We start from the raw sequence: 72,089 nt of genomic DNA on the forward strand, positions 1-72,089 counted from the left end.
CCAAAGGAATCTTGGGAAACTGGTTGCCTCATTTTTTTTGGCGCTCTTCTTCTTTTGCGCTCTCTCTCGGCCCTTTCATTTTCCTATATTCTCTCTCTCTTCCAGGCGATCCTCCGGCGATACTCCGGCGATTCTCAAGATTCCGAAAAGCCCCGACCATCAACGCTGAGACACGGCTACTAAGCTACGCGATGACGGACCGGGAAAGACGAGCCCAGGTAGGACCCTGCTTCCTCCACATTTTCCACAATCTCTCCATCTATCTATCTATCTATCCATCTATCTATCTTTTTTTTTGTTTTTTTTTTAGAAAAAAATGCATTGATATGAACGTGATAGTACATTGCTGGAACATGCCTTATGAGCAGTTCCTCACCCATAGGACAAAGGGTGTGACAGAAAATTGAGCAAATATTGCGCACACTACAGCTTCATTGCTTTCTGTTGAGGTTTTTGTGTTTTAATGTACACTAAATTACATTAACATCATGAATTTATAATTAAGAAACTAATTTATAATTAGAGCTTAAAATATTTTAATATTATGTTTTTTAAATGTGTTAAAACTATAAAATAAACTAGAATAATCATAAAGTACTTGGGAGAATGAAAAATGTTTTTTAAAGTTTCTGAAAATAGTTTTAAAGTATTCAAATGTTATTTTAATACTTTAAAATATTTTAAAAGGTCATTTCATATTTAACGTATGTTGAAATTATTTTCAGAAGCCTTAGAAATATTTTTAAATACTTTAAAAATATTATAAACATTTTTCTGAATTTTTTAAACAATTAAAAGTATTTTAAATAGTGAAAAATTGACTCCTAAATAGATTTCTGACATTTTAATTCATTTAAGAAGGGCCCAATAAGGCCTAAATGGGCGGAGCCCATTAGCCTTAGTGGTGGACCCGACGGGCGGATTTAACCAGTTAAATCCGAGGTCGGGTCTGCTACTAAAGTTTGAATTAAAAATATATATATATATATATGGGGAGAACAAGATTTGAACCCAAGACCTCAGCCTCAGTAATGAAGCGATTTACCACTGCGCCAGAAGTCATCTCTTAGTGTAGAAATAAATTATTTATATATAATGTACTTTGGACCCAAAAAATCGAATTAGGAAATTCGATTTATTCCAAAGGTCGGGTCCGACGGTTGACTTTCCAAAATCATTTCTTATTTCTAAAAATCGTACTTTTTCCAACATTTGAAATTCCTATATTAAACCTAACTACTTTAATTAGCATTAATTACTATAATTAATTTTTTAATTAAGGAAACTTTCTATAAAACTTTGAAAAAATCATAAAAATACCTTTTGAGCTCGATTTTTTTTTCAAATTCTCAGAAAATTACAATCTACCCCTCTACCGCTATAAATACCCCTTCAGAGCAAGGGTTGAGGCATCCTCTTTGAAAACCATCTCTCTTGAGCTCTATGTGTGTGAAGAAAGTGCTCCTCTTTGTGAAGTTCTTCCCCTGCAATTGGTGTGGCTGTGCTTCTCTACTCATAAGGGAAGTTTTTCATTTTGATCATTCACTCATTTAGTGAAAAGGTTGATAGATTCCTTCATAATCTTAGTCTTAGTGGTGATTTTTCATATAGTATTGTGAAGGATAGTGGAATTTTGATCTTGATCTTTTGAAAGAAATATTTGAAGTTGATTTCTGTGATCTGAGAGAGATTTTTGATAGTAATTTGATCTGAGATTGAAAGAAGATTTGATTCTTGTGCTTGTGATATTATCATATACTCATCCATCATTGAGTGCGGTGATTGACTGTTGAATCAATCACGGGGAGTGGCATTGTTTTCCTTTTTACTAATCTGAGCAGGTGAAGAAGATTCAGAAGGCGTGGAGGTGACGTGGGTGGCATCAAGGACGTGACGGTGATGAGAGAAGTAGGCGTACGAGGAAGTGCTCGTGACGGTCTACCCAAAGGCGTTCGGGGTTGAAGCTCGTGCACCAAGGAACGAGAAGTGCCACTAGAAGACTCCTCAGCAACTCTATAAGTTGGGTGAGGGTACCTTACAAGGGAGGATCCTTGATAAGGATATCCTGAGTCCTAGTTTGGACTCGAAGGGGGACCTTGGATTGACTCGATCACTTAGCGGATCGAGGAACCAAGTAAACTTGGTGTCTTAGAGAAAGGAGGTGAGAGTTAAAACAAGGAATCATTAAAAGGTATTTAGATAATATAAAATCAGAAAAGCGAATTCACCGCCCCTCTTAGCTTCCAACACTTTCAATGTTTGCCTGCTCTTTCATACTGCTTTGTATGAATGCTTTCTTTAGTGCTGATTTCACTGAGTTGACGGAGACTATAGATATATTCATCTCGAAAGAAAGCCCTCGCTTGTGCTGTTTTTTATTCTTTGTCTGAAAATTTCTTTTTTTGCCTTTGTATCTTTACCCAGCTCGCCTTTTTCTTCAAGTACAAGAATGTATCTGTGGAAAGAGATAATTTGGTGAAATGGGGCTACAATCTTAGGCAAACATGATTAAAAGTCATTACATAAACTTGCAGCATGAAAATGGATTTGTGGATTTACATTGACGCCATGCTACATGATATGTATTGATAATCAGAAAGTTTTGTAACAGATAAAACATGGATCAACTATGTTCCGTTTGATAGGAGCCAGTATTTTGTCAATCATTCGATAGAGCATGAACTGAACTATAGTAATACCCATTTTGTACTCTTGTTCCCTTAACTGTAGTGCCAAATATCAAAAGTCATTGAAGAAGGTTAGCTTAGGTCTTTGATGGTCCAGTGAGACTCTTGGTGACTATGGAATGTTAATTTGGGCTTCAAGTATATACACATTTACTTCTTCTTTCCCTTTTCTAAACTCTTGAATTCATACATTCCTTCTTGTTATCGCTTGATGGTGGTTCCACTTTTTTTTTCTTTTCTTTGACTTGTATGTCTTCTTCATCTTCATCGTATGCTTCTTCATCTTCATCATCGTCTTATTCTTCTTATTCTTTATCTTCTTCTGCTTCCTCTTTTTCTCTTTATCTATCTATCTATCTATCTATCTATCTATCTATCTATCTATCTATATAGGAAACCCTACAAATTGATTTTCGGCAATGAAGGGTGCTGAAGCTGGGGTTGCTACGATCTCTGAAGACGCAACTACTTCACCGCTGCCTCAAGAGATGTTGGTCACCGGTAGCTCCTTGAATGAAGATGTTGGCTGTGCTAACACGGGAGTATTAGATGTTGCTCCCGTCGTCTAATCGTCAATTGCTCATGCTTGGCCTGCATCATCTAGTGGTGTTCTAAGGAGTTTGAACCGTTGTAGAAACTTGATTTCGGCTTCTGTAGAAACTCAAAAAGTATCCGTTGGAGATGTCTTTGAAACACTCGAGCAAGCACGTAAGAAGTGTACCGAGTACGCCAACTGCCCCCTTGGTCAAAAGAGTTCCAAGCACTTGAAATTCATTAGGTTTCTTTGTTTTCGCGGTGGTCAGGCATCGATGAAGCAGTCCTCAGATTCTACAGAGTTCCAAAGAGAGAAGAGGACATTGAAATGTCAATGTCCATTCGTAATTAAGCTGCGGTTAAATCAAGTCTCGGGTGTCTATGAAGTGTATCAGATAAATAATCAGCACAATCACGATCTTTTTATTGAAGTTGAATTGGCCCAAATGCCGCAAAATCGCTTCATTTCGAACGAAGTGAAAAAAAAATGCTGGAGTTAAACGAACTTGGCACGCTCAGGTGCTCTCAAATCAAGACATTGATAGAGCAAGAGCATTTTCCAAATGTTCCAGTTACGTGGACAATAAGAGACATACAGAATTTGTTACAAAAATCTTCTAGCAGAGCTCGCGAAACTAACGATTTTGTCAAATTATTGAAAGAGAAGTCCAATCATGGTTGGTCCTTCAATTTCCAATTGAATGATGACACACTTCGCTTGGAGAGAGTTTTCTGGATTTCAGCTAATGGCAAAGAGAAGTATGTGCAGTTCAACGATGTTTTAGAAATCGATGCTACATACAAAACGAATCGCTTTGGCATGCCTCTAGTGTTGTTCACAGTGATCGATAACCATGGTTTGACAGTATTGACTGCTGCTTGTCTTTTGTCCAACGAGCAATCTTACTCCTACTCTTGGGCTCTTCAACAATTTCGATCATATACGAATCTCAATCCTGTCGTCTTGTTTAAAGATGGCGATATGGAATTGGCCCGAGCTATTAAGGACATTTGGCCCACTACAGTCATCTACTGTGCAGATTCCACATTTCCCAGAATATCACTCGTGCTCTAGCTAGCTCTTTGAGGGCCAATCTCAGCGGATTCATGGATGATTTCTGGAGGGTCGGCTCCATTGAAGATGTTGATGAATTTGAGATGGAATTTTCAACATTGAAGTCCAAATGGCAAGCGGAAGAATCCTATCATTGAGTTCTCAAGGAAAAAAAGAAGCAATGGGCATTCGCCTACACCCATAACAACTTTGTCGCAGGTGTGTCTTCTACACAACGCCAGGAGATGGTCAACTGTCAGATCAAATCCGCGTTATTGTCGAATTCATCTCTATTGCGCATTATTGATGGTTTCGATGCAGTCAAAACACGATCGCGAGAGAAGTTGTCCCAAGCTATCCTTTCCACCAAGTTCGCCGCAGCAACAATGGATCCTCTAATTAATGACGCTCTTCAAATACTGACAAATTATGCCCAGGTTCTTCTCAAAGCTGAATCAGGAATGTCGCTTTCATATACCTGTGTTGTAGATGATTCCAAAGATCAGGGATATTTCCTAATCAGTCACAAAGACTTTCCAAACAAATTTCGTGTTGTAAGGATATCCATTGGCTCCGTTGAGCAAAGTACGTGCTCCTATAGGAAGGTGATTTGGCTCGGTATTGTATGCAGACACATGCTGTGTTGTTTTCGCCACAATAACATATTATCATGCCCTGTCTCAATGTTTAATCGACGCTGGAAAAAGGACTGTGAAGCTGTGAATATTCAATCTGTCTTCATCGATATTGCGTTGGCTACGCGACCCAGCTCTGAAGTCAGGGCTACACAAGGAATGATCGAAGATCAACGTCTGTCTGAACTAACGGCTCTGACAAAGCCCATTTTACACCGTTAAATTGGAACTAAGAGCACATTTCAGTTGTACAAGGCATCAATGATTGTTTTGGGCGAAACTATTGAAAGAAACCTACAGACATCGCACAGTGCGTTGTCTGACTTAGAGGAAGATATTGTTAGAAATCCGTTGAAGCTCATTGCAAAGGACGACCCAAAATAAGGAACAAGTGCTACATAAGCATGGCAGAGCACCTGTAAAGTAAAAAGAAGCAGAGGGGTGTCACTTGCTCTAGTTGCGGGCAGCAAGGGCACAGCGCCAAAACTTGTAAAACAGTTTGATTGTATCTTGGTCAACTCTGTCAACACCTATTCCGTGGGTAATTCAAGAGCAGTCTCGCCTTTCTCAAGAAATCCATGAAGTCTTGAAGTTGCGGGCCCAGGTTAGTGATTACGGGAAAGATGAAATCGACGACTGTTTTAAAGCCAAATAGAGAGAGGTAATGTTTGTTATTTTTCTATTTCTTCATCCATCTTATTGCATAAATACTCTGAAATTCTACAATGAATACATCTTCATTCTGAATCCTTTAAATGAGAGTATTTGTATTCATCTTTACCTCACAACTGAGCGCATGCTTGTGTAACACAGGATGCGTCCAACTGACAATTCTCATTTGAATTTTTCTTTGCTGATTGGATTGATATTAACTTTTTCCAGCTTAAAGCCAGAGAGACTGGACAATTCATTTTAAATCTCCTAGCAAATTTATTGGCTTTATCCCAATTTGGTAATTTGGGATTTGGGCTTGAGAAGAGAAAATCCTAATCCTTTAGCTTGTTTACAAATTTATCTAATATTTCGTATCAATATCCGATAAACTCTTCGGCTTTATCCCATTTTGTTCTTCTGGGATCTGGGCATAAGAAGAGGAGATCATAATCCTTTGGATGATGTAATTTATCTAATATTTTGCATTAATTTCGTGGTAACTTAGTTGTGTTTCTCGGATGTTGGTCATCTTGGGTAGCTTAGGCTCATTTCCTCTCATTTCTTTTCCCTATTTCAGGCTTCATTTGCACGAAGCATGGCTACTCGAGGGTTCGACACATGGATTGTTGAAGTGAGGGGTGCCGGCTTGAGCACACGAATTGACCAAGAGGGCTCAAATGAAGAGGGAAAAACTTCTTTCAAACCATATAATACGACAGTATCTACTCGTATTAATGGTTACAGATCTGCCATACCCGAAGAACATAATCTGGGAATACAACCTAGTGAGGGCAACGATGATGTCCTGTCTTCGTGGGAGGAGTCACAACTAGTGACAAAGTTGACTGAAACTTTAACTCGTCTCACCGAGAGGGTCTCAGGCCATATCAGTGAAAGTCAACTGAGGGAGATATCAGACAAATTCTTTGACCAAATGTCAAAATTATTGGAAGACGCCCAACTGTCTCAACGCTTTGAGGATGTCCATGTTAAGATTTCTAGACTGTTGGAAGCTGGTCAGAATTCTGCCCTTTCAAGTAAGATTGGAGAGCTTAGCCGGGGGTTAGTGAGCATCCTTGAAGAGAGTCATAGGTCCGTTTCTCCGCCGCTATTCGACCTGCACGGGCGACTTTCAACTACTATAGAGGACTTCTAGAAGCAACTTGATCTTGTCGAGATGTACAACTGGGATTTTGACAACTATCTTGAGGAGGATATCCCTGCTGCTGTAAGATTTAGAATCCACTTAAAATGCATTAATAACACTTTTTGGTTTCTGTATGCTTAGAATCCAGTCAGGACCAAGTGGTTTGCTTAGAATCCGAGAGAGAGAGTAAAGTTAGAGAGAGAGAGAGAGGGGATTACGGGTTGCCCGGGAAAAAGAGAGATAGCAGAGAAAAACAGAGCGCGAGGGATAGCGGAAAAAAAGAGCGTGAAAGGGGCGAGAGAGAGCGCGAAAGAAGAAGAGCGCCAACAAAATGAGGCAACCGGTTGCCCAAGATTCCTTTGGGGCAACCGGTTGCCTGTGTAGCAGGGTCTTTTTTTTAAATGCATGCACTATACCAAATGTCAAACCTATTAGTTAGTTAGATGGGCTAATAATGGGCTTAGTGGTGAGAGTTATCTGCCTATTTTGAACAGGACCATACTAAATATGACATTAAAAGTGAAATATTAATTGAAACCATTGATAAAATTATAAAATACTCAAAGAAACATCATATATGACTCAGAATAGCTTAGTTAAGTATAAAAAAATATTTAAAATATAACTTGAATTCATATATCGGATATCAAAAAAACTGATATCCAACCTAGATATCTGATATAGTCATCCAACCTTAGAGATGAGAACAGATAACAGTATCAGATATTGGTACTATAGCAACTGAGATCCGATATCATACTTCGGCATCAGTATATTGGTAAGGATGGATATCAGAAAGCGCATTGCTGAGATCCGGTTCAGCATACGTCCCAATATCGAGGTTGGGACACACGAACACTAATCTAGAGAGTGAGATCTAGAGATATATCTATATCCAGAGGGTGAGATCCAGAGATATATATCTTGATACAAATATGTATCCACATATTTGCATGTATATATAGAGAGTGCGATCTAGAGTTTCATAAATATAATAATAAGACATGCATTTCTAGAGAAAGAGGGAAAGAAATCTAGAGAGATATATGTATATCCCCAGAGAGAGCGAGATAAAGAGAAATACATCTATTTCCAACGAGATATATAGAGATATGCATGTATATCCGCAGAACGAGAGCTCTAGAGAGATGTGTATTTCCAAAGAGAGAAAGAGATCTAGAGAAATATATGTATATCAATGGAGAGAGAGAGATCTAGAGAGATATGTCTTTCAAGATAAAGAGAGAGATCTAGAGAGATTTGTATTTACAAAGAGAAATATAGACATAGAGAGAAAAATGTATATCCAGAGGGAGAGAGAGATCTTATGAGATATGTGTATTTCCGGATAGAGAGAGATCTAGAAATACATGTATATCCACAGAGAGACAGAGAGATCTAGATAGATTTATGTATTTTCAGATTGAGAGCGAGATCTAGAGATATACATGTACATCCACATAGAGAAAGAGAGATTTGGAGATATATATGTATTTCCAGATAGAGAGCGAGATCCAGAGATATACATGTATATCCACAAGGAGACAGATCTAGAGAGATATTTGTATTTCCAGATATAATGAGAGAGATCTAGAGAGATATGTCTTTCAAGATAAAGAGAGAGATCTAGAGAGATTTGTATTTACAAAGAGAAATATAGACATAGAGAGAAAAATGTATATCCAGAGGGAGAGAGAGATCTTATGAGATATGTGTATTTCCGGATAGAGAGAGATCTAGAAATACATGTATATCCACAGAGAGACAGAGAGATCTAGATAGATTTATGTATTTTCAGATTGAGAGCGAGATCTAGAGATATACATGTACATCCACATAGAGAAAGAGAGATTTGGAGATATATATGTATTTCCAGATAGAGAGCGAGATCCAGAGATATACATGTATATCCACAAGGAGACAGATCTAGAGAGATATTTGTATTTCCAGATATAATGAGAGAGATCTAGAGAGATACATGTACATCCACAGAGAGACAGATCTAAAGAGATATATGTATTTCCAAATACAGAGAGATATAGAGAGATACATGTACAGCCACAAAGAGACATAAAGATCAAGAAAGATATTTGTATTTCCAGATATAGAGAGAGATCTAGAGTTATGTATGTATTTTCTAGAGTGTGAGAAAGAGAGATCTAGAGAGATACATGCACATCCACAGAGAAACAGTAAGATCTAGAGAGATACATGTACATCCACCGAGAAACAGAGAGATACATGTACATCCACAGAGAAACAGAGAGATCTAGAGAGATACATGTACATCCATAGAGAGACAGAGAGATCTAGAGAGATACATGTACATCCACAGAGAGACAGAGAGACCTAGAGAGATCTATGTATTTTCAGAGTGTGAGAGAGAGATCTAGAGAGATATTTATATTTCCAGCTATAGAGAAAGATCTACAGAGATGTATGATTTTCTAGAGAGAGACAAAGAGATTGAGAGAGATACATATACATCCACAGAGAGACAGAGAGATCTAGAGATACACATGTATTTTCCAGATTGAGAGAGAGAGATCTAGAGAGATATTTGTATTTCCAGCTATAGAGAAAGATCTAGAGAGAGATGTATGATTTTCTAGAGAGTGACAGAGAGATCTAGAGAGATACATGTACATCCACAGAGAGACAGAGAGATCTAGAGATACGCATGTATTTTCCAGATTGAGAGAGAGAGACCTAGAGAGATACATGTATTTTCCAGAGTGAGAGACAAAGAGATCTAGAGAGATACATGTATTTTCCAGAGTGAGAGACAAAGAGATCTAGAGAGATACATGTATTTTCCAGAGTGAGAGACAAAGAGATCTAGAGAGATACATGTATTTTCCAGAGTGAGAGACAGAGAGATCTAGAGAGATACATGTACATCCACAGAGAAACAGAGAGATCCAGAGAGATATATGTATTTTCCAGAGTGAGAGAGAGAAAGAGATCAAGAGAGATATATATATTTTCCAGAGTAAGAGAGAGAGATCTAGAGAGAGAAACACCCCACACACACACACAACACCAATGAGGTAATGAGCCCAGCACCTTCTTCTACCTCCAGCTAGGGTTTTCCACCCAAACTCCCAGATCAGAGTTCGCCTCCGCCATGAAACCCGCTCGTCTCCTCTCCCCTCTCCATCGCCATCTCTCTTCTTCATCTTCTTCTACCCCGGACGTCGCCATCGCCATAGCCAGCGCCCTCCGCGAGCTCCCCAGCCATGGCGACGACCTCCCCCGCCACCTCTCCCTCCGCTTCTCCCACGTCCCCTTCTCCACCTCCCTCCTCTCCCAAATCCTCTCCCTCTCCCCTCCCCCTCTCTCCGCCCTCCTCCTCTTCCGCTGGGCCGTCTCTCGGCGCTCCTTCACCCCCTCCGACGCCTCCCTCTCCCTCCTCGCCTCCTTCCTCGGCCGCCATCGCCACTTCCCCGCCCTCTCCGCCCTCCTCCTCGACTTCCGCCCCTCCCTCGGCCCCAAATCCCTCCACTCCGCCTTCCTCCGCCTGATCCGCGCCGGCCGGCCCCTCCCCGCCCTCAATCTCCTCAAAACCCTCCCCCCCGACCCCAAAACCCTCGCCTCCCTCGTCTCCCTCCTCGCCGACCGCGGCCATGGCGCCCTCGCCGAGAAATTGGTCAAGGAATCCGCCCCCGAAGTCTTCCCCGACGATGCCCTCTGCTGTGATCTGATCCGGGCTTGGTGCGCCTCCGGGAAGCTCGATCAAGCCCGGAGATTGATGGAAGAGATGCGCAGAGGCGGGTTCGAGCTCGGGACCGAGGCCTACAACTCGATCCTCGCCTGCGTCTCCCTTCTCTGCTTGAAGAAGGACCCTCTCCGGCTCCAATCCGAGGCCGACAAGGTCCTCTCCGCCATGGCCGCCAGAGGGGTCCCCAAGAACGCCGACACCTTCCACATTCTCATCTCCAATCTCTGCAAGATCCGAAGAACGGAAGCTGCCATGGAAATCTTCCGAACAATGGAGATTCCCCCCAATTCTGAGACCTTCGTCGCCGTGATGAGGAGCTTGTACCAGGCGGGAAGAACAGCCGAAGGGGACGAGGTGATGGAGAAGATGAGGGGTGCAGGATTGGGCAGGGATTTGGGGAGGAAGGAGTACTACGGATTTGTGAAGATCTTGTGCGGAATTGAGAGGGTGGATCACGCCGTGAGAGTGTTCAGGCTTGGAAAAGGATATGGGTTTGTGCCCGGGAAGAAGACGTATGAACTGCTGGTGGAGAAGCTGTGGAAACATGGGCAGGTTTGCAGGGCGAGGAGTTTGATGAAGGAGGCGGCTGCCAGGGGAGTGGAGATTTCTGCCAAGGAGTATGATGTTGATGAGAGGTTTGTGAAGAAGAAGAAGGAGAAGAAGAAGAAGGAAGGGAAGAAGAGATTGAGCTTGCCGGAGAAGATGGAGAGGAAGAGGAAGAGGCTGAGGAAGCTCAGGCTTAGTTTTGTCAAGAAGCCCAAGGGTGTGAGGAGAGCCTACTGATCTCTCTGCCTTCTGGGTATGTTTTTCTTCCTCTACTTTTAGCATTGTCTCTGCTTCTCTTCCTCTATTCTCTCTACAAAAGATGATGATGATGATGATCATTTGATCTCTGAGAAGAGAGAGCTTGGGGGTTGCAATTTTTCCTCTAAACTTGTTTTTCCTCTGCATGCTGATCTACCCTCTGGGTAAGTCTCCAGCCACAACATTATGCATTATCTCTGCATCTCTTCCTCTCTCTACAAAAGATGATGATGATGATGATATGACATCTGGGGAGAGATAATTGGGGTTGCAATTTTTCCTTTAAACACGTTTTTCCCTGGATAATGATCTACCTCTGGGCATATATCTAACCACAACATTTGGCATTATCCCTCTTTCTCTTCATTTGTCCACCAAATGATGGCGATGACAATGGTGATGATGATGATGGCACCTCTCAGAAAAGTATTAGGTCCATGATTTTTTCTTAAAACACATCTATGTGTAGTGTCCGTTTTTCCCTTCCATACTGATCTACCGTAAGGGTATTCCTCACAGCCACAGTAAGTATTATCTCTGTTTCTCTTTATCTCTCTGCTGCCGTCTGAATGTCTTCAAAACCGCAACACATTATCTATCTTATATATTTCAAAAAAAAAAAGATCTATCTTCCTTTTCACTCTACCCAACGATGATGATGATGCTGATGATTAGACCTCTGAGAAGAACATTTTGTCTTCAAAACCCATAAATCTATGTTGTAGCGGTTCAGTTATAGTCTGAATCCCTTCTGAAGATTCCTAGTTAACTCTTAAATCAAACCACAGATGTTCGCTGAAGCATGAGAAGGACAAATGGATTGTATTCGGGGTGACCCGATTTTACATTTTCCAGAATCCCAGATTTCTTTCTAATAGAGAAAGATAAACACGGTACATATGATGAGAGAAAAGCATAGACCTTTTCATGTTAGTGGAGCTTTGGCAACCTCTTCTTCCTTGGTGAGGTAGGCCTTGGCGGCCTCAAGATCAGGAAGAACTGGCGCGCCAGCTTCCCTCCAACTCTCTGCATCCGCTGTTTTGAACCTATCCAAAAGCAGGGCTTGCATTCCAATACTTCTTGCCGGCAGATAATCTTTGCGCAGGCTGTCACCAATGTGTAATGCTTCCGTTGGCGCTATGTTACCAGCCCTTTCTAATGCGATTTCATATATTCGAGGGTTGGGTTTCTCCACACCCTCAATGCCGGAGAAAACCCCAAAGTCCCATTCAGATCCCTGCACAAAGCCCAAAATTTTTAGAGAGAGAAAGACCCATTAAATGGAAAATCTTTGAATTAACTGGGTAAATTCAGTTGTTTGGGGTATGACATCATGATTTGCTGATGTGCAAAGTCATCATTCGAACATGCCATTTGATGTTTAATCTTAAGCCTACAGATTTCTCTATCACCACCTCTACTTTTTTATGATGACTTTTTCTCCATCCCTGTAATTTCATTTGATGTTTATTTTATAAATTTCTCTCTTCCCATACCTTATTTCTGCCTCTGACTTTACATCTAACTCTATATCTACCTCTACTTTTTTCTCCATTTATATGTCTGTCTTTCTATCTCTTATCTACATTTGCTCAGTGTGGAGAGAGAAAAATGCTATTTCGAGTTAGAGAGAGAAAAATGCAATGAGCTTTGTACCTTATTGAGACCCAATGCAGGGAGGATTACATCTTGATAACGGTACTCTGCATTGCTGACAATGCCCACAATCAAATTGTTTTGGCGTGCCCATCTGAGAAACGGCTGCGAATCCGGGAACACAGAGTACGGCGCTGAGGAGCCAAATGAGGCGTAAATTCTTCTGAATACTTTTTCAAATGTTTCATCATCATAATTATATCCCGCCTGCAAGTATGGCCAGTTGCATTTTAGCCAGAAATGATTTCAAAAGGAGATTTTTTCTTGAGTTCAGCCTCAAAAATATATGAAAAAATACGATTTGAAGGGATTTTTGACACAACTTTTTATGGAAGAATTCAATTATGCAAAATTCCAAAATTTTCATCATTTTTTTTATTACCACATTGTACGATTTGAAAAAATACGATTTGAAGTGATTTTAGCCAGAAATGATTTCAAATATGGTGATTTTTTCTTGAGTTCAGTCTCAAAAGTATATGAAAAAATACGATTTGAAAGGATTTTTTACACTAATTTTTATGGAAGAATTTAATTATGCAAAATTCCAAAATTTTCATCATTTCATCATTATGATTATTTCGATTACCACATTATAAAACATACAGCATGGTAAGAATTCTTACAGCTATATAATTCTTTGTATGCTTTCTAAACTGTCAGACCATCATGATCATGGCATGTAGTTTCAAGATGAACTGGGCTGGAAGAGAAGTTAAAAAAAAAAGTGGAGGCAAATGGATAAAACCAAGCAGTATTACCCTGACAAAAGAGTCTTTCACGCATGTTCTCCACCATTCAATATTTGGAATTTTAGATCCATGCCCGAAACAAGGATGCTTCTTTGCCATTTCTGTGTATGCACTCTTGAAGCCTTCATGCATGCGCTTGTAATCCGGACAAGGAAGCCCCACAGCCTTGGCAGCCATGCAATAGTAATCGCCCAGCTCTCCTTTGTATGCAATTAGGGTTCCAGTGACATCAATGGTCAGGCATCGAAGCTTTGATAGAATTGACATTCTTTAAAAAAAATTTCAGAAATTTGTGGGGCAGCAAGCTTTTTCCAGGATTAGCTTCCAAAACTCTGGAGAAAAAAAGGTAAACCTCTGTTAGAGTTAAATGAGAAGAACAATAAACATCGATCAGAAAATTTCAGATATTTTTTGTGCCAAGGAAGATAGTAGAGATCAGAAAATGTGAATGATTTTCTTTATCTTAATAGATTCTAATCAAGTTATAAAACCATCTCCTGCTTGAATCGCCAAGTTGAAGGGGGTATTCCAGCAGAAGAATACACCTAACAACGATCCAATTACATATAAATCATGGGAACACATGTAACTGTGAATGATTTTCTTTATCTCAAAAGATTCTAATCAAGTGATAAAACATCTCCTGCTTGAATCGCGAAGTTGAAGGGGGTATTCCAGCAGAAGAATACACCTAACAATGATCCAATTACATACAAATCATGATGACTTACATTTCATATATAGACCTGACAAACCCATTTTCCCTAATTACCTGGATTTAAGAAAGGGGTTCATGATTCACATGTTGGATTCATTTTACCCAGACAGTGCAGAGAGCAAGATGAAGTTTCATCATTGTCCTCGCCATTGATTTCCACCGAGATGAAGATGACGACGATGAGTTCATCGTCGTCATATGTCGGCCAATTGTCGACCCGTGATGACGACGAACTCGTAACCATCATTCGTCTGTGGCTAGGATGATGCCGATGCTAATGATTTTGATCTCGTCGGCAAACCCTATTCGAGAGGAATGAAGATTGAGGCAAAGTGTTAGGAGAACCAAAGGATTAAAGTTAGATAAGCTCTTGGTAAGGAGCTTGTGTTTGTGCATGCACTAATGTTCTAGTAATTTTTCAAAGATGAAATCTGCTAATTAGACGATAAAAAGATTCAAAGATGTAAGTTTTACTCCTGAACCAATCAAGTGAGTGTCAACGATAACTTTATATGGTCGGGGAACAATAACTACTAAGTGGAACTTAGTAGCAAGCCTAGAGCACTACTCTCTCTTCAAGGAAGAGACCATAGCCAGTACCCACTCTCGTCTAAATTACTCAATCCACTTGGCAAAAGTACTTAGAATATAAACATTAAAAATATAATGCATACAATTTAACAACCAAATCCAAACAATTTAACAACCAAAAAATGCAATGAAAACGTCCCCGGATTCTCCGACGTGCTAAGTATTAAAGAAAGAAGAAGGATTATATTCCACAGAGAGAAGATTGCCAGGAGGAAATGTTCTAACAATTTTTAATGAAAAATCAGCAAGAGTGCGGCTGAAACAGTGTTTAAGAGCATATCGTACTCAGCATAAAATGTACCAATATAGATATAACATAGCACAATTTTAATCACTTAAATTCAACAGATAATACACGAAAAAATATTGGTGTCAAAAAGAAGTCACTGGATTCTATCAGACAATGTAAATAAAGAAAGAACTTCGACTACATGCCCAAGAGAGAGGATCCACAAGGCTACAAGTTAACCATTTTTTTCTTTAAAAAAAAGAAGCTTAACATTTTAAAATGAAACATCGGCAAGATTGAGGCTTGAAACTGTGGGTAGAGAAAATAAAACCCAGAATAAAATCAGAAAAAATAAAGATAACCACATACCAAACCACAGTTTCAATCTCTAATTACTCAACACGCTAAATAAGAAAGAAAGAACTAGGACTACATGCCCAAGAAAGGTCTACTAAAGTGACATGACTAACATTTTTTGAATGAAAAATCGGCAGTTAATATACTTGAAACTGAAAGTAAGAGTAGATTATATTCAGAATAAAATCATTAAAAATATGGATAAAAATATAGCAACCCACAGTTTCAGTCAATAAAAATCCAAGAGGTATGATTACAAGGAAAAACATCGTGGAGGTGTCCACAGATTCCTCTACAAATTGAGAAACTAAGGAAGATATATTTGGAATAATACGAAACTAAGATAAGTTTGGAACGATACGAAACTAAGATAAGTTTGGAACGATACGAAACTATGACCAAGAGAGAAGTTCTACTGAGGCACAATCATTAAATTATCAGATAGTACTCGCCATAAATTCACCAAAAATAAGAAAGAAAGATATAGCAAAATGCAGTTCAATTCGCAAAAAATCCAAGAAATATATCTACAAACAAATCGGTTCAAAGATACCCCTGGATTACCGTTTATGTTTAAGTAACAAAGAAAGATGATGCTCAAGAGAGAAGATCTACAAGGTAACAGGTTTCACATTTTCCTGATAAAACATACCCAAAGGAGGGGGAAAAATCAAGGAATCTACTTGATTTTTCATCCCCATTACATGAACTGTAGAAAAAGCAGAAATGCAGGTGATAACCGAGCGATAATCACGAAGAAGAAGAAAACCAACTCCACGAAGAAGAAACCCTTCCGTGATGTCCACAAGAAGAGCCGAATGACAGCAATCAACTCCAAAGGTGAGATCCGCAAACGGCCTTAGATAAGATTATCTCTCAGACACAATCATTCTAAAAGCTTCACGAAGAAGAAGAAGATCAAATCAAATCAAATCATGATCGTCGAAAACGCAAGACCCACGATCTTGATCATCGAGGATCCGAAGTATTTTGCCCTCAAAATTCAGAAAACCAAAAGACCCACATCACAAATCGGACATTGCAAGTTCCTCCACTCAACCGCGTTCAGGAGAGCAAATCAAAACATGAACAAATATGGGAAATGAGAGGGCGAGAGCAAGATTAAGAACCTCGAAAAAAACCTGAAATTCGATCAAAATCCGAGACCCAATTCGAGATTTTTCCCTTGGCGGAGATGTCTCGAGCTGGAGACTGATGGACAGTCTTCGCCTTCCAGAGTTGGGTCTCCCCGTTGATGCCCACGCCATCCCTTTTGCACACCCCACAGTACACTTTGTCTGACGCTGAGCCAGACTTCATGTCATCTGACCACCATTGAAATTATGGTTAAAATAAATTGAACATCTGATATATGTCATAGCAATGTCCGAAAAACATAAAACTTTCAGAAATATGGCTAAAGAGACACCATTTAGCTTATAGGAAAATCCACCATCATCTTTGTCATCGTCGTTGTGATCATCGTCGAGGGTTGATGATGTGTTGACTGTGATCATCATTGTCATCGTTAATAAGGGCTGATGATGTGTTGATCGTCATCGTCATTGTCAGCAAGGGTTGATGATGTGTTGACTATCATCGTCATTATCATCTTTAATAAGGGTCGATGATGTGTTGACCGTCATCACCATTGTCATTGTTAATAAGGGTTGATGATGTGATGTTTCATCGCCATTGTCAGCAAGGGTTGATGATATGTTGACCGTCATCATCATTGTCATCGTTATTAAGGGTTGATGATGTGTTCACCATCATCATCATTGTCATCGTTAATAAGGGTTGATGATGTGTTGATCGTCATCGCCATTGTCATTGTTATTAAGGGTTGATGATGTGTTGACCATAATGATCATTGTCATCGTTAATAAGGGTTGATGATGTGTTGATCGTCATCGCCATTGTCAGCAAGGGTTGATGATGTGTTGACTGTCATCATCATTGTCATCGTTAATAAGGGTTGATGATGTGTTGACTGTCATCGCCATTGTCATCGTTAATAAGGGTTGACTATGTGTTGACCGTCATCACCATTGTCAACAAGGGTTGATGATGTGTTGACCGTCATCATCATTGTCATCATTAATAAGGGTTGATGACATATTGACTGTCATAGTCTACAAAGGTTGATGATATGTTGACTGTCATTGTCATCCTCAACAAGGTTTGATGATGTTGACACAGTGGATATTTAGCAAAAATGATGTTGACAGAGAGTGTCAGCTGTCAATCGTACCCTGTCAATGTTAACATTAAATGTCAATGGGGATCTTGTCAAAGTCATTCTCAATCATCCATCATCCAAAATTTGTTAAGATATGATCATTGTCAACATCAATGGAGAATGATGACAATTGATGCGACAATTAACTTCAAAGAACCATGTCAATTCCTTTCTCACAAAAAATGGATAAATTCGGACTAGAGTTATTTTTTCTTTTATGAATACCAAGACCTAGTTTATTAACTCTTTTGGTCTAGTATATTCTTTCAACTTACTGTTTAATGACATGTGGTTCACCAATCTTGAACGAATAAAGAATTGGGAACTTTAACATGGATTGAGAAGGAAAGCATTGGATCGGAAGGATAAGATTAGCAGAAATGTGGTTCAAGAGTCACCGTATGTCTTATAAACGCCATTGTGAGAAGGAAAAATAAAAGGAATGATAATATCTACTTGTACTGAATGCATAGATTCTAGTTATTTGTTTTATTATGAACCAAGATCTTTGTTTTTAAAATATTCTGGTTCAGTGTATTATGGATAATTTAATCAATTAGATTTATACTTTTATTTCAGTTGCACAATTTGATCAACTTTGTTTAGTAACATTAAACATCCAGTTTTACTCTACTTGGAACTTTAACATGGATCATTACAACCATCATTAGGCTCAAAGGATAAAAACAACAGAAAAGTGGTCTAGAGACACCTGATGGCTGATGAACACAATTGTTTCTCAGAAGGAATGATAAAACGAATGAGAAACCATTTTATGTATAAAATGGTGTTCTGTTGATTTATTTTCTATATTCTGAATACCCAGCCTAAGCATTCTGATTTATTTGTTAAATCTTATTGTTCTCATATAATACTCTTGACTTATGACCATGCCGATGACCTTTTAATTTCACAATTTTATGAATGTGTTCACCAATATTGAATGAATAAAATCTCGCTGTGGATCTACTTGGAAATTTGACCTTGGTCGGCAAGGCCTACACAACATCAGAAGGAAAAAACATTCACCAGTATTGAATGAACAAAAGCTCATCATCAACCAGATGAATTGCTAAGAACCATTGTATTTTTTTCTCATGACTGCAAAAAAGAATTAAAAACATATATATGAATGAGGTTCTGATTCGAAGTGAAGCTATTATCTGTTATATGTAGACTAGGAATGCTGCACTGAACTCCAATAATTTCAAGTATGACAAAGCCTTAGTTTTTAATTTATTGTAATATAATGTATTATCAGTGAGAACTCATTAATTATGTTCACACTAGTGACCTTTAAATCGAATAATTTTAAGACAGTGCTCGACATCAATATTAGATGAATATATCAAGTTTTTCATACGGTTAGAACTTAAATTGGGTCATCAAGGCAAGCATTGGTATTACAGAAAAAACTGTCATAATTGTGGTTCAAGAAACACCAGTTTATGTATTCAGTACCACTGTGATATGCATCATTTCTATTAGGTTTCTAATGAACTTATTAAGAGGAGATATTTTTTAACATCCTTATCTCAAAATTTTCATTGGTATTGCAGAAAGAAATGGAAATTCATCCTAGAAAGAAATTAATCCATGAACAGTAATGCATATTGAGAATCTATTATGTATTTTTGTCAAGGCACTAATGAATCCTAGATTTGAGCGCGTGATAAAGTGAAAGATTTGAGAGGAAAAAAATACAACGCAGAGTTGTCACATTATCCTATTTGGGTTTATAAATTTAAGGATTAATATATAAAGATAAGAAAATGATAGACACTATCAGGGTACTTAATTTCACCAGTAAATATAACACTTAAAGTTTCTGAAATTTTAGAAAAATGTAAGATAAAAATTCCCAGTATGTTGGTCTCAAGCATAGTGGATTGAATATTAATTATTCAAGGAAATGTATCATAGACACTAGTGTTCATGAGTTATGAAAATGATTCTAGAAAAAATATGAGTTAATCACATTGGTAAATGCTTTCATGTATCACATTTTTGATGGGTTCAATTAGTATTAATCTGGATCAATCAACCATAAAACATTCATTTACATTTATATTAAAAAAAATTCTTAGAAACTTATTATATTTTACATAATGGTGAGACAATGTGATTTAGTGATATTTGTAAGATTTTGGGTCATTGAGGCCATAATTTGTACCCAGGTTATTTATAGGTTAAGTAAAGGCACGCGAGTGGGAGCAATAAAAATAGCACACATTCATCGGCTCCTAACTATACTATAGTGAAAATTTAATTCCAAATAATGTTGAAATCAAACAGCCTCATCGAGATTATAATAAATCTTCCAAATCATCATCAAGTCTCAGTTTAATAGTCATATATCTTGGTGATGAAGCATATTTCTCATTTCTCCCATGATTATTGATTAATTTATCTAAAAAAGGTTGAGATGTAATCTTTGGATATACTCTTTGCAATTATTCTGTATCCCCATTAATGTACTAATTGGCGATCAAAGGGTTGAGATAGTTGGATCATAACAACGTAAAGAGAAGAGGGAGAGAATGAGAGTTAGATTCAAATACATAAAAATGAGAAATGTCATCTGATTTTAATTGGGAGTTGGGATTTGCCGAGTTCATGAACATCCAGCATTGATATGGCCTATAATTCCTAGATACATAGCAAATATATTGTCTGAATCTGGGTTAAATTATTTATAACTGGTTCAACCTTCTACTTTGGCATCCACCAGTGCATTCTGATTCGCCATCCTGCTTATCCTAAATTTATTCACTATCGCATTAGCACACTCCCACAAACAGCTAGCCTACTCCCATGGTTTACAAATTGCTAAGCTGACCAACCGACCCACTTCATCAATCCAATAGGCCAAAAATTTCCTGAAGTGATAAATCCGTGAATATACAAATATTCCATATTTTTGGACTTAGTGGAATATATATTTAAGGATATTTTTTACCACAAATGTATCTATTTATGATTAAAATCATTATGAGCATCTCTATTTATAAAAAAACCATAAAATATGCAAACCATAATGACTTTTTGAAAATTCTATAAATTTTGAGATGTATTTTATTAAATGTTTATTTTTTTGAAATTTATATAAAATATGAAATAATATGTTTATGCATGTATAGTGTAAATGTGTATAAAATAAGTTATTACATGAACTATCTAATCACTCATGGGCACAAATTAATGGTTGCAAGTACATTAGCAATGCCAAAAAATAGGACACATAATAAGGCTGATGCCAGGGATATAACATTTAAGGGATATAAAAATGAATAGCCACCTTAATCAATTCTAGATTATATGCTAAAGACATGTCATTGTAATATAAATTCACAACGTCAACACATTCCTATAGGTACAGAACTTTTTCCCTTTCATGACATGCATTTTTGTGTTCCGCATGATGCAAGTAAGTGTACTAAGTAATAAGAATTCACCTCAACTCAACCATAGATCAACATTTGCCGTACCTTTGTAAGTATGAAGAGATAATTATAATATCATGCTACTTTTAGTAATAATGTCATTTATTTGATGTGCTTATTTTCATTGAAAAAATCATAAACCCATATTCTTAATGATTAAGATAATGTATTGCACCTTTAGAATGAATTTCCAAATTTTGTTGATTTCATGGTATTTTAACTTAATTTATGATATTAATTTCATGAGTAAAATAATTTTTAAATGAATAAAATATTGATATAGATATATTTAAATATTTCATTGGATTTATTATATTGATTTAATGATATTCAAATTTTATTGATTTTTTAGTATTTGTTTTGAATGTTTTGAAGTTAATTTTAGAAGTTAGAAAATTTAAAATTTAATTTATTTAAATATTTTTAATGAATTAATTTAGCTTTTCTCCTTCTGGAAGTTTGTGCCAAGCTGGCAATCTGCCACATAATTCAGAGGAGAGAGAACATTGGAGGAGAGAGAAATTTGGATGGCTCAGATTGCTCAAAGTTGAAACGATAATATCTAATGAGGCAGGAGTTTTGGGCTGAAATGTTGAGTAGTTCCACATTTTCCTCCTCTATGTATCAACTATCTTGGATTTTAAAATAGAAACCCCCCCCCCCAACCCATTTTTGTAAAAAAGGTACCCTTGGATTTTGTTTCTAATTACAATGAGCAGAGTGATTTGCTCTTTCAAAATCCTGTTTGGTTCCATTCTTGTACTCGAAGAGTGAAGGATTGAAAGAGTGAAATTCAGATCAAGGCACATGAAAAAAAATTACCACACCGCCTGTTGGGAATGTGACAACGAGGTTAGTGTGATCTTCTTCTTTTTCCAAGTCACATCTTTGTCCTTCATCCTAGGTTATTATTATCGGTAGCCTAAGGATTCATTATCCCGCATGCCACGTCCCAATCTCTCACTCTTTGATGCATATCTGCCTCCATCTCGATCGCTCAAGCAATGGTAAAATGGTCATCACCCTCCCCCCTTCCACCGCTTGTTGGCGCATATGCGCCATCATCTCTATTGCAACCACCACAATATCTCTTTCATCCATTCCATTCCACTTATGTCCATCTCCGCCAACCATCATCAAACACTCCCAATGTGCCAGCTAAGGTATTTTGAGTTAATTATTACTTTACCATAAATTATATTAATTCTCCAAATTATTCTACTAAATTTGAATAAATTAAGTTAATTAGGCCAATTATGTTCTAGTCATCTTAGAATTATTTTGAATTTAATTTCTCTAGTTTTATCTTTATTAATTTAGGTTAAATTTCTAAAATTTTAATCAAAAAACCAAAAAACAGAAATTAAAGCTAAAATTTACTTATTCATGACTTGCTCTCTATGGATTCAACCCATACATGCTGTATGCTCATAAGGGGAACAATAAATTTTGTTTTATAAACCAAGAAGCCCTAAATCGCGTATTTTACCTTAGTTCTGGTTCATAATTGAGAAAAGTGGTATTCATTGGATTTACACCTATAAGTGTGACATATAAAAAGATATGGGCGGAAAATTTTCCAAAATCATGGGTATGTTCATGAAGGGGATTATAAGATCTAAATTTTTATTTTTTATTTTTTATTTTTTAATTCCAAATTTTAATCATAATACATACATTTTTGGGTCTAAATGGAGGTTTTTTACAGACATGTCACCTTATAAAACATGTTGCGTAATAATATTTACATGTCATAACTTTATTTTTCCAAAGGAATATCACACTTGCAAAAAATAATTTAGTGTAGGGATTTTCTAAGATAATCTTGTGAGGAGGATAATGTGTAGGTCTAAGCAGTGTGGAGACACACACACATGAGCCTGAAGTGCATTCTTTGACTCACTTGATGTTCTGGATTCACCCTATGAAAGTATTTATACCCTATACTCTATCGAACCAAGCGTTATCCTTGCATAGGGCCCAGAACATGGATTTTTCTCTCATCATGAAATTTCAATACACATTTTTTTCTTTCTTCTGAATTTAACTGGTCATTATTGTCACAATTTTTTATTTTTTCTCACCCCCAGGTGTTTTAAATCATTTTCAAGTCATTTAGATTATATTAAAAAATACATTAAAAACTATATAATTGAAATCATTATTTGTACGATGTTGCATGCAATATCATCAACTGAGAATTTTGATTAAAAATATTATGTTTAAGATATTTTTAGGTAGGAAGTATCATGGGTGAAGTGGGAATAAATCCCAACATAAAATCTAGATTGAATTGGGTGATGAAAGGTGTTTTAGTATCCCAAAATTTAGATTTTATAATATAGTGAAGATGCATATTTTCACAAATTACTAGAAAATTTCAGATGATTTTTATCTAAATAACGATTAAAATTTTATATTAAGTGCGTTATAAATAAAACATATTTGCTTTCAGATGAAGAAACTGATGGATCAATAATGGATTTGAACTTCTCACCGATCCTCTACATTGTAGAGTAATTGATTCAAGCATGAGTTTCTACCCTTTAGAATATTAGTTCATGTGGAATATCCTTCAAAAAATTGTCTTGATATTCATCTCTGAAGAATGCAAACACACACTTTGCAATGGCATGGATATTTCAAATGATCACACAAATTAGAGAATATCACCTTCTGGTTCGAACAAACTTGAGATAAGCTATTGTGTTCTTGAGGGGATTGACATTATTTTTGTAGCCCATTGACCTACACTACCAGACTGCTTGTCAATTCTCTAAACCTGAACCTAATGTGCTTCTGTGTTATGTAGATTAATATATTCATTCTGAATTAGATAAATTATCTTTTATGAAAAATAATCCATAAATTTATTGATAATTGTGAATATACTGAAATTCCAAATATCACAGGTTATATTGTAGAAAAGATTGGGCTTTCTTTTTCTGCATAATATTTATATTTAATTATATTAAAATTTAATAAAATAATAGATATCATTTTATAAATGGATACTATATAATTTATAATGTAAATTATAGCATGCATTATTTCATTATTCATATAGATACAAATGATTATAATGACAAAGAAATGCGTGCTTAATATTCATGTTTCAACATGTTCTTAAATACCCCAATGTCTCTTATATATCAATTTGATAGAGAATATAGCCTATCGAGGTTGCCAACATCATGCCACAAATTTCCCTAATTCTTGACAACTTGGGAGGTGAAAAATAAGTATTTTGACCTCTTTTAGGTTATAATACCTTCTTCCGTGCCTCTAGTACTAAGGTATCTACTTTGTTCTTTATACGAAACAAAAAAACTAAGATAATAATCAGAACAAGGATTTCATCTGGAATAAATTAAAATTACAATAAAATGAGGAAGAAAAAGTCATGGGTTGTCTCCAGGAAACAACTGATTTAAATCCTTTGACCAGACTTTAATAAAATTATACGAGAAATAGATGCCCAAGTGAGTATAATTATTTTTTAAGGTTAAAATTATATAAGTGTTGATATCATGAGAATGTATTCTTCCTAACCATGTAAAATAAAGTGGTGAGAAGGTGTAAAGAGCAGACTGAGTGTATCTGTGCATATATCTCTAAATCTATGCGTCATTTATTCCATAATAGGCATATATTCCATTTCTTTATATGGCCAAGATAAGAACATGTGATATATCTTGTTTTAATGATCTAATATATTCTTGTGCTCTCACATCTAGGGTTTCCCTTTGGCAGCCCTCAACTCTTTGGAAGTGGGCCTCCTTTTGTAGTTCTTGATAACCTGCAAATTAACATGATTAATTAATGAATTTTACATTATATTTATGTGTTTTAATGACTATATTTGCATGTAATCATATAAAAATGAAGATAAATCACTTACATTTTGATTTTACTATTAGTTATGATTTTTTTAATCATTTTTTACATGAAATTTAACCTCATTTCAGTGAAGAAATAATTTTTTACAAGGCCTTAAAACAGATCATGATCATGAAAAAAAAAACAAACTTTGATTTTGGATAATATGGGAGGCAATGTCCAAATGGCTAGGGTATCTAGTGGGTGTGTAGGGGATAGGAAAATCAAAGGATTGAAGCACTATGACTCAAAATGGTAGAGAGTTGAGCGAATTGAGGACCCCCACCGCGCCACCAGTCACTGAGCCGATCCTACTTGAATGTTTTTATTCTTTCATTGAGCCAATCTTACTTTAGGGTGGAAGATAGACATTTCTCTAAGTCTTTAAGCACAGAATTTCCTTTTCTTGATTCTCCATCTACCTTGCCATTTCACTATGCCATTCCATATGCCCTTCCATTTGTTACACCACATTTTATTTACCTATCCACTTTCTTGAACCTTTCTCTAACCAACAACCTTTCATGGATGGTAGCCATCTCCCAAGCCATTTATCTCCCTTTCCATGGGATCACCTTTATCCCATCTCTATCACCATTTCTGTCTAATTTCGCTCTTCAATTTCTTAGTACCTCTTCTTCTCTTCAATGATTTTACATAATGCCCTTATTAGAGTCAATGATAATTCTATTCTATTTTCTCTTTCACAATGTTTAGTATTTTCTTTACCCCTTACAAAAAAAAAAAAGTCCTAGAGTTCAAGCAAAATATGAGGAATTAAAAAAAAAGGGGATTTTTGTGATAGGCATTGTTAGTACATTAATTTTGTTTCAAGTTATTGAATCTAGTAAGGGCATTACACATGATTTCTTTCTCATTCGTCTAAGTCTTGGGAGAAGGCAACCTGAAATGATATATCCTTGATGAAACCTATCATTTGAAATCCATCTCTCCTCCTTTGAGCATTCTTTCTTTCGTTCATTCTTATTCTCTTACCATGCCATCACAATGTTTGATATTCTGTGCTAACTGGGAGGCGGAGAATGTCTAGCTTTTATTGTATAGTAGGAGGAAGCTTAGTGGAGAATTTTAACAAAAGTAACTGCTACCCGGAAGAGAGTGACCTTGGTATGAGAGGCGGGAGGTCCACCACTTGAAGAGAGCAGTGAGGAACCTTTTGGGTCATAGTGTAATATCTAGAGAGAAGTACATCTTTCTATTTCATTTCATTAGCTACCCAAAATCTAGAGGGATGACACCCATATTCCTGACAAGGTGGAATCCAAATTGTCGAGGGGAGTTTCGTTTGAGCATGTTATTGATAACTAACACTTCATGCAGATGAATAAGGATTGATGGATGAAGAAGTCATCTAAAGAAATAATGGTACATTGCTAAGGGACTAGCAATGATTTAAGTTGGGGGGTATGATAACTTGCAAATTAACATGATTAATTAATGAATTTTACATTATATTTATGTGTTTTAATGACTATATTTGCATGTTATCATATAAAAATGAAGATAAATCACTTACATTTTGATTTTACTATTATTTCTGATTTTTTTTAATCATTTGTACATGAAATTTAACCTCATTTCAGTGAAGAAATAATTTTTTACAGGGCCTTAAATACTTGGCTAAATGTTGGTAAGGGCTTTCCTAATTTTTCTGGAATTTTTCCATATTTTTATATAATTTTTTACCATTATATACCCAAGAAATGATTTTTATATATTTAAATAATACATATTTAATTTGTTTGGCATTTTATAATATAATTATATATTTATCAAATGGCATCCACGTCATTCGCCCGAAATTTGGGCAAATAAATAGATGAATTTTATTTAAATAAGAATAGAGAGAGAGAGAATGAGCATAATTGGCTCATTATGGCATCGCAAATCGCGATGCAATAACGAGCCGATCATTATCTCATATATGACGCCGTAACCAACAAATGTGATTTTCTGCACGTGAACCGACACACGTGCAGCATTTACTTCTTTTTTTAACGTCGTTAGCGACACACTGGAATAAGTGCATGTGGCGTCGATTTGCCGTGTTCATTAAATGCACGCAGAATCGACGACGCGTTTGAGTTAAACATTGCGGCTATTTTGTCTTTTTCTGCATATTTTACAATATATAATAAAATAAAATAAAACAGGGCGACATGGCTTGTTTCTGTCCATTCAAAAGGGTTTCAAATACCCAATGATTGCGCGCTCTGCAGACGCAGAAATCGACGATGAAAACGTCAAAAAATGCTGCTGATTTTGTTTTTTATATATATATATATACACAGGGCGACGTGGCTTCTTTATAGCCGTTCAAAGAAGCCAATCACTTTCCAATGATTGCGGCCGTTTGAAGCGGACAATTACGTGTCAGAACGAGATCCGAGAAGGCGAAAAACAAGAAAAAATCATGCGGAACCAATCAGAAAGCGCCATTTCCAAGCTTCTTGCAGGAGAGATAAATTAATCAAACGGTGGAGATTAAGCGCCAGTAAAATGATGATATCTTGAGATCTAGCGTCAGATTGGGCTGAAATTTTAAGGGCATGTTTTTCTTTTCCCCCTCTACATTCCCTACTGTTGGATCTTTAAATAGAGGTCTGGAAAAGGGCGAAATTGACTTTTTAAAGATCTCTCCAAGGATTTGGCTGGGAAGGACACAGGGGATGCTTTGGAAGTCGACAGTTCTTGATTCTGCACTCAAAGTTGTACGTTTCTGATTTTTATTTCAATCTTCTTCTTGAACGATTCTAAAACGCCAAGGCATGGGCGAAATGTACATGCCCTAGAAGTAGGTTTTGAATGAAATTTGCACTGCATTTTTATTCTGATTCAAGACTTGATTTTTTATCTTTAATTCTACATCAATTTAGAACATTTCTGCATTATTTGAATTTTAATTTAGGGTCGTATTTCATCTTTTCCCAAATTCTTCACTTTCTCTCTCTTGGTTAATTTGTCTAGTTTCTCTCTCTATATTTCGATTTTTATTTTTTGGAAATTTAATTTAATATATAAAAACCCTAAAAATAAAATTTGAACCGAAAATTCATCCATCTTGAAGTCCAATTTAAAATTCCCTTTCTTAATTATTTAATTCCCAATTTTAATTCATAAAAATTGTTTTAAATTTTTATAATAATTGGGAGACTAATAATCCGAATTAATCTGGTCTTATAATTTAAATAATTGTATCTTGATATTTTTAACAAAATATTTAAAATCAAAATTAAGTTTTCTTACTTGAGTTTGATTAATTAAAAACAATATTAAGTATAATTAGGGTTTATTAAGTGCAAAGTTAATTAATTAAAATTGGATAAAAATTCTTACTTGGTTCCTCCTTGTGGTTCGACCCTTTTCTTGCTCTATATTCTATATTTAGTGATTAAGGGAAATTATAAATTTTATTGTATAAGTCTAAACGCCAAATCAACGACATATTTACACGCATTTTTAGGCTTATCAGTTCTAACTTCTTTGTTTTATTAATCTTCATCCACTCATGCTTCTAATTTTTTCCATGACCTTCTTTTATGATGAACATTATTAACATAATCATTTGTAACATAATTAGGGTACCATATTATTCTGCCTTAATCAGGTGTCACGTAATTAGGTATTCTAGAGTGCATCCAATCCGTTGAAGAGTGATTTAGATTCTGAAATGTTAAACTAAGGAATAAAGCTTTTTATATTGTACAAATTATATCTCCGATTGGTATAAAAGGTATATTCAATTGCATGAAATATAAAACAAAGGTCTGATAGAATAATATGATGACGTCGAAGGCCCTAAGTGGCTTGCTGACCCGAGCCGCCGTTGGCGGACTCCTCCCACGGCCGCCCGACCGGCTGCCATTCGGACTTCTAACCCGACCGATCATTTGGTCACGATCAATCCGATCGGTCCGACCGATCCGATCCGACCGGCCAAGCTGATTGAACTGACCGATCCGATCCGATTGATCACCCCGAACAATTTGACCCAGTCGATCAACCCAACCAGCTCTAGCCGACTAAACTAGTAGACCGTCCTGTCCGTTCTGGCTGACTAGGCCAACCGATCCACACTGTGAGCCTTCGCCATTTGTCCGTCGTGCGAAAACACAGGTAACCCTTTGCGAGGTTTATTCCGTTGTTGCCACACCGCTCACCTTGGCCGACCTCTTAGCTCGTGATGCACCGTCCATCGACTGTGCCAGCCTGGTCGCCCGTTGGTTTGAGTTGCAAGTGCTGCCGACTCATCATCTTCCTCTCCTCTCTGACCTTTACATAGAGCTCCAGCAGCACTGCCGCTTGTCGAGCCGCTGTGATCTCTCCAGCGACTCTCTGCCACACCTGCTTTGACCACCACCGACGTTGATGAAATCCTTCACCATGAGCCACGCCGACGAGGTACGCCGTGCTCTCCCATCACTCGTTTATTTACCTTTTGCAGTATATTTTTGTCTTGACTCCACTGCGCTCGGGCTAGGTAGGTGAGAGAGACAAATCGAAAGAAAACTACGACTCTGTGAGTGTCTTACCGGTACGAACGAGTATGTCCATTACGTGTGAGCCCTACGGATAGAATCCATTCGACCGTAGATGCCTTCGTTGCTCTGACGAGGTTCGAGAGGCTATCGTCGCTGTCACCTGGCAACCCCGTCCAAGCTTGGAACTCGGCGCCTCCCTCGAGTCGGAGCCTGCATGTACGACATGTAGGACATTCATACTCGCATCGTAGATACATCGACCCGTTAGGATTACTCGTCGGACGATGACACCGTTGACGTTTGATACCACCATCCCTTATCGGTACTGAGCCATCATACTCGGTACCGACCAAACGACATCCTTGACGACGTCTGACATCAGTTTCCTTTAAACCAATTTGGGCATTTGAACGCCCTCTCTGTGTGGACCAAGAAGGGGATTTTTTATTCTTTCTGTTTGGGAACTCAGATCCTTCAGTGGGTCCCATTGTCGTTATTGAATCAGGGCTAATCAAAATAGTGTCCTTCCTCCGTCAAGTTCTCAAACTTCTTCAACAGGGTCCATTACTCTACCCCTGCTTACCTTCCGAGTTGGAATTGCACCAGATCATACCCTTCCCCTCCGTTACCCTTTAATTTTCAGCGTAATTTACTTTCTCAGTGCCGACAACATCATTCCTCTGCCTGAGAGGATTATTTTTTAGGATTAGCCACCATCATTCTCTGTGAGTAATATTTGTTTCTTGGTGTTGGACTAGATTCGTCATCTACGAAGGTTGGGCCACTTACAGGCAATGATTGCCTCCCCAACTTTGTCAGTGTTCAAACTGATTTATCAGATCATCGGGAGCCTGGCCCGACCCTAGGTTTCTCATGTCATTTCCCTGACCATTGATCTATTCGACGACAATTTACTACGCTTCTTGTTTTAAAAGATTGCATCAATCATTTATGGCATTACACTCGTCTATTTTCTATGAGGCAATCCAATACGACGACACTGTCGTACTGTGTTACATCACACAAGGGGCATCATATTTATTTCTTCTCACTTCTACGGCGTCCAGAATAAAACCATTGTTGAGGCTCTGGTGATACATGACATATTGTCGCAGAATCCTGGTTGTTAGATGGCATGCTCTTTATAGGTTCTTTCTCTCATTACATATGCAGAATATTTGGAAGGAATCACCCATTGTAGATTGAGACATACCAGTATCCACCACTAGATTCATGAGGGGAATCATATGGCAGATGCACTTCCCAACTAGGTGCTACAATCTTGCATGTATTCTCTATCCTCCAATCGACATGACCTACCTTGGAAGCAAAAGGTACCCATCACATTTAGAGCCCTGATATGTTGGCTATTCGTACCTGACGCATACTTGTCCCTTATGGACCTAGCAAGTGGTGCCTAGCCCAGGGCATTGGCGTAATCATGTTTCTGAAAATTAAAAAAAACTATCTTAAATGATAGAGAAGATAAAGAGACAATTTTAATGATTATAATAAATGGATAGTAGGTGATAATGGAAAAAATAAGGTATAAAAGATAGCATAATATATATATGCACTAAGTAATGATATTCGCTATGATAATAGGGCGTAAGACATAATCTATTTATTATTATATATATATTTAAGTTTTTGTAAATATGATAATAAAATAGTCTAGATAAGGGATATATAATAACTACTATTTTAGGTAAGGTATATGATAACTATTTTATTTAATAGAGGATAATAATAACTGTTAGATACCATGGAAACTCCCTCTAATATTTATTTTATTAGAAACTCTTGATACCTTGGAATTCCCTCAAGTATTTATTTGACTCCACTTCAAGAACCTACGTTTTTTTATCCATGGTATTATACTCAAGAAAAAAGTTCACAAACATCATTAACTATTGATAATGGCGAATGAAGTAACACTACTCTCCCTTTTATACCTAATGGACTAAATGTATAGAAATTATAACAGAAAGCTAGAATCTTTTCCTAAGAGTTTTCTTTTTTAAAATGATATTTAAATATTTTTTTGGTTTTTTTATTTTTTATTTTAGATTTATATTAAAATAAGTAAAATTTATGGAGAACAAATATTAATTATTCCTTATCATGAATTACTGATTATGCCCTGAAGGGATGTGTACCCCTTTTGTCGCTCAAGGTGCTCAATGATAACATGAAATATTAAGAGGTTGATATGATGATATTTCCATATTTATTCACATTAGATTAGCTATATATGAATGCTATCAAGCCTAAAATGATTAAATCAATTGTTAGAATGATGTTCTGAAATTTGTGCATATTTTTGACAACATATTCTTAAAAATAATAATTTATTGAATCATAATATGATTTTTCCTAAAAAATTTTAGATTAAATTCCTAAAGATATGATTTTTCTAAGTTCAAATACATATTTATTTATATTTTTGTGCTTTTATTTAATATAGTATGAATTTTGAGATATTTCTGGGCCTTATATTTTCGCCATGCCACCAATTGTTGTTCGATTTGTAGAATGGTGCCCAGCCAACAATTAGGTTTAATGATTGGCGATAGCCAATAATTAAACCTCACGAATGATTGGCGTCAACCAGTCGTTAAAGGCAAACTGCTATGATACCATAATTGCATTTAACTAGTATTGTCTCTTATTTCTTTAATCGTAAGGGTGACGTGGCCTTACAAAAATAAAATTGGTATTTTTTGGAATAAATGTGATATGGAGACCGAGGCATTTTGAATTTATATTTTATTATTTTCTCTTTGTTGAATGCTTAATATTGACGGTGCCAGCCAATTATTGCAAGAGATGTGGCACCACATGTGCATTTGGCTCGCATGTCTCTCACTTTCATTAGGTTTAAAAAGAAGTGGGCTGAAATGGTGTGCAATGACGCACCACCATGTTTGATGTGTAAGACTTAATAAATATATATATATATATTATAATACTTAACCATATCCCTTTATTTTGCGTTTTCTAGAAGCAACACATGTCACAACCGGATCCATTCGTCACTCATGACGAGGACAAATCTGGGCTAATGATTGCATTAAATGCTACAATGAGACAAAACCCTAACAGAATGACACGATGCTGCTAGCAAGGATAAGGAGAGAGAAATCTTTGGGTTAAATCAATGGTTAGGAATCATCTAAGTTACAGGCTTGATATGTGAGGTTCTAGAAGTCCAATTAAGCTGAAATTTTAAGGATAGCTTTATCTTTATGTCCTATATCCATTGATATGATTGGATACATAAATTGAGCTCCTGATCTTTGAAAAAAATATCTTTAAGCTCACTTCCTCCTAAGTAGGAGCATTGAAAGAAAGTGAAGTTTTGAAGGTCCATCAAGTGTGTTCTTGGTGTTGTGACTGTTTGGAGAGGATCAATAGAGAAGTGGGGAGGCTGATCTACATCAGGAAGATGCCTTTATTCTAGTGGAATATAGGGATCTAAGGTTAGCCTCTTTCCTTACGTTGATCATTCTCCAATACATTTAGGTAGTTCATGTTGGACATATATGTGGTTGGCAAGCCAATCACGCATTCCATATCTCATTCATGTTCATTAATAGAACATATTCATTATAGTGCATGTGTGATGCTTATGATCAAGTCCATGGGTACATGGTCAGACATAATGAATTATGATAATTTGTAATATGGAGATCACCAGTCTTTAAGCATGTGTTCTAAATATTCATATTCAAAGAATACTTGAGAAGGACATCAAAGTATAGGGATTGAATATTACCTTCAAGCCTCACTCATGACTATGATCAGTCCCGTAGCCATGAGTGCGGAGACACTAAGGGTAGATAGTGTGTTCTCTTTAGAGGAAAGAGTTCACTCAATTGATACATACAAATTCCTGAGAGGTATTATAACAAACTGTCAGTCAGGTTGATTCACATCAAGGTTGTGTAGAGTTGAGACACCTCTAGTGTATGGATAATTTTACATCAATTTTATTGATACACCAGCGAGTTCCTCTAAAATCATGGGATTCTAAACAGTTTTAGTTCAGGTACATCAATAAGTTCATGAAGACGATTGAGTAGTCAAGATGGGATCGTACACCATCAGTATAAGAGTTGACATATCAAGGAAGAAAATGCAATGAAGTCCTTAGCCAAGGCAGTAAAATATTGGAGAAGAGTTCTCCAATGATTTTCCTATGATTTTCTTGGATGACGGATTAGGGTTTGACAGTTGACAATACCCTAAGTCATCCTAGGACCGTCAGGCAGATGAGGGATTATACATACACGGTAACCGATGATAAATAGTTCTATGCGTGAGTCAATACACCTTCCTTTGTATCTTCTAGAGCACGATGTGTAGCTTGGCACCCCACGTGTTGGAGACTCAACCTACAGACTGGATTAAATCAATCTGATATTAATTAATCTATTTGATGATATTTAGTTAATTAATATGGAAGGCCAATAAAGGTTATAGGGCTGCTTGAGTCATTAACTAGACTGCTACATGGGCCTAGAGGGTCACACGCATATGGACTTTTGGACGTCGGAAGATATACTTAAGTTTTGGGGGTTTTGTGAAAATACCCACTTAGTAAAAATAGAGGAAGGCCCTCAACAAAATTAACCCATGCCAGAATTGTTCAGGGGCTTTCTTCTTCTTCGCCCTTCTCCCTACACCTCCTCTCCACTCCTGATGCAATCAGGACGGGGTAACGACCGATAGAGGGTGAACAGAGTTCACAAGGGTTAAGGAGGAGATTCAACATGCCGAAGATCGTGTGGATACGTTTAGAGGCTACACACTTGAGCACCTCCACTGACTAAATCAATGATCGAAGGGATCATGGATGTTATTCATGTTGAGGTGATTTATTTTTTATTTTGTTCATGTCGTTACGATCCCATTTTAAGTCTTTTGTTGCAAATGATTCTCAGTTTATCATCCATGTCAAGGCCATAGAAACCAACAAGAGACCCTTTTGGCTGCATCTTAGCTTATCCCAGGTCATGGTAGCCTTAGAAGAGCTTGGAGCTTCATGACGGTGCTAGAAAAGGTTAGGAAGTCGAAGATCTATTCCAGCACAAAGGAGATAGATAGGAAGTCACACACCTCAGTTAGGGGGCAGCATCTCCACCTCTTACTCTTCACATCAGGATGGATATAGTACACTTTCTGTTTTGAGATGAACACTAGCTTAGGGACTTATTAGTTTACGCCTATTTTGATTCAATTCAAAGTTAGATCCGATTTCTCTAGAATTTAGTATTGGGGCCTCATTGAGGCATTTCAGAAAAAGTTACCAGGCACTGAATGTTTTACAAAAAATTCCCAAATTTTGTCTTATTAAAAACATTATAAATACTTATTAAATGTATCTACTTATATAAACCTAATTTCTATCATTTTAACTTTGCAGAAACATAAAATAATATTATTATTGACCTCTTAATCACTCTTACAACATCTCTTACATTATATAGGAACCTAAAGAAATTTCATTCCCCACTTATTCAGTTCCCCTAAATTCCAACATAAAAATATTGATTCTAACAATTATATAATTAATATATTATCTTATAAATATCTCACCTCTAGTTTCCCCATTTCTAGTTAACTCTTAGTACCTATTTCTACTTTTTATTATAAGTAGACAGTAATTTAGAACTATCATATCCATTATCTTATCTTCTACCTTATAGCTACCATACATTAATCTTAATTCATTTCTTATGTTATATTTTTACATAATTCCTCTAATCACTCACGTAATCATCTTATTTTCCTAAGCTTAAATCAAGTATTAGATTCACCTCTAGAGGTCAGTCCCTATGGAAACGACCTCACTCCCATCATACACATCTGTGGGAGATTTTTATAATTATGGATTGTATTTGATTTAGGCAAGTTAAATTTACAATGATTTCAAAAATAACATCATTAAATCAAATATTACATTATGAACATAATATTAATCTTCTAAAGATAATGGATCTCCCAAGGTAAGTTTGATGTTCCCTTCGGTTATCATTGCAACCTTTGCAATATTTTCAAGCTCCACCTTCACCTTGTATTTTCTCAGATATTGTCCATTTTCCAGAAATTGAAACATCTCTATGTTTTAATTTTCCTTGAGTTATCTCTTCTGCTGACATTTCTTATCAAAGACAATACATTCACCTATGTCCTCTGATAAATAATTATCTTATAGTAATTTCCCCTCATTTCCTTCTAAATAACATGAATTATTTCATTTCTCATTCCACGTAGGAGTTCTAGGGGTTTTTCCTCAAAAGGTTCTAATTAAAAATCTGGAGCATGTGGTTCAGCAAGAGTGATGTGACTCTTGTTCATGTTTAGAATAAGATTGAACTATGAATATTAATCAGGTTGGAATTGAATGATGAGATGAGTGCTCATTTAACAAAGACTTTTTATCCAAGAAAATGATACCTCCTTGTCCATTCCATCATATTAAGTATATTATATTATGCTGAAGATCCCTTGGTCATGTAAGCCCTGAGTAATTTTTTTCATATGGTATATCTCTAATCCTTATGTTGATCATCATGTCACTCTATGGCATGACATTAGGTTGAATGTCTTCACACTACCCCAATACATAATTTCTCATTGATAGTTTGAAACATTTAACCATCTCAGAGTGAATCTTTAACTTATGATATAGTGTCATATCCCATCAGCTGAATCCAATGTTGCATCTACATTAGCGTCAGTCTCAAGGGCATAGGCTAACTGCTAATACCTGAACACTATCTCCAAGTTGTTAATGTGGTCATAAAATTTTGGGCTTATCATATAATTTTCATCTCATAGGAAATAAAGGTAAGAAGAATTTCATGGTGGCTTTCGGGATGCTCAAACATGAACTAATCGTGATACAAGATTTAACATTTTATCAAGATATTCATATCTTCTTATACTATAAAGTTTATCTGTTCCAAAAATAAGAATACTAATGATCATTTAATATGTGTGGTATGTGTGGTTGATGGAATTTTTATGATGGAGATAATTCTTCTAACGTCTCAATTGATTGTACTATTTTGTAGAAATCATGCTCTGGGTTCCTATATGGTAGAATTTCATAATATTCACATCCAAACTAAATAGTGCACATTCTGTTAGTAATGGAGAAATAATGAGTTCATCTGATCATAATCATTTTATTACCTGTCATATTCATGGAAAAATATCCCTATTATTACAAAAAATTTTAAAAATATTGGGTTAAATTTCATGATTTAAGACTGTTGAAAAATTACACTTATAATGTTTTAGGAACTTTTAACTGTTTCTATAAGTTATGAGTTTATGATATGTATTGGGGCTCCTTTATTAAATTCTTTTGATCCCTATTTTAGTTGAATACAGTTTGCTTCTCCAGCCCGTTAAGATTCCTTGGTCTTCTTTCTTTTCATGTATACCCTGAAATATTCCTAGAAACATACCTACCCTTTGCATTTAATGAAACTCAAGAAAATTTGTAATCTACTTCTGCTCAGAGAGGTATTATGGGGGTAATTCCAATGATATCCATAAATTAGTAGAAAATACTCATGATAGAATATGAGTGTTTTACTTCAAGAAGTCTAGTAAACTTGATAAAGATATTAATATTTCTTAAATATTTATGAATTTATTATTATAAAAGACCCATTCATTAGTATATTTTTTCTCAAATTACCCTCAACATACATAACTAGCATATGAGAAAAAGAGTAATTTTATTGTCAAGAGAGATATATCTGCTCAAAATAAATCTTAAATATAAGTACATGTCCTCTAAAACTAAGCAAGGATCAATAAGAAAGGGTTGTCCTTAGGTACTCCTAACATTTCAGGACCACTTGGATAACTTATAAAATTTAAGGTGGGAACCAACAACTTTCCCATGAAGTCAGTGAACTTACATTAATTCCTTTTCCCACTTCTGACTGCCCACCATTCATGACTTGGGTTCATCATTTTTCACTGAACTTTCGTAAAGCATACTGAACTGATACCATCAGTCGGGGAATCATGGGTTTACCAAAAGTTTGGTATGGCATTCTGTACAGAAAGCAAACCAAAGTAAAAAAGGAGACTGGAATTGAAGGAGGGAAAAAATATTTATTTGCAGCGGCTGGGCTCCAAAGCTTGGACATGCAAGTAACCAATAAGGAAACTCTACTATTACATGAAAATATGTAATTATCTAAACATGTAAATACATAAATATGCTAATACTTAAAAATGTAATTATATATAGCATTCTCTTTGATTTTGTTGTTGTGAATCCATAACAAAATGGAATCTTTACCTACCAAGGTTTTTTCTATGCCTCATTTAATTAATATTTCATACCCTAATTTTGATTTTGAAACCCTCAGATATATTAATTTCAGATACCTGTGACAGAACTAGTAGGTTTTACGGAACCAAAAGGGACCTTTGACCAAACAAAGACCATGAGAAAGTTTAGGTTTAGTTTTAGGCTTTCGGCAAAAATCTGATATTGAGACCGAACCATCATTTCCTAGTCATGACCCCTATTTTAAATCAAGAACTAGATCCATGTTCATTACTCATAACTGGGATGCCACATGTCATAAATAGGTACTGACATGTAATTTATCTCTGTTTTTGTTCTATGATTTTTTATGGCCTATGTGGGTCAGCTCAAAGATTTCTTGACATTTTTTCCACTATTCTACCCATGCTCCCATGTTTTTAAATGATGTTAGGAGCATTCTTTCATGGTAGCAGTCAAGGACTTACATGTATACACTATTGAGCCTCTTTAAATGATTAGGATAGTATAAGTAGCTATCAGGATTGGAACTTTATCCTTTCCATCCCCTCAAGAGTTTTGGTTGCTCTTGTTTGTCTCCTACAAACCTCAAAAGAGGATAACAAGAGATCTGTGTTAACATTAAATTCTTAAAGGACTTCTGTCACTGGTCAGCTTCCTCATGATGTTTCATTTCAGAATTATACAACTTCCTCAGGGTTTAGGATTTAGGGTTAATACGATTAGAGGGTTTAAGAACTAGGGTTTTGGAAGATGTTTACTAAATATTTGTAGCTAGACCAGAAAAGGTGTTGATTATTATAGTTTCAGGACATCCGAAACGTGGACAATGGACGGAACGGGACAAAGATTGTCCCGTCTGACGTCTGGATATTTCAACTTTGTCCAACCCGTCCCCTCCAGAGATTCATCCATTGAAGAAAAACATCTTCCGTGTCCCGACTTTGCCAGTTTCATAACGTTCAGAGAAAAACTGTCCCATCCCTCATCCCGGACAATTAAAAATCATGTTTACAGTTTTTAATATACTTTTCTAAGTTTTTAGGGAAATATGGAAGAGAGAAAGCGGAGGGACATATGTACGATTAGTTTTGGATGCCATCAGTTTGCGCGTGCGAAACAAAGCAGGGACTTTGATGCAAAATGTCAAAGAAATCATATCGCAATGCCACGTGGCAAGATCTCAACCGTTGGAAGCAAATCCAATGGATTTTCGTATGTATTTTACCATCCAAGACCTCTGGAGGGGACAGATATTACGTTCCAACTGGACGAAAACCATCCTGCCCATTCGTCCCAGGACGAATTTCCATCCCGGTTTTCATCCAATCCCGTAGACGGGATGATTTTTTTCATCCTGGGACAAAAAAATTGTCCCGTCCGCGTCCCTGCACTATATTGATTATACAGGCAAACATTATTCCCCCATCCAATGATGGCACTTCAATTCATGTCCCAAACCTCATAGTTTGTACCATAAACAGAAAAATCATTACCTGAAATTGAAGATTTGTACAACATGATAATCATAAGACATTTTATGTACTGAGAGCAAACATCAAATGATTCATTCCTCCAGTCTCTATCCTAAAAGAGACAAAGGGAGCAAATCAAGGTTATGAGTTCAGCCAGATTCAATTTCTTGCAATAAAATGAAACGAATAGAAACACAAACCACAATATGAAAAGGAATAAAAAATAAAATTGGTATCTCAAGAAAAGCCATGTACATTATTTTGCAGCTTTATGTAGCCGACGTAAACATGCCATTTCATCTCCATTAGCAAGTGATAATTGAAATTGGATTAAAACACTTGGGATGAGACTATCACACTAAACAAGGAATTATATTATTTAACACTAGCGGCAAGGAGGTTGGCCGTTTTCAATCGACATTATAAAAAAAAAGGAAGGCCTTATGTGAACTTACCTATCTGAACTACTCCAGTCCTGAAGCGCCAGAAAGATTCCAAGCGTAATTGCTTCAAGAACTCCCACCAGATTCTGCACAATAAAAAGGCTAAATAAGGATGTAAAAAAAGAGAAATTAAAAAAGGAATAGGAAGCAAGATTTAAGAAGAAGAAATTTAATTCATAACAGCTATCATACCCTGTATGGCCTCTAAATTTTCCTCCCCAAAGACTCCGAGAGGAGAACCACAAACAGAGAGGATCTTCTCCCCTTGCTTGGGAAGTCGCAGAGTTTTGGGGGTCATGCCGAAAGATAATCTGTGAGCCGTCGCCTGAAAAATTCCCAATATCAATCATTACAGACACATAAAACAGTTATATAATTCATTCAATCAGTTAAAAAGGTGATGTTCTGGCTCAGTTTAAACATTCGAATTGCAAAAGGTGAAATCTACCTTGTCCTTTGGAGGAAAATTCTACAGTCACAAAAAAGTGAAAGTAGTTATCATTCAACCTGCCTGGTCTAGTTTATAAAATTTGAAGCCAAGTTTCGGTGAGGACGTTTATTGGTTAAGAAATGAAAGGTGTATTTTTGCAATAGCTATCCAACATAATTTAAACCGATGGCCACGATCAAATTATTAGATATAAAAACCAACTGAATTTTTTTAAGGGAGTAAAGATATTGGAAAAGAGGTTCTTCGACGGTCATCGAGATTGACAGACGTTTCAGAAGAACAATAGGAAGAAAGTGAAGAAGAATCAATGAGGATCAAGCAACTCGTTCAAGAAATTGAAATGTGGATTACAATGGGTAACCATAATGGAAGTTAGAAATAAACATCCAACGTAATTAAACGTCAATTGAACTTTTTTCTGGAATTGAAGATATTAGAAAAGAGGTTCCTCGACGGTCATCCAGTTTGACAGACGATTTAGAAAGAACAATAGGAAGAAAATGAAGAAGAATCAATGAGGATCAAGAAATCGAAATATGGATAATAGCTGCTCACAATGGGTAATCATTACGGAAAGATTAGCAGATAAAATAAAAAACATTGTATGTACTAACCCCAGGAGTCCGGAAGGCCTCCTGCAGTCCCTGGCATGGAGTTTCAAGCGCCTGGGAAGCAACATATTCATAAAATCAGCTATATTTTGTAATTCTATGACTAGATTTTTAGTTTTTGCATATGGGTATTAGCAATCACTCACAGAACGAGGAATTTGACGTTGCGCAGCCTCTAAAAGGCTCAGTTCGACTGTAAAATAGCAAAAGAAGTTGGAGTTATGGCATCAAAACAAAGAGAATTTTCAGATAATTATAAATGCTTACTAGAACGCCTAGAGAAGTCAGGTGCAAGATCGAAGGAACCTGCCCCGAGAGAATTTATCACATTTGTCGAAACTCCCCCTACTATTTCCTTCCACTCAAGCTCGAGAATTCCGTTGTCTACATTCTCAACCACCGACAATTTGGGGAAGTTCTCTTCAAAGAACCGTTTCGCAGGAGTCGCCAACTGTTCCTTGCTAAGGCAAGATCGAAGAAGGCGCAACCTTGATTGCAGATTTTCAATCTCCGCATCCCGAATAGCCTCCACCGCAGCAATTCTGCATTGAACTTACAAAATAAAATACAATTAATTTGAGCAATCGCACACGAAAATTCAGTTTAACTATCATACTGAAAATGTAGAATTTTAAATTGGGGTTTCCCTACCTTCTCGATCATTGAACTGCCGCCGCTGATCATCAAGAAGAATTCTTTGAGCACCATCATCCGCCACAGCGGCGGACGGCGCTGGAGCCTTTGCAACCGATTGCGTTGAATCTTTCTTCTTCCTCGGTCTACCCATCGTCGAGAAAAAAGGATCAACGAAACCGCAAGGAAATGGAGAAAAATCAGCGCAAAATCAGTAAAGCCGCGAGATTTGCCCGTTCTGACGATACCCAGATGAAGATCGATCGTCCTGGAGGAAGATCCAAGAAAGGGCGGGAATTGGAATTCAAATCTGATTTGGGCATATTCTAATGAAAGCATACACTTGTATTTATAGTGTTTGGGCTGATTTTCTCCTTTGGTGTATATAAAAGAGGGGTTTTAATGGGATTGAGAAGGTCAAAGCTTTCCCCTCCCCTACCTCAGACAGCAAGGCTGTAGGTCACAAGTTTAAAATTACCTCTGTGGCACTGACTATAGTTCCGGATCGTCCGAAACGTGGACGATGGACGGGACGGGACGAAGATCGTCCCGTTTGACGTCCGGAATCATTGCAGCGGACGCGAACGGGAGGGTTTTTTAGTCGCAGACAGCGAGGCTGTAGTTCACAAGTTCAAAATTACCTCTGTGGCACTGACTATAGTTCTGGATCGTCCGGAACGTGGACGATGGACGGGACGAGACGAAGATCGTCCCGTTCAACGTCCGGAATCATTGCAGCGGACGCGGACGGGATGGTTTTTTCGTCGCAGACAGCAAGGCTGTAGTTCACAAGATTAAAATTACCTCTATGGCACTGACTATAGTTCCAGATCGTCCTAGACGTGGACAATGGACGGGACAGGACGAAGATCGTCCAGTTCGACGTCCGGAATCATTGCAGCGGATGCGGACGGGACAGTTTTTTTGTCGCAGACAGCAAGGCCGTAGTTCAGAATATTAAAATTACCTCTGTGGCACTGACTATAGTTCCGGATCGTCCGGGACGTGGACGATGGACGGAACGGGACGAAGATCGTCCCGTTCGACGTCTGGAATCATTGCAGCGGACGTAGAAGAAACAGTTTTTTCATCGCAGGACGAAAAAATCATCCCGACTTTGCCAGTTTTGTCCCGTCCGGAGGCAAACCGTCCCTTCCCTCGTCCCAAACGAAAAAATCACGTTTTAAAATTTTAATATACTTTTCTAAGTTTTTTAGGGAACTATGGAGGAGAGAGAAAGCGGAGGGACATATGTACACTTACTTTTGAGCGCCGTCAGTTTGCGTGTGCGTAGAAATGCAGGGACTTTGATGCAAAATTCCAAGGAATTGATATAGTGATGCCACATGGCAAGATCTCAACCGTTGGAAGCAAATCCGATGGATTTTCGTCCATCTCTGACCGTCCATTGTCCGAGACCTCTGGACGGGACTGTTTTTTCGTCCGACGGGACGAAACCATCCCGTCCATTCGTCCCGGGATGAATTCACATCCTGGTTTTCATCCAATCCCATAGACAGGATGATTTTTTCGTCTTGGGATGGAAAAACCGTCCCGTCTGCGTTCCTGCACTATAGCGCTATCATTTTGTTACCATTAGGGAAGGATACAGTCTGACCGAAGACTGGATCAGACCAAGACTGAGACCAGACCGTGTCCTTCCCTAGTTACATTCCACTACTGTTATACCAGAAAATCATTTTGCGGCGTGATGACAGACAGCTAGGGGATTGTCTCGGAGTGTAAGTGGGGGACTTTGGGTTGTGCAAGTATGTAGGTCCCTTTCCTTATGTCGGACAGTTTAGAAGTTTAGTTCAATGGTCCGTTGGAGGGAATGAAGTGTTAGGCTGGCAACACCAGCCCTCTTACATCTAGTTATTTGGTGTTTGGCTACCGCGAAGTGAAGGGGGGGAAGCTCTTTGAGCTTTCTCCACCAGGCATGACTTTAGAAGCAGAGCAAAGAAGTGACATAGCAAAAGTTTTGCAAGAAAAGACTTTGTAACCTATTTTCTTCTGAATTTGAATTTTTTCGCTCGTTGCGCGTCGCACCATTGAATGTTTCTTTCATTCATGCTTGCTTCATTTCTTTCATTCACTGATCGCCCTCTAGCTATCGGGGATCAGCTATTATCAGTGAGCTTGTACAATGTGATTTCTAACAAAAAGGGGGTCACTAACATCAAAACCTTAATTTATTGGGCAAATGTAATTAGATCCCAAGTTTTCTCTCTTTCTTGACTCTTCCTCCTCAGAATCAGATATTTAAAGTTCTGAGTCTCTACCCCACAACCACTAAAAATGGGATTCATCATTTAGAGACATCAAAAGATAAAATGAATGATTTTTCTATTTGATAGAAAAAAGGTGGCAAATGATATCCCAAGAAACAGTTTACGTCTTTGAGAACACATGGATACTTTCATTAGATCCCAGTGAAAATCTGATCATTATGAGTAACGAATCAAACACGCCTCTCATGCTTGATAATTGCCACTACTACTCATGGTGTTGGTATTTCCTCTGTATTAGAATAAATTACAACACATCTGGATTTTTTTGAATAAATTTCACGATCTACATTTCTTCTTCTACATTTTATTCTTCTTATTCTTCAAATTTATCAATCAATTTGTATTTCCACCAAGGAACCTCTTTATGATTTTATCTATCCCAATAAATTTTAATTTATTAATTTTATTTTTAACTGTTTGATCATTGTAATCAGTTGTAACAACATGGAATATCCATTGCCAACATTTTGCTTGATTTTTTATGAATGAAGACACTTTTCAAATTAGGACGAGGGGGTATTCCAAGGGAACTCCACCAATTGAGATTAAGCAATGACCACTTTTGTTCAATAAATATTCATCATCAATTTTTTGCATTGCAAATTATTTTGGGGAGAAACCATTAGGGAGTAGGCCATGAATTCTATTTATACCAAATGTTTGTATGGAATCCTATCCATTTTTAGAATTAATTAAAACATCCCAGATTGAACAACAACATAATTTGGTATTTCTTGTGATATTTCCGTTCAAAAAAGAATCAAGCATTTTATTCATTCATTCCTTTTCATTTTCAACAATGCAGAATATGATTATTTTCTGGAGCACATCTAACACAAAGATTCATATTTTTTATTTGATTGATTATCTAATTTCTCAAAGTTTAATTATTTTTATTAGTAAAAACCCAATAATTATCCTCCTGGGATAGTTTTTCGTTCTCGTAGAAAAGATATATTTCCTTGTATATTTCTAAAAATTTTTGATAAACTTGGTAGATATTTAAAGATATATATTTTTTTATCACATATAAATTCATAAAAATATTTTGATATTTCGTTTTGTTCATGATTTTCAATTAGACCATTTCTTATATATTTAAATAGAGAATTCCATTGATTGCACGTGAAAAGAAAAGTGACAATCGGTTTTGGAAACCAAAAAATATTTTGATATTCTTTACTTTCTGTTTGCTAAAGTTATTCTTCTTGATAAAGGAAAAGGTCTTCATAACTGGGATGTCCTTATAGCATTTATCTATTTAAATTAGAATTCATCCCTTGTTTTTTTTGCATTCATTTGGATTTTTTATTTTATTTTTTAAAGATTTTTTTATAACCAAAATAAATGTTTCTGTAGTGGAACACTCTTTTGTCCTGTTTAGTGATTTTGAAAGTTGTTTCTATGTCACATTCTTCCTTGATCTCCTTGATTTCCTTGCTTTCCTTGCTTTCCTATGTTTCTGACCTTTCCTTTCGTTTTCTAGTAATAATAGGTAAATGCATGCTGCCTGAATTTCTCCACACATGAATCTGTAAATTTGATAAAATTTTATGACTTATTTTGTGCCCCTTTTTCAATAAAACTTGGCTTATTTTGAATTTATAAAATTAAAACTGTATTTTACTTGAATTTGCCTCATACTGGTAGTTCACAAGAGTTTGAATCACTTTTGATATTCGGAATATGATTTAATATGAAATTTAAATGTTAGTATTAAGGTCAAACTCTATTTATTTTTATACCAAGTTATGTTTTTTTCGTATCCTTGAATTTTTAACTATGTGCCTTGTATAATCCAAATCAAGGGCAAAATGTTGCATTTGAAATATTTAAGTGAAAATACCATGTATTACATGTCATTCATTGGAATCTGAAACGATATGGGTTACTAGTGTCTTTGTCGTGTTAATTTACATTTTCAACAATGTTATAGTCATCATTGAAATCATTAACTAGCTGTATTACTTGTGAGATTTATTCAAAAGAGCAAAAAAGTTCATTGACTTTATTTTCCTTTGAATAAATAATTCTATTAAGGATCCATATAATGATAAAATTATTTAAAAATTCATATTTATGAATTATTATGATAAAATTATTATCAAAATGATTTTAATAATAATTAAATAAACATTTTATAAATGATTATAAATGTGATTTAAACTAAAGATAACTCACTACAGATTTTAGTTGTAATGGCACACTATTTTAATGAGTTAGTAAATTAAGTAATAATTTTTCCTTTTCACATTATCCTGTAAAATTTTCAGTATCTTTGCATGTTATTCAAGTTCATACTTTATTAGGTTTAAGATACACAATAAATTTAAATTTTATTTTAGTAACTTACTACATTTAAAGTTTCTGATTTGATATGACCTCGCTGAATCCATACATGTCTTGAAGCTGTGGAACGAATCCTTCATGACACATTTTATATCCCCCCCTTGTATCCTTGTAATTTTTTCTATCTATGCTATCTATTATTTCATAATGTAGTCAATTCAAGTGACTTATCATTTTAATGACATAAACCCAAATATATTCATTTATAATTTATTTATCAATAATTTCATTTATATTAAGTAGTTTTCCCATATTTTTTATTTCTTCGTACATAGAGAAATGATACGATGTGACTTAATACAAAAGTAATTGGATTGCTCACAAGGGGCCAGTGGAAGAAAACTTGGCCTAGTTGACTTAATGTGATTGAGTCAACCCAAACTCAAGTTAGAGATGGTTTTCAAAGAATATGGTGGTAGGCCCATGCTTTTTGAGGAACTCGAGAACACTTCTCATGTTTTTCATATCAGACAGCTGATAAACTGAAATTCAGGGTTCGAATTACATCGTTTTTGTTTTGAGTTAATCAATAAAAGCTAATGGATGATTATGGGTCATCTCCACAAAGAATGGATCTTAGGAATTTAACTATGTCTAGATAGTGATTCGGAAATGATGAAAAGAAATGCTATAAATTAAGAGGTAATGTTGCGATGGAAATGGTGAGATAAGAAGAGAGGTGTTGAATGAAGATTTGACCACCAATGGATAGGATAGACAAAGACATAGGGAGAAGATGATGGATGTAGGAGTTGAGTGAGAAATGAGATGGAAGAAGATAACATTTTAGGGTTTATGAGGTAGATAGAGGGGGAAATAGGGGACGAGATCACTGATGATGTATGATATATATGATGGATGTTGGATGATGGTTGATGTTGATGAATCATGATGGATGATGATGAGAAAGAGTGTGTTGATATATCTAATGGATGTGATGAAGATAAAACAATGTACGGCACGAGGCTAACCTTATATCTATATGTTCCTTGGGGACCAGGCTACTTTCTTGATGCAGATCAACCTCTCCTCTTGTCTATTGACCTTCTCAAAGCACTCAAGATACTAAGAAAACCCTTGATGGACCTTCAAAACCATCACATCAAGTACAAGGAATTGAGTTTAAAGATGTTTTTACCAAGATCGGGAGTCAACTTATATATCCAACTATACAAATAGATAGAGTATATAAAGATGAAGTTACCCTCAAAATATTAGTTTAATCAGCCTTATGCATCATTGGATATCAAGCACTGAAGTTGGACGATTCCTCGTTAATTTAATCCAAAGATTTCTCTCCTTGTCCTTGTCTGCACCATCACATAGCTTACAAGATTTTGTCTTTAGCATTGCATTAAATGCAGAGATTGGCTTGAATTCACCCTCCTCCTGTATCGATGCTCCCATGGTGCCATGTGTCATTTCTTGAAGAAGTCAAAATAAAGTTATAATAATAATATTAAGTAAAGAGGGTGTGTGACATGGAGACATGTTATTGCACGCCACATCAACCTGCATTTTAAATTGTCCCAATGATTTCCAAACACATCAGTGCAACGGTTAGACATTGTGACATGTCTCTCTTGACACGTAATCAATGCCACATTTTTATTACCATTCAAATTGTATTAAAAAATCAAAATTCTAAGATTCCTTGGCCTCGGTCCACACACACATTTATTTCACAAAAATAACTCTTGTCTATTGGGCCAAGTCATCATTTGTAGTAAAACAATAACAAAAAATATTGTTAGTAATTAACACCATCATGGCACCGTTAATAGCGATGCCATAATGGTTAAAAATATTTAATGATGTCTGATGCCAATCATTAAAAATATTTAATGATTGGCTGATGCCAAATATTAACTTGAATCATCCATTTGGTCTCCGTTTGATGAATTGAACGACAACACGTGGTATGGCAGATTCCAAACCCAAAAATACCATAATCATTCAAAATACCAAAAAAATACAAAAAAATGTATATTCTGCCATAGAAAACTCATATATTTATTAATATGACATTGAAAAATTCAGGAAAAATCATATTCTGAATTTAAAAATTATTTTATTTCATAATATGGTGTCACTAAAATCCCAAAAATACCAAACATTTTGAAAATTTCAATTTACCCATTAGTAGTGTATGTTATCAACAGTCGGTCTCTTCTTGCACTCTGAAATTTTACCTTACCCTTTCATTTTCATGTAACTATATATTTTGACTTATTGTAAGGCCCCAATGTATGTAGCATTCTTGCGCAAAAACCTGCATGCCAACCACGTGGAGTGGGGGGGCAGTCCGCCATAGACTTGCCCAAGGGGAAACCCCAGATACTTGATGTGTCATCATGGAATCCGAGTATGTCATGTAACCACAACACAAACACAACGGGTGGACTCCCATCCCAGATCTTTAAATCCAATACCCACATGGGGCTCGTACTCATCGACGTGCATGCAAAAGAATCTAGGGGAGGCCGAGCAGGGGCTGTCATTGCCTACTTAGGGATGGGGTTGGACCTTGCCAACGCCAAGGCACACAACTGCCATGGGGGATGTGGCCATGGTGCATAGAGATGGATGTGGGGCATGTGGTGCTGCAATGTGCGGGCGCCAAGACTTGGGACATTGGTCACATTGTGACAACGAGGACCAAAGTGGAAGAGGTGTTAGCATGGGTGTTGGAGGCTCATGGAGCATCAATGTTGGGATCCATGCATGGGGTGGTACGGGTGGACGTTGGGGTGTGTGGTACGATCGACAAACGGGTGCACTGAGCATGACAACCCTCATGTGCATGGTGTGACCAGTTCGGGGCACGCTTGGAGCAGCTGTGCCAAAAGGGGCGTGGCCTTGTTCCCCAAGGCACTGGAGCACTACTATGGAATGGCGAAGCCTGCTTTCCATCTTTACATCCTTGTACAGACCTTGTACCCATGTAATGGCTACAACTATCGATATACCCACATGTGGTAATAAATGCTCAATGTTCTATTAAGGGCCTAGCCCTACCTCCTTCAAACCCCCACACAATATCAAACATCCCCAAGAGGCTTCCACTACATGAGAGAACACTATTCAATGCTCCAGCCCATGCGTTGAGGATGCCATACATTCAGTCCAAGCATTGCTCCTAGTTTTGGATTTGACCTTGTGATACTTGCATATACATTGATTTTTTTTTAAAAAAATCAGTTCATTCAAAGAAAAAAATATATTAGAATCACACATTCTACATCTTGTTCCATATTCATACAATGCACGTGTGATGCTTATAATGAAGTCCATCAATACATGATTGGACTTAGTGAATTATGATGAGATCGTAAACGGAGATCACTAGTCATTATGCATGTGTTCTAACTATTCTTGTTCAAAGGATACTCGAGAATGACATCGAAGTATCAAGATAAAATAACACTATCTAGCCTCACTCATATGATGAGTATGGCCGATCCCATAACCATTAGTGTGGAGATGATAAGGATAGATAGTGGGTGCTCTTTAGTGGAAAGAGTTCAATGAATTGATCCGGAAGAATCCCTGAATGGTATTATACCAAACTGTCAAATAAGTTGATTCACATCACGGTTGTGTAAGTAGTCCTTAGACTTGAGAAACTAAAGACGTCCTGTGGACAGAGAGTTGTACTTTAACTATGACCTACGTGTCCCTAATCATGGGATCCTAAATTGTCTTAGTATAGGTGCATTAAGAAGTTCACGAAGATGATTGAGTGGTCAAGATGGGATTGTCCACCCTCAGTATAAGAGGTGACAGCTCAAAGAAGAAGATGCGATGAAGTCCTTGGCCAAGGCAGTGAATTATCAGAGAAGAGTTCTCCAATGATTTTTCAAAGGCATCCGTACTAACTCGGATGACTGGTTATGGTTTGATAGTTGACCATACCCTAAGTCATCCTAGGAGCGTCAAGTCGATGAGGGACTATACATACACAGTAACCAATGACAAACATGTTCCATGAGTGAGTCAATACACACTCCTTTGCATCTTCTAGAGCACGATGTATAGCTTGGCGCCCACACGTGTTGGAGACTAAACCTATCGATTCTGTTAAATCGATCCGATGTTAATTAATCTATATGATGATATTTAGTTAATTAATATGGAAGTCCAATAAAGGTTATTGGGGTGCTTGAGTTGTTAACTAGACTGATACATGGGCCTAGAGGGTCATACGCAAATGGTCTTTTGGGCGTCGGAAGATATACTTAAGTTTTAGGGGTTTTATAAAAAATAATCACTTATAAATAGGGGAAGGCCATGAATGAAATTCACCCGGGCCAAAATTTTTCAAGGGCCTTCCTCTTATTCTCCCTTCTCCCTACATCTCCTCTCCACTCCTGGTGCAAACGAGATGACGTATCGACGTCAACAGAGATTGAACGGGGCTTGTCAACGAGAAGGAGGAGATCTGGCGTGCTGAGGACTGCGTGGGATATTTCTAGAGGCTGCACACTTGAGCAGCTCAACTCATCTCGCTAGGGGACTCAAGAAATCACAGATGCAATCCGTGCACATGTTCTTCGTTTTAATGTTTTAATGATGTTGTTCGATTCCATCTAAGTCTTCTGCCATAGAATGTTTTGACTTCTTCATCAATGTCAAGTCCTCCATAACCCAACGTGATCTGTGATTATACTTACAAGAGGTGGCCAAAGGAGAGTGATACAACAAATTATGGAATGTAATTACATGTCGTCGTGTTTTTAAGTTGAATTAATCAGATAAAATTCTTATATATTTTAAACTCATTCTAGATGTATAGTGGTGAGTGAGGTAGTGTCTATAGGGATTGGTGACAGTGATTGTGTATCTATAGTAAGCACAAGTGGCAAATACATCATGAAGAGCATTTGGAAGGCCTACAATAGGGTGCGACCACTTATATATGGACTACATAAGGACATACTACTTGTCAATGCGTCTATAGTTATTTAACTCAAGCTTTGATTACCATCGGCTACTTTGTTAATGATATCCGTTATCCATTATGGGAAATTAATCACACTTTTTATTGGTTATCAAATCTTTTATCCATAAGCATTTCCAATTTTAGATGAATTTCAGGTTTCGATATCCAACACTGGAAAATGGATATCAGATATTTTGAATTGTGTAATAATTTCATATAAAATTCTTAAGGTGGTAAGATATTACCTTACTTCTGATTAAGTCATGATGAATTTCAGAATATACTATTCACCAAAGCCTTCTTCAGAAATAGCCATTGACGAGATACCATGGTAACAATGAGAGGTGATGGTAGTGGTCAAAGGTGGTGGTCGTGGACAGTTTTGTTTCCCTCTTTCACTCTCACTCCCTCTCGCTCAACCTCCGTCTCTCCTCCTTTTTTCCTTCTTTCTCCTCTCCCGTGATCAATTCCATTGTCGATATTACCACATTATCCTTATCAGCTAAAGAATTTTTGTTATATCAATATCTGTTATCAGTGCCCATGATCACTATTGATATCGGCAGCGTTCACCATTTTAAAGAATAATGGATAATGTGGTCTCTAATAAAAGATATCATATACATATACAGTTAGTAGCATCCTATCTACAATCTTCGTACAATATGAGTATTGTCATGCCATCCCTTGAGACGAATACACGTGCTAATATCGGGAGAAATAACGGTACCAGATGTAGGTACTGTACTAACCAATATCCGACATCGTTAGCCGGTATCGGGAAATCAGTAAAGACGGATATCAGATTAGCCCATTTCCGATATCCGGTCCAGCATATGTTCCTATATCATCATCAAATATCGGGCTCGGTACAAACTTGGGAGAACTTTTTTCATCAATTCACATACATTTTTATGCAAAGAAAACCACATTAAACATTCCATTACCATGCGTAACTGGGCTTAATAAATTCCATAAAAGCATGGTTTTCCAGGACATAAGGCTCGCATGGTCTAAGGGCTACTAAAGGTTTAGGTTGGTGAGGGGATATTTTTTCTCTTTCTCCAGTGATATAATAGTAAAACCCTAGTTCTTTCGAATATCGAGGCGCTTCTGACTGATCCACTCCGTCTCTTCTCGTCACCGATCTCTTTTGTTCACGGCCAGCTTCCATGATTCGAGCTCCGCCCACTGGTATTCTCAATGTCGCTTGCAGCCTCTCAGCGACTCCTCGAGCCGGTGAATTCTTTATCCCTCTTCCATGCCGTATTTTTTTTTTTTTGATTTGGAATTTAGGCAAATTTTGTGTTTTTATGGTAGCACTGCGCTCTCTGGCAAATGGGTTTCATCAATTGGTTCGTGATTGCTCGCTAGTGCTTTTGGGCTTGTTAAATTTTGAATTGTTCAGCTCCGTCCGTCTCTCATAATTCTCATTCGTGTGGTCTCTCTTTCTCCTTGTGGTATCGCTGCCTTTTTTTTTGATTTTGTGGCAACTGTAGAATCGCAAGAAGAGGGGTTTTATCAAATGTTTTATGATCGTTTCCTGCGATGTTTATGAAGATATTAAGTTTTTGAATGGCAGAATTACACGCGGCTGGGAAGCCGTGGAAGACCTCTGATGCGAGGCTTGTTCTGGAAGATGGCTCCATATGGAAAGCAAAGTCCTTTGGTGCTCGAGGAACCCAAGTCGGCGAAGTAGTGTTTAACACTTCTTTAACGGGGTAATCTCTTTCGTTTATACACCGGCATTTTTCGGGGGAAATCCTTCATCCTTCATGTATGCCGATTGAATTGTATCTATGAACGTCTAACTGTAGATCTTTTTCTGTCCTAAATGTGCTTTCAGTTGTAGAATGTAACGCATTCATAAGTGAAATATCGAAACATTTCATTTGATTAAAAAAATAGTATTTCTGTGCTACAAATTTCGTTAGCATCCGTGTAGCGATGAAATGGTGTGAATTTTCGCTTAGAGATCCTTTCTGTTCTTTATAACTTTTCATTTGTATAATGTTACTGTACTATGTTTTTAAGTATCTAGAAAATTCTGTCGTATAGAAGAAATACTTTTGTGCGACAATATTTCATCAGCATCCATCACTTGAGAACATCTTTAAATATTGTGATTTCTGGTTTGAGGACACTGAAAGGAGGAGCATTCGCGCTATGTAAAAAAGTCACAATGATTATTTTCTACGTCATATCCACGAGTGTTTTTTTATTGATTTCATTAATTAATGCATCTAACTGATGAAAAAAAGGTACCAAGAGATTCTTACAGACCCAAGTTACGCTGGGCAGTTTGTGCTGATGACAAATCCGCATATCGGTAATACTGGTGTAAATCCTGGTGCGTTTTATTCTACATTTTATTTTTCCCATTGCCGCATGATCTCATTAACTATATTAAATCTTGAAACTTTGCTTTCTCGGTACAGAGGATGAAGAATCTCGGCAATGCTTTCTCACGGGTCTTGTTATCAGGAGTCTAAGTATTCGGTACTCTCAACTGATGTCATTCACTCAAATCATGAATTATAAAATTATTGCTTCAGCACCATAATATTGTTTATCCTGTTTTGATCAGCACCTCAAACTGGCGATGCACAGAATCACTTGGTGATTACTTGGCAAAAAGGAACATCATGGGAATATGTAGGTGAATTTTGAGCTTTAACAGTTTGATGTTCATTTAATTAGGTATGTTTCTGAGATGTTATGCAATTTTATGCCTCAGATGATGTTGATACACGTGCCATCACACGTAGATTACGAGAGGATGGTAGTTTGATTGGTGTTTTGAGTACTGACGAATCCAAGACTGATGACATGCTTTTGGATATGTCCCGCGAATGGCAAATTGTTGGTAAGTCACGCAGTTTATTTTATTTGTAATTATTTTCTGGCTTCTTTGTCTATGTACTTTATATTCCCTCTGACGTTAATCTAATCAAATGTTTTATTTCACCTGCAATTCAACAATTAACCTCTAATGGCCACGAAGCCAGCGATTTTTACTTGGACCCTATCTGCTCAAACATGAATACCTTGTTATGGTTCCGGTGAACCATTTGGATGATTAATCCCAGTGAACCTTTTGTGTCATGGTCAAAATTATAACTTAATACATTTAGAAATTTGAACATAAAAGGTTTTGAATTTTTCTTTCAGGACTTTCCATTATCTTTGTCATGGCAGTCGTATCAATTTTAAACCGGAATTCCATATAGTATAGTACAAATCCACGCTCTCTTTTCCCTAAACCCTTATTCTAAATAGTTATTTATCAGTTACGTTGATTGATTTTTGATGTCTGGGGACAGCTAAAGTTCCCCATTATAAGTTTGCAGTTATGTTATTTGTTTTGAATCTTGTTTAACTTGAATTGGATATTAACCCTTGGTTTTGTGCACAGGGGTGGATTTAATCAGTGGCGTCTCATGCGACTCTCCTTATGAATGGACAGAGACAACTGATTCTGAATGGGAATTCAACGAAGGCCAGGATCTGGGGCATAAATTTCATGTTAGCATTATCTTCTTTCCAGGATTGTCACTGAATTACCTTGAGATTAATATTTATTGCTAAATAGGGGGCCAGCGGTTGTGGGTCTGGGCCACAACCTGTAGATCGCGTGTTTGACCCCTGCTGGGTGCAATATAATAAAAATTTTCTTCCAAAATAAAAGAATATTTATTGCTTATCATTTGTTTGCAGGTAGTTGCGTATGATTTTGGTATCAAGCATAACATTCTAAGACGGTTGGCTTCTTGTGGGTGCAAAATTACTGTGGTGCCCTCAACATGGCCTGCTTCAGAGACTTTGAAACTCAACCCTGATGGTGTATTCCTCAGTAATGGTCCTGGGGACCCTGCCGCCGTTCCGTACGCTGTGAAAACGGTGAAGGATATTATTGGAAAAGTCCCTGTATTTGGAATCTGCATGGGCCATCAGCTCCTTGGCCAGGCTTTAGGAGGCAAGACGTTCAAAATGAAGTTTGGTCACCATGGAGGTAACCATCCAGTCTGTAATGTCAAGACAGGCCGTGTGGAGATCAGTGCCCAGGTTGGACTTTGCCTTGCCCCAAAAAAGTTTGGACTTGTTGGTCCGTTGAAATATAATCTAATTACATGTGCTTCTTGGCAATATGTTGAGTTTAAATCCAGTTTCTCAATGTGTTGTTTTCCCTCTTTTATTTTCTTATTCATCATTGATTACTGTTTTTTCCTGATCATCTAGAACCACAACTATGCAGTTGATCTAGTCGTATGGCCTTCTTTGGTTAACTTGAATTGAAATCCAATACCTCGATGAACTGTTTTCCCTTTTATTTGTTTCTTGGGTTTCCGTATTGTGAATTAAGGTTTCTATTCATCATTAATAATTGCTTTTTTCATCATGCAGAACCACAACTACGCAGTTGATCCCGCATCGCTCCCTCCTGGTGTGGAAGTGACTCATATTAATCTCAATGACAATAGCTGTGCTGGTCTTTCTTGTGCGGACTTAAAACTAATGTCTTTGCAGTATCATCCTGAGGCTTCTCCAGGGCCGCATGACTCTGATCCTGGTAATGTTCACACTGTTGATTATGACTTACCCTTCTAAGTATCTTTACATTTCATGATTGAAATGATTTGGTTTTAATCGCATTTAGGGGGGAGTCAGATCCTTAAAGATCAAGTTTGTTTGATGTTATTTTGAAATTATATCATCTCAAGAAATTTTTCTCTTGAAAAAAATACTTTCTAGAACTTTGTCTCGAACTTTAATATCTGTTGGATAAAATTATCTGACTTTTTTTTTGTTTTTAATGGTCGATTTGAATGCTTGATGTTTTATTATCAAATTCTCCCAATTCTGTTCTTCCACTTCTCGTCTATTGTCTGGTTGGGTTTCAGAGTTAGAGTAAAGCCTTTTTGTATTCAGGGTCGGACTGCTTTAAAGACCAGTCTAACATTTAAATCGGCTAGGCCCACTTTAACGTAAGTTTTTCCCTATGTGAATTCGAGATGGACGATTCATAAAAGTAGCCTTCTTACAAGATAATGAGAAAACGTAAAGGAGGGTCTGTGGGCTGTTATTAGAACGTGACCCACCACAACGTAGTAAACGTTGGAAAAATGCAAAAACCGAAGACTGACTAACATATATTTCATGTAATCTATCGTTATAACTTTGTTTGAGTAGCATTTAAGGTGATATGATACTATTTTGTGATTATACTCTCTTAAGAGCATTGGCTAAAGCTTGAATATCTGTTGTACAAAACTATATGCTAAATGGTTGTTTTGAATACTTGGTTTTTCTGTTTTTATGCATATTCTTTTTCTATTTCTTTGGTGATACGATATTATTTTACGATCAATTGTGCATAAAAAAGTATTTTTCGATCAAATTTTCCGTCTAATACTTTGGCTAGAACTTAAATAGTCGTTGAATAAAAGTATCTGTCGAATGATAGACTAATTTTTTTTTTGAAAATTCGAATGATGGACTAAATGGTCGTTTCAAATGATTGATTTTCTGTTTTTCTGCCTTTTCTTATTCTACCTGGGGTTTTAGGAGTACTTATTCTACCTAGTATGATATTATTTTGCTGTCCAATATTCTTTCAAGAACTTTTACTGGTACTTTAATTTGTTTTGTTGGATAATTTCTTTTAGAAATTGTTGATTAAACGGTGGATTTATATGCTTGATTTTCCCTTTTTGTTCATCTTCTTGTTCTGCCTTTGGATCCCGGAGTATTTATTTTATTTTTCTTGCAGCTTTTGGAAGTTTTATTGAATTGATGAAGACGGTTAAGCAGAACAAGTGAATCAAGTCCAACGACTGATGCCCTTACCCCATCTTTTGCCTCATGATGGGGAATGAAAATTTTCGTTCAGCTGTCTCGTTTCTCTTTGAAGAGAAGCGTCTATCTAAGTAATTCAAGTCACGCACTGCTTAATATATATTTGTGCCTCCGCAACTTCTCTAGGAAGTGATGTAAGAAATAGCTTTATCATCTATTTCATGGTCGTAGGTTTCAAATATATTTTCTTGTGGGCCAGTGTTCAAGAATTCTACCTGTTTTTGTTCACAGTTGGGTATGCATGTTGATGATGTCCCCTTGTTTGATTGCTTTAAAAGATTTAGTATTTATTCAACTTCATGAAAGATATTGCAAACATTTGTGATGCCTGTTTCTTGTTCTTTTGAAGAAATGTGACCAACAGTTTGTCGCGTTTTTATTAATTTGATGTATAAGCTTTAAATTTTTATCGATTTCATGGCCATAATTGCCTTCGTGATTTTGATAAGAACCTCAGTCTAGGTTCGTATCGGAAGGAGGGTAGAGGGCGAGGCGAGGTAGACATTCCTGGGGTAGAAGAGGTGAAACGGGAAGGATCGGGAGGAGGCCGAGCAGAGGGGTTAGGGATTGGCCGAGGACGAGCAGCCTGATGACGCGGTGAAGGGTTGACGATTGCAGGGAGGGGGATCGTCGGAGACTAGAAGAGAACCGAACGGCAAGGGTAGGGATTGGATTGGAGGGGAGCTGGCTGAAGATCCGGTGAGACGATCACAGGGCTAGGGGATCGCTGGACGGTCAAGGGGACGGGACCAAGACAAGGAGGATCGAGATAGTGAGTCAAGAGGCCGATCTTACCATAAGTCTTGACTGGCCTCCTCAAGGGATGGCTATACATATTTATAAGAAAAGAAAGCAATCTGCCCTGAGCATGATATGACTAAAGTGCCCTTAGTGGGCCAAAATGCCTAAGATACCCTTGGGGGTACAGGATCGTATCAGATTCCCATAAGTCTTATACGGCAGGCAGGGAAATACGCTCTCCTCTACATACCCTCTTCTTGGTTTATCTATTGATGTTATGTCTTATAAATTAGAAATATAATTCAGGACATAGAGTAATCTTTAGTTGGCAGTATTCATGGGGTGCTTGAATTAGCAGTTATTTTTACATAATTGACATTACTTTATGTCTCTTTTGATTGATGGTTAGAAAGCCTAATTAGATTTTTTCTGGCCTTATTAGAGATTCATCGTTATCAAAGTGAAGAGACAGGGTTGTGGAAGAGGGTTGGGGATTACGGTTCATTATTTAGCTCGCACATAGATACGTAATTATGATTCCTAGATTACTTTTGTAATGGGCTTCAAATCAGAATATGAGAATCTCTAGACTTAGATCCTAAAATAAACTTAGATAGTCTCCAGAATCACCCTTCAGGAGCAGTCATACTTACGAGCAAGAAATTCAGATTCAGATGCTAAGAAGTCACAACTAAGATTGAGATCAGTTATTTGAAAATCAGGAATGCCAGATAAATATAATACCAAGTAATCTGCAACATCTCACCCAATGTCTACAGTTCACTGACAGCCCCTGAAGAGTGATTCTAGATACTATCTATGGAGTATCAAAAATATTCTCCTGTTTCAGTTGTACAACAGGAGATGAGTTAATTCTATTTTATGTCCGCTAAGGTGGACACAGGTATTTTTTCTTTTAAAACTAGTAATTCATGACACATTTTTACCTGTCGGATTCACAAAAAATTACTGAAGTAACTGTATTTCTAAACTGGTAAAATAAGCTCAGGAGTTCTCGGACTTTTTGACTGGTAAATATGTGACATAGCTTTTTATCATTTGTATTGCATTTCAAAGCAGAAATAAATAGAGGCAAATTCTGTTTAGGTTTTTTAACCGAGAGAACATACAGAAAAATATATTTCAAAGTTCTATTGAACTGAAAAAGACAAAAATGATAATACTTCCCTCTTCTTTTTATGTAATACAATAAAAAAGACATCTCAAAAATATGTTCAAGAGTTAATAATGGAGAAACAGATTCTGTTTTCCTTTTAACTGATCAGAATAAAACAAAACATGGCTTATGTCTGTACCTGGATGCCAAGCTTTAAAAATGACATCTTTCAGCTCAGGTCTCAGTCTACAGTAATGGTTCTTCATATGGAAGGCTCTGGATATAGGATGAAAATCCCAGTGATTTGAGCAGACTGACCTTGATTTGATTGCAATTGATTTCCGCACCTTCAATTTTTTTTTTGAAAATTATTTAAGGCGGTCACCCGACAAAGCGGTAACCACCCGGAGTTACATGTGGAGATAACTAACTCTCCTCACCATCTGGCCAACCCCGCGCCTTCAATTTTGAGTTGCAGTATTATTCATCTCTCAGTTCGGGTGTAGATAATTATGGGGGCCATGTATTATCCTTCAAAATTGGAAGAGTTTTTTTCTGATATTTCTAAAACTTTATTTTCATCAACCTGATCACTTCGTGGTAAAAATAAATGACTCTCACTTCATGGTGTATCAGAAATATTCAGTTAGAGAGGGTGATTAAAATCTCAAAGAGTTTATTCCATAACTTTCATCAGTCCCTCATATTTTCCATACCTAAAATTCCATACCTCATGTTTTACCATCATTACTGTAATGCCATGAATGATGCTTCAGTGCACAGAGGTATGATAAGATGAATCTAGTCATATGATATTCACCTTGTTTAATAAGTTAAAACCTAGACATCCAGGATCCAGATGTGTCAGCAAAGCTTTTCAAAAAGTAGGCTGACCATGTGTTGGATGGTGCACTTTGTAGGTACTAGTTGGCACATGAGAAAAGACGATTGAAAGTGAGCCCCTCTATGACCAGAAGATTGGATTGCAGCATAAGGTACTCGAAGGGACAGCAACCATTTGAGAGTAAAAAATCAGTCAGGGTGTCACAACAGTGAGCAGCTGTGCAATGGTCTGGTGGAAAGCAGAGTTTGGAGGATGAAAATTGTGGTGGTTGTGATGCGCACAGTGATGTGGAAGAAATAAATTCTTAAGGATTCTTGAAGAACTTGAAACAATGACTATATGAATTATTTTTTCGTGTTTGTTTAAAGTGTGTTGAAGATCCAAAACACAATATTTCTACGGTGAAGAAACTTATCTAGGATCTTTGGAATTATCAGAGAACTTTTAGATCAAGGAAAAAAAAACTTTGGACTTGTAATTCAACCATCTGAAACAACCTAGACCTTGGAAAAATCTTCCTCCGTTTCCGTTTATTGCTGCTTTCTCATTTCTCATTTTCTGAGAGCTTAAAAGGATGAATATCTTGCTTCCCTTTAGAATAAAATTCTGGAGTTACTAGATTGACTGGTCACATTTTGCCAAGTGTCTCCTTGAATCCCATTCGCACATTTCTCCCTCTTGACACATCAGAGTCCATCAATCTTCTTTCCCAATCCCATTACTAGTTTCCTGATAAAATTTCAACTATTCCTCCTAATTCTTAATTCTCACTAATAACATGTTATTTTTATGATTAATCTTATTTTCTTTATATACTTATTTTCATTTAAATTACCACCAACGCATTTTGTTTAAGGTTAAAATAGTTCCATTCATTTTTAGAATGAAATTATGATTTTCTCAAATGTTTGGTATTTTTACAGAATTTGTTGAGATTAAAATAAGTTAATAACTTAAACATATTTTTTTCCAAAAGAAACTAAAAATTACATTATTATTCGGAATATATATTTATTGAATTACTTAAATATTTATATTATTTAAAACAGATTTTTTATTTGATTAATCTGCTCTTCTGGATGTTGCATTCTGATTTGTTCAAATTGCAGCCAATGATTGACATCATCACCAAATCATTGCTTGCGGCTAATGATTGGTGTTTGCTAAGCATTAGCATCAGCCAATGATCTTTTGTGTGTCATCTAATGTTTTACTTTATTACATCTTTTTTCATAGAAGAACGCCCAAAGCACAGTAAAAAGACTGACTTTGTTTTGGAATAAATTCTGGGTGAAATGCAAAACATGTGACATCATGCAATTTACAGAAGAAAAATACCCAATGATAGTGCCCAAATGCTTTAATTTTACTCTTTTAGGTATATGCGTTGCTACATCATTTTAAGCACAGAGATTGTGTTCTTAATGATTGGTGCCCTTTCAAAGTCTTTAAAGAAAGATGACCATAGTGAATTGAAAGCATAAGTTTTTTCCAACTATTTGCAGAACTGTCATTGACATAATGGAGCATATTTTGATGTACGTATTTTAATGGAGAATAAGTGGAAATCTGATAACTTCCCACCACATTTGCAGCCCATGGTGGGGATTGAGAAAGAGAGAAACAAATCTATGTCTCATATTTTTAGAAATTAAGACGCAATATCTTATGATCTAGAATACGGTTTCGACAGAAATTTTGTGTGTACTACCATATTTACCTCCTCTATCCATTCATCTTCTGGGATTTATAAATAAGCCATCCCACCTTTCTAAAACACACACCCCGGCATTATGTTCTTAATTATGATTAATGAAGTGAAATTTTATGTGTAGGTCCATATTAGGACTTATTTAATATTGCTTAGTCTTATTTTTTCTCATTTCCATGTGTCACAATTAGATTTGATCAATTGGTCCCAATTATCTTCAGATTTCACAATGTTATCTTCAGATGGTGCGGCCAAAGGGAACCCGGGCCTAGCCGGTGAGGTGGTCTCCTTTGAAAACACACATGGAGTATCATTTTTGGTTACTCACATTTCTATAGACTTCAGACTAACACATCAGCCAAGGCTATGGTGATACACGATGGCTGGCTCCTTTTTGAGGAGCGAAACCTTTATGGTATCATCATAGAATTGGATTCATAGTTCCTTGTCAATTTGCTCCATGTAGGTTCATGCTCCCAGTGGTATCTCCAGAGTGTATGGCGAGACATCATGCAGTGTTGCATGCCCACACCAGCATTCACCACTAGCTACGAGAGGGGAATTAAACGGCAGATGCTCTTGCCATCTATGGGGTACGCTTTCACACCAATCCCTCTATACTACTTGGAAGGATCTTCTCGGGAGGTCCGAGGCAGCCATTGGGTCAAGAGACTCAACCTGGCAGCTCTCCACACACATTGGACTCTTGCACCCAACGACCGCCATGAATGGCGTATCGTGTAGAATGTTGGAGGCTGGAGTGCACGACGTTCTGACTAGAGGTTGTACCCTTCGTCAAGCTCCAAGATGATACCTGATGACCGCGAACATAATACCTGCTCCGTGCATCGCCAACTTCAGAGGACATGAACGAGCTTTTGGCACCTGAGGTCTCCACTTTGACAAGCAGTGGTATCATTATTGTATATTTTTCCTTTGTGTCATGGGTGCGGGCTATGGGGTCAGTGTGGAATTGGGATATTTACGCTCGCTCATCACCTATAAACTCTTCTAAACACTCAAACTTACATAAATAAAACCCCTTGGGTGGCGTCCACGGCACCGTCGGATCGGTCTACTAGCACAACCTTTGGGTTGGTTGTAACCAACCCCGTGTTTTTTCCAATTAAAAAAAATGGTGGCCAATCTTGACTTTCACCAATGAGTATCACTGCTAATCATTGTGAAAAGGTGCCATTATGGCATCAAAAATCACTATGCCATAATGACCAATGATTGGCTTATATGAGCTAATTTTAAATATACATGTAATGTGGACCAATGAAAAATAAATGATTACAATGCTAATAAATGCAAGTGGAATCTGAGAAAAGGAAATAATTATTTTTTATGCATAATGAGTGTGGATTGATTAAAGTTGTAATAAATCAATGCGAAGACTAGCGAAGGAAATCTTTCTTTATAGTGTGACATGGTGACTCATGTTTGCTGCAAAATGCACAAAGACATATGATGTGATGTGTGATAAAATATTCCTACCAAAAAGTTTGTTATCGACATATGTCAACGTCGTTGGATATATATATGTGGCATGTGAGCCAATTATACATTCCACGTCTTGTTCATCATTCATTATAACGCACAAGCGATGCTTACAATTGAAGTCCATGAATACACGCAATGGCTAAGTGAATTATGAAGAGATCATAATACATATATCATTAGTCTTTAAACATATGTTCTAAACATTACCATTTGAAGGATACTCGAAAAAGGACATTGAGATGTCTGGATAGAATAACACTGTCTAATCCTACTCATATGATGGTTATGGCCAATCATATAACCATTAGTGTGGAGACATTAAGGACGTAAAATGGGTGTTATTTGGGAAAGTGTCCGCTAAATTGATCCTATGACAAATTGGGTTGATTCATGTCACGGTTGTGTAATTGATCCTTAGACCTGAGATACTAAAGACAGCTTATGGATGGGCGATTGTATTTTGACTATGAAATACGAGTAATTAATTAGGGGATTCCAAACCATCCTCGCTCGGATGCATCAACAAGTCCACAAAGTTGATTGTGTGGTCCAGAGGACATTGTTCACCCGCGATACTGGAGGAAATTGACTCAAGGAATATGAAGTAGTTAAGTCTCTGGACAAGGCAAAGGAAATATCAGAGAATGCATCTTTGATGATTTTGCCAAGCATCAATACTAACTAGAATGAGAGATTAGGGTTTGACAATTCATAATACCCTAAGTCATTCAAAAGTCTCGCAAGGATGAAGGATTATACATAGAAATTGATGACAGAAAAGGTTCCATGAGAGAGTCGACATACTCCTTTGTATCTTCTAGGCAGGAGGTGTAGCTTTGCACTCTAGAGGCTCTTAACTAATTGATTGGGTTAAATTGATCCTTGATTAATTACTCAATATGTGATATAGTTAATTAATAAGGTCAGCCCAAGAAAAGTTACTGGACCGTGGAATTTATTTTCTAGACTGATACATGGGCCTAAAGGGTCACACACACAAGGTTTTTGGATGCCATTTTCCCCGTGCGAATCAGTTTGAGTGCGCCCTCCCTCTTTCTTCTCTTCCTCTTATAATGGGAACTGCTTATAATGGGAACTGGATGAACAAGAAATTGAATTTTCAGCAACACAGTTCATGGAAACAACATGAGATCTAGTGCTCTGAAGATCATATGGATATGACTAGAGGTCAGACATCTGAATGGCTTGAAGGTATTCACTTGAGGAACCAAGAAATTTCTGATTCGATCCATGAAAAAGTGATGAATTAAGTTTTTAAATGTTATTGGTTTTCAGATCCATTTTTTATTAAGTATTCTGTTGCGCAACTGAGTTTTTAATCTTGTTTATGAATGCCCCAAAATTTCCCAACAAGCATGTTAGTGAACAAATTTATAAGAAAGACAAGAAAACACAATGACATGGTGCATGGTGACATGTTCTCACATCGCAAAATTATTGCAATTCCTTGGATTTTTTAATGCAAATGACATACATTAGCGTGTCATGTATGAATAGGATAACATATTTTTGCCTTCTATTTTTGTGAAAGACATGTGGCTCTCTCGGATTTCCTGTTTGAGGAAGACGAGTAAAACACACCAATGATTACGAAGAGAATTTATCGGGATTCTAAAACACATAACAAAAAATTATGAAGCGACAGCGGTGCTGAGAGGAGATATAAACTTAATCAAATGGATGACCATGATTTCTCCAACTTCAAATCTCAATATCTGATGATTTAGAAGACCAACTGAGCTGAAATTTTGAGGCTGGATTTATATTTCTACCCATTTTCTATCCATGCCATCTCACCTCTCAATTGAGTCATTGATCTTTGTAAATTCATCCTTCAACCTTATTAATACATTTGGGGGCTACGTTTTAGACCATTACAACACAACTTCATCCCCCTAACATTAATCTTTCTGTTTATCATATCTCTAACATCTACTTACTTTATTATCTTGTTACCATAAAATGACTTCTGTTTCTCACTAATTCTTCTAATATCCTCCTTATCAATATCCACTATAATCATCTTGATCTTTTTATTATTATCATCTTCTCGCTTTATAATTTCCTCATTTTTTGACCCCATATTTTATATGTATCTCTCCTCATCTCATCAATCACTATTACAATAATATTAAATCTTTACCTAGCTTTCCCTATGAAGATGATCCATACTCATCACTTGCTAGACTTATTTGAGTACATCCATTTATTTTTATTGATTAAACTCAACAGCACCAATGAAAAATTAAAACCTTAATTTAGACTTTATATGTGACCACATGCATAAATTGTGGAGTGATAAAACAATTGAGAAATTGGTGAGTAATCTCGAGGCATCACTGTCATAGTTAATCATGTAAGAATGTTATCATAAAATTGAAACAAATTTACCTTTCAAATTTGAGGGATTCCCATGGATATTCTAGAAGTTGTTGTTTTTGTGTTTCCTCTTCCTGAGTTGATGAGCCACATATTTATTTTGGAATATCTGTAGTGATATTACTGAAGTAGGGTCACTGATTCCGTTAATTCTCTCACCTAATATTAGAGGTAGATGAATGCTAATGATTTAATGGATATATTTCAATGATTCAATTTCATGTATCATCGTAATAATCAATGCGTTATGAACTGTAGCCAATGATTGCATCATTTTTATAAATGAATTGATTATTATTAATTTTACATTTGAAAAGGCACATCCAAACAAGAAAATCTAATATTGTCACAATAAATGCTGCTATGTCTCCATGGCACATGGCATCACATGACACTACGATGGAAAATACATTATATGAGCTAGTTTTCAATGTATATTTTACCATTTTATGCACGCATGGAATCTGATTAGATGTCTGATTTGAACACATATTTACATGTAGTCAATGAGGCCTTTCAACCAAATCAAGGATACATATCAGTGCATGATTAAAAATCATTAAAAGTGCAGATTCCAATGCAGAATCTTTAGGAAATACCAGAATTCAATACTAAAATGTAGATCCGTGGTGAGGAAAGAGAAATATCAAGTACCATGATTGCTCGGACGTCAAATCACAGTATCTAACAATCCACAAGGATTTTTGGGGCTGAAATTTAAAGGGTATTAATCTTTTACTCCTCTATCCATCCATGCTATTAATTGACCCCCATAATCCTTGTCCTAAAAACACCCTTGTGTTTGGGATTGTTCTTACATTCCAAGAGAAAAGGATTAAAAGAGTGATGTTATAATGAAGGCTCATGAAGATAAAGCAAAACTTGACCCATTGACATTTGAAAATGAGGTTAATGTGATCTTTGTGTTTTTTTGACTCATGGCTTGATCCTTTTTCCTTGGTCATCATAATCAATAGTGTAAGTCACGCATGCCACTACCAACTCTAACACCTCCTATCATGTATCAGATTCCTTCTCTGCCACCATAAGAAATGGTAAACCCACATCACTAGCCTGATCCACCACTTATTTGCGTGTGTCCGTCACAATCATCCATTACAGTTTATTCATCCGCTCCATTGTGTGTTTAATTCTATCTGATTTGTTGAAGTTATAAATATTTTTTTATATAAATAAAAATCCTTAACCAGTGAAGTTATCCCCGATTCTGGTTTATCAAACTCCAATCATAGTTATTTGACTGTAGATTACAATCTCCAGCCATATTTCCCATACAATGATCAGACAAAAAACTATGTCTCAGAAATAATGGATCAATTGTTATATGTTTTGTTCAGGCCCCGCTACGTGTGATTGGGCAATATCGATCATGACCCTTCCATAGCTAAATGATACAAACAGTGATGACCCATCATCATCATCCTCTGATTATGATTGATAGTAATGTGCCATGAATGACATATACAGATGATTGAATTTTAAGAACTCTAAAATATCAGATTACCTCGATGTTATCTTAGTTATATCAAGAAAGAGGGGTTTTCCTACCAACACACTTAAGCGGTTTAATATTATGTATTAGAAAATCAAATTATGAGAATAAAATTTTTATTTTTATCGCACAGAATATATTTTCTTATAGACTGAAATTAGGGATCATTTACATTATGTCAAGGCCAACACAATAGGTATGGACTTTAAGATTTTTCCAAAAAATAATGAAAATATAAAAATATTCTGGTAATTGATTGGTGGCAAATTATGAATCATATTAACTAGAAATGGGCTACTATGATTTATGAAATTGGGTATCGTTATGCAGCCCAAGTCATCGAAAAGTAAATATCCCTAAATGGGCCATGAAGGGCCATGGGCTAAAATGAGTTTACTTTGAAATCATATTAGCTCATTGTTAGTTTTTATATTAAATTACAGGCCAAGAAGAATCCTAAATTCAAATTAATAGTGATATTTTGAATCAAGTTGCAACTAAAATTATGAGGTTAATAATATTTTATAATATTTTAAGCATCACTATTCCAAATTAGTTCTCAATGACTTTATCAACCAATCTCAGGTTAACCTTTTCTGTGAAATGAAAACTGAGATTCTAAAACTGTGGATACATTTTTTTAATTTCCTTGAGACCAAAGGGGTAGACAAATATCTCTTTATCCTTACTCTTTTAATATTTTCATATCTTATGACCCCTATTCATTAAGGAACTTTTATCTGCATGAAATTATGCATTAATAGTAAAATTAATATTTCTCCAAACTGTATTATCTTCTCCACTTTGTCGTTCATCTCTTCCAATGGGTCTGCTTTCTCCCAAGGATCCTTTTACTTTTCTTGGAAATATCTTGAAGAAGACCATGATCTGATTAACAACATTTGGTGATGGAGAATCGGAAATCAGTTAGCTCAATAATATCTAGGAAGAGTAGGAAAGACAGGAGCTTACTTCATTAGTCCTACTAGTCTCCATACCACTGCACTGGATATCGCTCCCTCCTAAAATTATCTAATGCCTTGAACAACTACAAGCCTACTCATATTGATCATTATGGTTAAGGATCCCTTGTGTCCTGACCATAGTGCTATCCCATTTCACCATTGGTAAAAAAATTTAAAAATGAAAAAGTATCACAAACCCGAGCTTTGAGACCTAATTTTACTTTGAAATGCATAATCATGAGCTTTCACTCCAAAGATCTCAAAGTGCAATCCCAAGTTAGGCTAGCCTCATGGTGCATGGGAGTAGGCCACCCACCATGACTCGTCTTCACTGGCATGTTTCCATATGACCCAACTATACAGTCACATGTCTATTATGTTGGTAGTCAGTCTGGGTGCAGGTTGTAGTCTAGAATGCTCCAAAATTGACCAAATAAACTGCATTATCTTCTTGGTGGCCAATGAATTCAAACATATTTCAGACATCTCCACAGTTACTCTTGATGCAAAAATTACCATCGTCCCTACCTCCAATGTGAAATCCATTATACAACCATTGCTACCATTATTGGGACCACCTATGCACAATAGGATCCTCAATTGATCCATATGTCACCACCAATCCTGACACCCTCTTTATTCTCATTCCATCATCATAGTGCCCCCAGGTTTTGTATCTACCTTCCTCCCTAGGGTGCCTTCTCCATAAGGCAGACACCTATGATGATGCTGCAAACTACCTCACCACACAACATAACACATTGTGACCTTTGACAATACCCACTCCATCCATCATTTCCATGTTGGCACTATCCACTATATTTTTACTATGCTAGATTGCAATGACACTAAGAGTGGCATAGGAAAGGGAAAAACTATAAAAAAACCTAGGGTTCATGGCCTTTATTTCCAAATAGAGAACCCACATGTGGCCCTGATTCATGTACCATGGCCTTCACTAGGGAGGTGATAAGTACCTTTCCCAAATTGGTTTGACTCTGGTAGCCAAACTACAAACCACATTTACTAAAACCAGGAACAAACTTCTGAGACTCATGAAGTTAAACCTACCAGTGAATCAGTGGTCTGTTTGTGGTCTTATTTGGGCTCCGCCAAAAACATTATGCAGTCCATTCTGAATCCAAGTCATGGTCTAAGGCATTACACAATTGTAGCATAGCCCTTTATCTTGACACACCCTAACCTTGCATTAGGTTGGCGCAACATTGATACCCCTAGAACCTAGGATCCAGGGTCCTATTAGATACATGAATACCATAAATGTATGTGACTCAAAACCCATTTAATGAGTCTTCTATATCGCTATGCATCCTCAACAAAATTTTGAGAAACTCGCCCATACAACAGAGGCTCATGATACCTGTCGGACTGAGCTATAGATATAAACAACAAGCATCATCAGTTTAAGGCAAAAGTGGGAGCATAAATCAGCATCAATAAAATATGGTGCATATTTACGGAATAATTTGATAATCCTAAAACCCTATATGGGTATTTCCTCCAATTCTTCTTTCTAGTTCTCTTAAATTACATGCATTGGTCCATAAGGATGCATCTAAGAATTGATAGTTAACTAAGCAAAGCGAACCTTCTATAGAGAAGAAATATGTTTATGTGGGCTTCTTTTCATTTAGTCTCTTTTAAATTTTATCTCTTTATAACCTTCCACTACCTTTCATGGGTCTTTCTCAGTAGAGACCAACCTAGTTTGCTAAAAGATGACTCCTGGTAAAACTATTTACCATAAAGTAGACCTGCTGATTCTTTCTAAACATCATTTAGTCTAAACCTCATGTACGTACTGGTTTCCTTTTGCATATTTTTTTAGTTTATTCATTTAAAGTATTATTTTAAATGAATAAATGATAGATTATTTATTCATATCAATAATTCTTAATAATGAAATGTTCTTAAACGGTCTTGGTAGGAAATCAAAAGTGCCATCCTCTTGACAAGTAGGAGAGATAAACATGTAACTATTATTTAAGTTATATCAGTGAGAGGATAACTTATAATTATTCAGGCAATTCATTAAAATTTTAATGATGAAAATCCAACTTATCATGCATACTGCTGAAAAGATTGATAATATAATAAAGGTATATCTAATTTTTTAATAAAGGAGACGACTAACAAGTGAAATTAGTTAAATAAAAATATTAACATCATGGTATTGGAACTTTTTACTGTTTATTAATTTTTAATGTGAAGGAACATATGGAGAGGTCTCCAATTTAAAGAAATTTTTATGCTCAAGAGGTTTTGGTTATTAATATTATATATGATGATATTCTTTTAAAAAATGAGAGACAAAACTTTATGATAGATGTATTTTAGCTAAAATTGGGCTATCTGCACAAGAAAAACCTAGAACTTAGAACCTTTGCAAAAGATATTCATGTGAAACAATATAGTAGATTTAAACAAGTCAAGGTAAGAAATATAACATTACTGCAACTCAAAACAGATATATACCATCAGAAGGTACTTCAACGTCAATGTCAAATGATGTGAATAGGTTTTTCGTCTTCATTAGAACTTATAGGTATGTTTTATAGGAACATAGAGGATTATTGAAGATAAAACCGTGTTTAGGTTTTACAATCAAGAGGGTATCTGCAGCAAGATTTTGGTTCATATTCGAAGGACCTATGTTTTTCATAATATTTTTAGATCTAAACAAACAAACTGACTGATGAGATATGTTGAAATAAATGATAAGTTTTAGGTTAATACATATGATCTGGGAATATTTAAATGGCTATGCAACACAGTTTTCTCTATCATGAAATTTCATGTTCATGAGATCTATAAGAGGCTTGACTGAAAGAGGTGTGTAGTAAGTAGAATACTTTAATGGAAAAAAATTCAATGATCAAGATTACTTCTCTCAACAGAAAGTTACCTTTTCGAATGTGAGTGAGATTATGATTCTGAAGATTTTTGAAATATTTAGAACTGAGAGATGAGTGAGTGGTAAAGTGAATAAATATTTGCTGTAAAACTATTTTGGGTGACATTAAAATGCATTAAATAGGGTCATGATCTCAGTTATAAGATTAAATGGGATGACATTAAAATGCCTATGCATTATATATGTCGTCATAAAATTTTACACGTTAATTTTGATGTGTTCTAAAATATTGAGTCAATTGTATTATAGTTTCAAATAGATCTGAACAAAAATCAGTATTCTATAAATTGAAACTACAACCAAAATGTGTGTCATAAATTTGGTACCATATGATCATGGAGATTGCCCCCAAAGCTGTCAATGGCGTAGAAACCAAGGTAAATATATGTTAAACTTTGAGGTCTTATTAGATTCATGAGCCGAGAAATAGCCTCTCTTGATTTATCCAACTAGAATGTTTTAAATTTGAGTAACCACTTTCATCATCAAGGTAAAAAAGTGGGGTCTCATACTTTCCATATCAGGATTGGGTTATCAATTCTTGAAAGTCTAGCCTATCTGGGGGGCACTAGAAGTCAAGATAAGGCTGATGATTCCATCATCATTAATAGTTAGTGTTTCTTGATGGGCGTGTACCATGTTAACCTTGCCAAATAAATTTTAATGTTGGAGAGAGGAGATCCCGTATGATAGCAGGAGAGGGAGGGCCCAAAACATTTCCTACATGGATGACTGATACAACACACACTTGGGGAGGGGTTAATCCTCGCCGATGTGGAGAGGATGAAAGGGAAACTTCTAGTTGTAGGGTTTTTTTCAGAGTAGTATAAGGAATATCAAGGAAGGGAAAAATAAATTATTACCTTATGAATTACCCACCCACTGTCATTGGAAGATTTGGATATCATTTACATGGCTAACAAACAATGTATGAAGGGGGCTGGATATGGTAATACAAAATTTAAAATAAGTAATTTCTCAGATAGCTAAGCATTAATCCTATTAGGAAATTGATGTATCTGCTGGTGTTTCTAGGTCCATACCTCAATGATTCTACTAGCCCTAACTCAAGTACCGAACAAAATAACACATCTTCCATTTTTTTGCGCTGAATCTGGCTGGGGAGTATAAATAATAATTGTGAAAAGATGGTAATGTATCAGCTTGGGGCCACAAGTTCTAATGGGAGTTGTTTCATTGTTGATTCTTCCACATCATCAGTGATGTTGATGTATTGTGTCTCCATGGGGATGCAGTCCATATAATATTTGTGTCCACTAAATGTACCCCAAAATTAAGGATCACCTACAATTTTTTATTTACCCATATCATTTGAAAACTTGTTCTTTTCCGAAATGTAATTTCAATTCTTATTGGT

At 36.5% G+C, this 72,089-nt stretch overlaps 4 protein-coding genes across 8 annotated transcripts; 2 read left to right on the top strand and 2 right to left on the bottom strand.

Annotated features, from left to right (window-relative positions):
• Window positions 1-9,753: 9,753 nt before the first annotated feature.
• Window positions 9,754-13,202, top strand: PNM1 (Pentatricopeptide repeat (PPR) superfamily protein). Its single transcript, XM_078572537.1, has 2 exons — window positions 9,754-11,231; window positions 12,913-13,202. Exon 1 carries the CDS (start codon window positions 9,839-9,841, stop codon window positions 11,213-11,215), a length of 1,377 nt encoding a protein of 458 aa, XP_078428663.1. The 5' UTR covers window positions 9,754-9,838; the 3' UTR covers window positions 11,216-11,231; window positions 12,913-13,202.
• On the bottom strand, window positions 12,009-16,851 carry LOC144700939 (Haloacid dehalogenase-like hydrolase (HAD) superfamily protein). 2 transcript variants are annotated; one of them, XM_078572539.1, is made up of 4 exons: window positions 16,682-16,851; window positions 13,654-13,976; window positions 12,893-13,099; window positions 12,009-12,473 (listed from the first exon to the last, which is right to left on the bottom strand). In XM_078572539.1, the coding sequence occupies exons 2-4, from the start codon at window positions 13,909-13,911 to the stop codon at window positions 12,162-12,164; spliced, it is 777 nt and encodes a 258-aa protein (XP_078428665.1). In that variant the 5' UTR covers window positions 13,912-13,976; window positions 16,682-16,851; the 3' UTR covers window positions 12,009-12,161. The 2 variants fall into 2 exon arrangements, with proteins under 2 accessions (XP_078428665.1, XP_078428664.1); XM_078572538.1 differs by having other exon boundaries at window positions 16,670-16,851.
• Window positions 16,852-39,039: 22,188 nt separating this feature from the next.
• Window positions 39,040-41,882, bottom strand: LOC144701514 (translation initiation factor). Of its 4 annotated transcripts, XR_013581020.1 has the most exons (8): window positions 41,560-41,881; window positions 41,176-41,460; window positions 41,055-41,101; window positions 40,912-40,962; window positions 40,039-40,171; window positions 39,859-39,932; window positions 39,425-39,515; window positions 39,040-39,321 (listed from the first exon to the last, which is right to left on the bottom strand). XR_013581020.1 is itself a non-coding variant. In XM_078573319.1 (6 exons), the coding sequence occupies exons 1-6, from the start codon at window positions 41,693-41,695 to the stop codon at window positions 39,913-39,915; spliced, it is 672 nt and encodes a 223-aa protein (XP_078429445.1). In that variant the 5' UTR covers window positions 41,696-41,880; the 3' UTR covers window positions 39,752-39,912. The 4 variants fall into 4 exon arrangements, 1 of the variants encoding a protein (XP_078429445.1); XR_013581022.1 differs by lacking the exon at window positions 39,425-39,515 and having other exon boundaries at window positions 41,560-41,882; XR_013581021.1 differs by lacking the exon at window positions 39,040-39,321 and having other exon boundaries at window positions 39,343-39,515.
• Window positions 41,883-52,172: 10,290 nt separating this feature from the next.
• Window positions 52,173-57,160, top strand: CARA (carbamoyl phosphate synthetase A). Its single transcript, XM_078572540.1, has 10 exons — window positions 52,173-52,362; window positions 52,706-52,844; window positions 53,385-53,473; window positions 53,562-53,622; window positions 53,711-53,778; window positions 53,861-53,989; window positions 54,539-54,648; window positions 54,841-55,188; window positions 55,528-55,693; window positions 56,894-57,160. The coding sequence occupies exons 1-10, from the start codon at window positions 52,296-52,298 to the stop codon at window positions 56,941-56,943; spliced, it is 1,227 nt and encodes a 408-aa protein (XP_078428666.1). The 5' UTR covers window positions 52,173-52,295; the 3' UTR covers window positions 56,944-57,160.
• Window positions 57,161-72,089: the final 14,929 nt, after the last annotated feature.

This window comes from Wolffia australiana, chromosome 3 (genome assembly GCF_029677425.1).
Source record: "Wolffia australiana isolate 7733 chromosome 3, ASM2967742v1".
Taxonomy (NCBI): Eukaryota; Viridiplantae; Streptophyta; class Magnoliopsida; order Alismatales; family Araceae; genus Wolffia; species Wolffia australiana.

Bases quoted from the DNA above. Each gene is read 5' to 3' on its own strand.
- PNM1 (XM_078572537.1), top strand. From the start codon at position 9,839: ATGAAACCCGCTCGTCTCCTCTCCCCTCTCCATCGCCATCTCTCTTCT.
- LOC144700939 (XM_078572539.1), bottom strand. From the start codon at position 13,911: ATGTCAATTCTATCAAAGCTTCGATGCCTGACCATTGATGTCACTGGA. The intron at 13,100-13,653 runs GTAATACTGCTT...CCATACTTGCAG, and splicing joins TGAAAGACTCTTTTGTCAGG to GCGGGATATAATTATGATGA. The intron at 12,474-12,892 runs GTACAAAGCTCA...GGCTTTGTGCAG, and splicing joins CTGCATTGGGTCTCAATAAG to GGATCTGAATGGGACTTTGG.
- LOC144701514 (XM_078573319.1), bottom strand. From the start codon at position 41,695: ATGGGTAGACCGAGGAAGAAGAAAGATTCAACGCAATCGGTTGCAAAG. The intron at 41,102-41,175 runs GTAAGCATTTAT...GCTATTTTACAG, and splicing joins TGACTTCTCTAGGCGTTCTA to TCGAACTGAGCCTTTTAGAG. The intron at 39,933-40,038 runs GTATGATAGCTG...TTTATTGTGCAG, and splicing joins AAATTTAGAGGCCATACAGG to AATCTGGTGGGAGTTCTTGA.
- CARA (XM_078572540.1), top strand. From the start codon at position 52,296: ATGATTCGAGCTCCGCCCACTGGTATTCTCAATGTCGCTTGCAGCCTC. The intron at 53,474-53,561 runs GTGCGTTTTATT...TTCTCGGTACAG, and splicing joins TAATACTGGTGTAAATCCTG to AGGATGAAGAATCTCGGCAA. The intron at 55,189-55,527 runs GTTGGACTTTGC...TTCATCATGCAG, and splicing joins GTGTGGAGATCAGTGCCCAG to AACCACAACTACGCAGTTGA.